The sequence below is a fragment of the Lepidothrix coronata genome, unplaced genomic scaffold (genome assembly GCF_001604755.1).
Source record: "Lepidothrix coronata isolate B3197 unplaced genomic scaffold, Lepidothrix_coronata-1.0 Scaffold1, whole genome shotgun sequence".
Classification (NCBI taxonomy): domain Eukaryota; kingdom Metazoa; phylum Chordata; class Aves; order Passeriformes; family Pipridae; genus Lepidothrix; species Lepidothrix coronata.
In genome coordinates this window covers 10,034,748-10,089,467 of record NW_016690181.1, presented here as the reverse complement: position 1 = coordinate 10,089,467, position 54,720 = coordinate 10,034,748, and the positions used below count along the sequence as shown (strand labels likewise).

Below are 54,720 nucleotides of genomic sequence, written 5' to 3'. Positions count from 1 at the left end.
CCGCCGGCAACCGCCGGCCCGAGCGGGGCGGCGAGGGCGGGGAGGGCAGGGGTCGGCGGGGCGGGGTGAGTGGGGGGCGGGCGGCGGCTCAACAGGTACAAATGGTTCCTCCCCGCAGCAGCAGCGACGTGCAGAAGCGAACGCGCCGCGCCTGCCGCTGTCACCGCCGGGGGGCCGGGGGGGCCGCGCCGCGCGCCCGGACACGCCCCGCCGCGGCCGTCGGCGGGCGGTGGCGGCGCCGCCATTGGCTGGGGCCGCGCGGGGGCGGGGCCGGCGGGCGGGCGCGCGGCGCCGCCATTGGCTGGAGCGGCGTGGTGGGCGGGGCGAGGGGCCGCGGCGCGCGGCGTGGGCCGGGCCGGGGCAGAGCGAGAAGTTGGCGGCGGCGGCGGCGGCGGCGGGAGCGGGGCGGCGGGAGCGCAGGTGAGCGGCGGCCGCGCAGGGGAGGGACGCCCGCTCCGGAGCCGCGGGGCGCCGCCGGCCCCGGGGCCGCACGGGCGAGCCCGTCCCGGGGGTGGGAGCGCGGAGCTGCAGCCCGGCGCGCCGCGGAGCCCGGCGCTGCTCCCCCCTCCTGCGCCCCCATCCTTCGCGCTGCCCGGTGTGTCCTGTGTTGCAGGCGGGCCCCGCCGCCCCCCGTCACCCTCCAGGAGCAGGTGAGCCACTGACTAACGCACATTGTGCTCTCGGCGACTCCACTGTGCGTGTGACAGCGGCTAACCTGCTCCTCGGACATCGCTGTGCGGCCGCCTCGCCTCCACGGACCCGCGCCTCGACGCCTCGACGCCCGCCTCCCCTCCCGCCCCCCCCGGTGAGGGGCTCTGGCGTGCCAAGGAGTCGGCGTCCCCCACCCAGCGCCACTGTCCCGTCTCCAGCAGCTCCCCATGCTCAGCACCGTGGACCCCCGATGCGCCGTGGGTAGCGCCTCGCGATCGGCCGCACTGCACAGGGGAGCCTGGAAAGATGGAACACTTCTCGCAGCAGGGCTCAGTGTGTCCGGCAGGAACAGAGATGAAGGGAATGGGCCGTGTCGGCATGTGGGTGCAAATAGTTGATGGTAAAGTTGCTCAGGAGGGATGGCATGCGCCTCTCTTTCCTCCCCCGCTCTTCTCCAAAGCAAATAAGTGCTAGTGGACTCCGTACCAAGTTAAAGAGACGCATCATCCCGGCCGGTGACGTCTTGATACCCGGTCAGCGACTAACTGAACTGCTTTTGCCAAGGGTGTGTTAATAGAAGAAACTCTTCCTAGTATTGCCCTAGATGAGTCACATTTAAAGAGAGACTCTCTAATCTGTTAAACGAAAAGCAGAGACGAGCCTCACTTTCCTTTTTTGTTGCTGTTCCTATCCCACCCTTCACCTTTACTTGCTGCTTTCTGCTTCTTGTGCCAGGGTTGTATTGGCGCCCCAGCCCTGGCTGGGCATTTTCAGAGCTGTCTTGCATGATTGTGCTGTGATGTCACGCAGGGAACTCTGACTTCATGGCCCTGAGGAACAGGAAGGCGAGCCAGGCAGGGACTCTTCCAGCCACCCAGGGTGGCTGTCATTAAAAATGGAGGAAGTGACGAAGCAGATGGCTTCTCCTACAAAGTTCTCTCTTGTGATTTCTGGGCTGGTGAAGAAGCTGAGTAGTTGCAAAGTGTCTTTTGTGAAGAGCAGCACAGCTTTATTGTCAGCTCAAGTTCCTAATAATAAGCTAGGATTCACCGCAGCCTGCCAAGGTTCCCTGAAAGGACTCGGGTATTCTCCCTCTTCCTTGAGCTGCTCCCATGTAGCCCTGCACCGCTGTAAAAGCTTGATCTAAAGGAATTGGCAGTGCTCTGGTCAGTAAGTAGTTAATTGCACAGAAGGCAGAGCAATGTCCGCTGCATGGGTAAAGTCTCTCACTGAGAAATTTTGCCTGTCCCCATCTCTCCTGCCTGTTCTTATTTGTCATTTCTCCCTCTGAATCCCAGAGGAGTGCCTGCTCTTCCGCAAGAAAAATCAGCTCCCTCTGTTCCCTGTGCAGACTGAGTGAGTCTGGGGTGCTCAAAGACGCTGGAGAGTCAGGAAAATCAACTGAATTTACTAAAGCTGCTTTCATGCTTGTTCAGAAGGCAAGTGGGCCTTTTTTTTTGATGGGGGCAGAGGAGGGGGTGGGGAGGGCAGGCAAGTTCGCAGCTGTCTCAGGCCTGGAATGCTTTTTTCCTCCCCAGCTGCACCTACAGCATCTTCCCACTGCCAGTCCCCAGCAGGCAGGAGCACAGTGTAGCCACGCGGAGACTAGGGAGAGAGGGAAACCTGGTGCAAAGTCCACACGTGTACAATTGTGTCTGAGAGCTGAAACAGAAGCCCACAGTCCCCTACCACCCCATTTTATAGGTTACTGCGCATGTAACAAACCTGCATCTGAAAATGAAGGTGCTCTGTTTCTCTCTGAAGAAATAACCCTGTGTTTGGGACTGTGCTGTCTGATGACTAACCCCTGGAGATGCCACTAGCAGAAGCAGCTCTGCGGGTCACCTGGCAAGACTTGTCCCAGTTCCCGTGAACAGCACTGTGGTATGAATGCTTCCAACTTCCTGCTACCTATGGAACCATCCTGTTCAGCTCCAGTAAGCAAAGGGAAGGGGTTGAAAAGAAGTTTGCTTGTTTGTTTTTGCTGGTTTTTTGTGTGTCTCCAGTAAGCGGGGGGAGCATACAGCTCAATTCCTGTTTTTAACATTCTTAGGGCGTGATTCAAAACTAACCTGCTGTGCTGTCACCTGAAGTCTTCAATAAATAGTACAAAACCAGTGTTTGGGTGCTGATTACTGTAATCCAGGGTGCCAGACCAGCTGAAGAGGAAAGCTGTGCCTTCTCAGTGATGTGTCTGATGTGCGCTGCATGCCCTGTACCTCCAATCTCTTATTTTGCCTCTGTAGCCGGGGAAGGTGGCTTCAAAAAGGAGAGCAGAAGGTTGTGACATGGTCGTCCCTCAAGCAGAAAGCCTGGCATCAGTACCTTCCCTCCTGCCCCAGCCCAAGAGCTGCTGAGTGCTCCTGAGTGATGAGAAAATACACTAGGACTGTGATGCCCCTTAATTTCATGTTTTTCAGTAGCTAATAAACAGGTGATACTTAGCTTGGTAACAAGAGTAGTTGCGTGCTCTCCCTCAAAACTGACGCTCTTAGCTTTTTGGTGAGGGGCAGAGCTGTGCCTTACAGGAGGGAAGATGCTGAATATCAGGCCCACTGAGCTGAAGGGACTCTCTGTTCTCCTCAAAGATTTTTGTTCTCATTTCAGCAGCTCATGGAGGGAAACAAGCAGGCCTAGCCCTCCAAGCATCACACCGAGAAGCGCCTGTCGTGTTCTGTCTGTAACGTGGCCCATTGGCAGGCCCTACGTGGTGAGCCTCACCGAAGGAGCAGGCTGGCCTCTGAGGAATAGAAGGAGTACATAAATTGTTTAAGAGGAAGTCAGTTAGTTAAATGCAAGCAGAGACTTATATAATACATCCTAAAAAAAAAAAAAAAAAAGATTTCTGCTGGCAGGAGGTTCCATTGGGAGAGAAACTTGCTCATCCATAAACAAGAAAATTTCCCAGCATCCTCTAGTGCTTTATGATTTTTATTTTTTTTTTTTTCCAGGGCAAGGTAGAATGCACTCAGTCTGTACTCTGAGACAGAAAGAAAAATCATCATAGGAGAGCAGACAATGCTCCCTGCATGGACACGCATGCCAGTTCAAGCAGCTCTTCTCCATCTGCAGTGAACTACCCTGGTAGAAGCTGTGCACCCAGGAGCAGCAGAGCATCTGGACACCACTTGGGGAGCAAAGCCAACAGGCATTTTCTCCTCCAGATATTCACACCTTTCCTTATGTAACTGGAGCTGAAGTGTGTGCTTTAAAAGCTGCTTGCCAAATTCAGGGGCTGGGAGGCAGCACAAGTGCTTCTACCACTCTAGATGAAATTTAGGGGAAAAAAATCCAAACCCAAACACTGAGGAACTCGTACAAATCTGTGACTGCAAACTGGGGGTGGTGTAAGTGTCTTGAGAAACTGTACTGGCCTGGGGCAGTGCTGGCACCCAGACCATCTGCACAGGATGCCTGGCCTAAGGAGCTGACAGTCCAGAGTAGATGGGAGAGGAGATGGGGGCAATTTTTCTATTGCCATATTTAAAAAAAATTAAAAATCATGTAGTGCAGTGAGGAAAAGAGCTCCAGGGAGGCTGGAGGTGGCTGAATTACTCTCCTGAATGATGTCTTGTGCTGACAGAGCCTGCAGATTTATTAAAAAAAAAAGAAAAAAAAAAAGGCATCAAAAAGCCAGAGCTGATGACCAGTGACAAACAGGTCACTGTGCTTTGTGATTTTTGGGTGGCACTGGAGCCAGTAGTGAGAAACATCTGAGGAGAGAGAAGCTCTGAAGCCCATTCCCGCCCACTACAGGGAAGGAAGAAGCTGCCCACAATGCCTGAGGGACATGGGGACACAAGTCCTTGCTCAGCCAGGCACAGCATCCTCGAGCCACCCCGTACGCTTAGATGCCTGCCTTGCCCGCAAGCCAGTTGTTCCCTCTCCAGTACGCATCGTACGCTGGGCTTTTGGTTTGTTTTTCAAGGGAAAAACAATAATTTATTTGCTTTGTTTTAATCTCATAACAATGGGTAATTCCTTCCTACTGCTCTGTAGTGGCCTAGAAAAGGACAGCATCATCTCCACTCTAGCAAGAAGGCTTGTCCCAGGGCATAAAATTTTAATTAGGAACAATCACGCAGCCTTGAAATGGGAATTGCGAGCAGCAAAAAAAGTCAAACCATCAATAAAATATTCAATGGCAGAAATGTATTATTGACACAGGCTTTAGAGCAGATAAAAGCGGGAGGGCGGGGGAGCCAGAGTGGGTATTGAGCCTCACTCAGTTAAATAACACGCGGGGACCCGCACGTTCGCCCTGCCATCGCAGGCCCCCCGTGCTGGGAGGAATATAGGTCACCCACGGCTGGGGAGCTCCTGAGGTAACGTGTGGGTTTGATTAACGCCTCTCCCCCCCACCGCCACGTGCACCACAGCAGGGACAGAGGTGTTAATCAAAGTAATTTATTGCCTTACAAAACACTGCTGCCTAGGCAGCAGCTGGGCGATGGTTTGTAGGACACAAAATGAAGAAAATCTGCAAAGTGCCACAGTCTTGAGCTGAAAAAACAAGAGTTAACCCCTGGCTACAGTACTCTTTCTAGGCCCCTGCCTGATTATCAGACCTCTGCGGGGGACACGGTCGAGTTACACTGTCTCCCATCCCATGCAACAGTTCCAAATCCTGCATCCCAGCCAAGGGGCATCAGCTGAAGGGTCAAAATCTGCTGTGAGATATATATTTTAAACTTTTATTTTCCACACCCTACCACACCTCCCTCCAGGAAAGACTGGTGCTGGTTTGACGTGTGAGATCATGACTGAACACAAGTAACCCGCAACAACAATATATAATCATAACAGAGGGCAAAATCCCCCGCAAAATCAGATTCAAATTAATTTTCTGCCCCCGTTTTTTCCAGTAGGAAGTGCCATAAGTGACGACCCTTTTCTCTTGATTACCATTTATTTTGCTGAAGGCAAAGCTACAAATGTAGCCCCAAAAATGAAAGATCCAGTTTTTAACCTGCAGAGGTCAGTTTTTCAGGGCATGCAGAGGACTTTCCAAAATCTAGCCATATCCAAGGCAAGTGAGTTTTCTGAACCCACTTCTTGGGTGTTTTTCCCAAGCAGCACTGAAATGCTCTTTACAACCTCCATCACCCTCCACTTCTCTTAGCGAGGTGAAATCTTTTTAAAAAGCAAGAGAGTCCAAAAAAATGAGTGCACAAAGTCCAAAAAACAGGCAAATGGGAGAAACTAGATGCAGCTGCATGGAGCAAATGCATTTTTAACTAATTTCCCTGAGATACATGGTTTAAGGAGGGGGGTGAGGAGGAACTTGAAAAAGAACCCCCACAAAAAAAACCCAAAAGCCCCAATTCAAAAAAGACAACTTCAAAATTGCATTTCCTCACTACAGCAGCTGTCCAGTGGTAACCTGAGACCAGTGATCTCCCAGCAAAACAAACTTTAATCCTTCAATATCACTTGACCAACCTGGTGGCTGTGGTAGCACCTTGAAAATTGGCTTTGAGAGGGGCATGTCCCTGGGGACAGAGCCCAGCAGTCTCAGGGGAGATGCTGATGGACAGCAAGAGCTGACGTTCTTGGCTGCTGTTATCCAGGTGCAGACAAAGGGGCTTGAAGGCAAATGGGAGGTTCCCCTTACCTGCTCCTATCTGCAGACAACCGCCATCCCCTTTGCCTCCTGTCCTAAAATGCTCCGAGCTGCTGCTGTGCATTATTAAAAGGTTGTCATGTTTCATCCCAGAGATGGCCACATCTCACCGGAGACAAGCTGCATCCGCCGGCTGTAAAGCACTTTGTGATTTAAAAAAAAAAGAAAAAAAAAAAGAAAAAAGAGCACTGTGTGCATAAGATTCAGTCGGTTATAAAATACTTACAGCTTTACTTCAGCAAATAGAAAGAGATGGCTTGGAAACGAAAGAGGCAGCTGCATGGTGCACAAACAGCTCAGATGTGTCCGTCAGGCACCAGACCAGGAGCTGTCAGAGATGGCTCACCCTGCCCACAACAGCACGCTCACTTGGCTCAAATCCTTTCCCAAAGATTTATTGAAAACTGGATCTGCAGCACACAGGATTACATTCGCACAGGGAAAGCAGGATTTTACGGTGAACGCTGTGCCCAAGTCATGTTTTTTGCATATGACGCGTTGAAAACAGGCTTGAGGATCTGGACAAACTCATTCCCTCCCCAAACCGCTTTGGTTTTGCAATTAAAATACAAGGCAACCCACTGGGACAGAGGACAGATGAACAAAACAGTAGCTACTGGCCATCAAGAGTTAAAAAAAACAAACAGAAAAAAGAATCAAAAAAACCCCCAGGGAAAATGTCACCAAGAACGTTTTGGTCCTGCTCCCCACTCACATCACCACTGAGGAAGGGCTCATTCTGCAATTTTTTATTTTAAAAACACGTTGAAAAACTAAGTGGATATGAGAAAAACAAGCTCCTGCTCTGTGCTCCATTGCTCCCTTCAAGCGTGGTCCATGGCACCATGGAAAATGGGCTTCTACTACAGGTTTCTTATAATATATATAAGAAAAGAGGGGCCAGAAATTTGTCTTAAAGCTGCTCTTGTGCCTCCCCTGCAGCCAGTGAAGAAGCTATTTGTCATGGCCCTGCTTGCTGCGACCAGATGCTGTAAAATCTGTTAACTTGCTCCATCCAGGTGAGTCTCCAGGCAGGTCTCCACTGCAGCTCTGCTCCCTTAGTCAAAGGAACAAGGACTTTTCCAAATGTACGATGGATCTTTTGAGGAGGCTATGCAGAATGGGAGCACCGCTGTTTTCTGTTGAATATAGAAACTGCTTTAAAAAAAGTAGAAGGGGGTCACTTTCATCCGCAGGGGAAGATGGTTGCTTTGTGTTGTCAGTCTCTGGTTTTATTTTATAGTCTGTAAAAATACTCTGTCTGGCCATCCACATCCATTCACGATATAAAGCAGTAAAAAAAAAATATAAAATATATATATATAATATGGTTTATTTATACAGTTACACTTGCAAGGCAATTGATCCTCCACTGCCTGGGCCCTTCTACCTCCAGATGCTCTGCCTGGTTGATACAACTGCAAGACAAGAGAAAAAAACTACTTGAGCAATCCCACCATGGTGGGCAAGTGCTCACAAAAAGGGGAGCAGAAAAGAGGATGTACGTGAGCACAGAACCTGGGAGATGGACATGCAGATGCTGCAGCATCTGGCAAGATGGGGGTGGATGTATTGGGCAGTGAGGAGGATGGCAGTAGGGTTTTGCTGAGGCAATGGTGGCGTGGGTGGGAAGGGGATGCCAGGATGGAGGCAGCCATGGCAGGCAAGGACACCAGAGCTCACTTTTGCTGCACTCAAAAACAGGTGCAAGGTGAAAAAAGAGTAACAGGAGGTAGAAAGGGGTCTGGGGTGAACTGGTTGCTAAGATGGAGCAACAGTAGCTCCTGTAAAAGTGGATCTCACAGAATCATATAATCCTGGAATGGAATGGGTTGGATTGGAAGGTACCTGAAAGATCATNCCCTAATCACAGCAAGGTCTTAGCCCAGAGTGGCAGGAGAGGGGGTGAGGACCATCCTCTGCAGCTCCCAGCAGGGCAGAGAGCTGGACTACCAGCATATGAGCCCCTGGCAGCAGAGCAGAGACTGCTGGAGTGTGAGCTTTGTGCTTCCTAATGGCATCTATAAATAGCTCCGGCCTCCCACTACCAGCACACGCTTGCTCTCTGCAGCCCATTTTGGGCAGCAAAAGCCTCTCCCCTCTTCCCACCCATCCTCTGCAGACTGGCTCATGCTCCCAGGGCCCCAACGGGACATACGCACCCTCGGGATTCAGGCTGGACACCAGGGGCTCCGGCAGGGTCCTGGGATGGCTGAGGAGCTGCTTGGTGCTGACTCGGGGAGGTGAGTCGGTACCAGCGGTGGGAGGAAAACCTACAGGACAGGGAAATACACCTGGCTTAGGCAGGGCTTGCACATCCTGTGCTTTGCTTTCTGGGCACAGCTGCCGCAGTGCTGCAGGGCAGTCACATCACCCACTCCAGGTGCTCTGGAGGAGAAACCACCAGGTCCCCTTCTGTGAGAGCCTCCCCCACCTCCTCTTGTCCCTGCAAGGATGCAGACATGGCCCTGGGCACCACACTCACCCTTCCCCTGCCAAACACAAAGAGGTCGCTGGTGACCAGAGCCTGTCCCCACCAGCCCACAGCCCCTGGGGACTGATGCTGGCCCTTGGCCACCTGCTTTTTGCTACAGCTGCTGCGGTGACATGCAGCAAGGCTGGGAAGGAAAGCTTCCTGCAGTCACCTCAGCCCCTAAAGCAGCACTGCAGGATCTGAATTCTGAGCAGGTCTACGAGCAGCCCCCAGGCTTCAATGGGGGCGAGGAAAGAACCCCAGGGGTGGCAAAGCTCAGAGACCCACTGGAGTGGTGAGCGACTGTCGTGTCAGCACCAAACCCCATCCCTGCTGCCTAACCTCAGTGCCCAGGGCAGAACCAGCCAGCTTTGGGACTGATGCCTTGGAGAAGGAGGCAGGGAGCAGGCAGGGGACCGCAGAGCAGCCCCTGTGGCCGAGCCAGCGGCAGCATGCTGACCTCCGTTTCTCCGGTAGGCTGGCAGCTCGCACGGGCTCGGCTCCGGCTGGGCATCCTCCTCAGACCTGGCCTGCAGGACAGTCACCGTGGCCCCCGTCTGCTGAATAAACTGCTGCAAATTACACTGCCTCAGCTCCTTATTTAACTCCTCCAGCTCTTGGGTCTGGGCCTGCAAAACACACACCGAGGGAGGGAACAGGATGAGCTGCATGTTCCCCTTATGTCCCCAGGCCACAACCTGGGGATACAACCCCTGGGGCTGCTCCCACAGCTGGGGCTCACTCTGCCAAAGTCAGTGGAGGGGACCTCAGGAGTACTGTGGCTCAGCTGCCCCTCTCCGAGGGTCTGCAGGAAGGAGGGTGCTCAGGCAGTGGCGATGAGAAGGCATTGTTTTGGGAACAGCCCTGGTTTGCTGCATCTCCACAAGAGGGTGCGAGTAGCTGGCAAATGGCAGCCGCTGCTGTGCTGGGAGATGCCGAGCACAAATGAGATGCTTAAGGCAAGATGCTGGAAGCATGGCCAGCTGGGGAAGGGCAGCTACCTGGCTGGGTGAAAGCTTTTTGCTTTTGCTCCACCGAAGGGGACCCAGTGGGCGGAAGGCAGGAGTCATCAGCCCCTTGACCCCCTGACGTTGGGGGGCTGCAACAGGAGAGCTGGGGGGGCATCACAGCTCAGCCTGAGCTGCCATCTCCACACTGTGCAGCCCCCTGCCATAAGCCTGAGCCCCTGCACAGCTTGCATGGTCAAAAGGCTTTGTGCACAGGCACTATGAGGACCTATGCTATGCCCTCTGTGATTCCTTCATCCAAGATAACATCCACCCTTGTGCCAATGCCACCAACCCCACATGTGGACCATTGGCTCTCCAGCACCGTTGGCTGTGCTGGAGCAGGGTGATGCTGTGCTCCCAGGGCACTAGTCAGCAGGAGCCCTAGCCCAGATGCAGCTTGTATGCAGAGCTATGGGCGTGGGACCCTGTGCCAGCTGGGTCAGAGTGGCACTCAGTGCCATGTTCACTGCCCAGGTAGGGTAACTAACCCCACTCAACCCACTGGTCCATGGGGCTGGAAAGCTGGCCCCATCCCCTCCCCAAAAGTCCCACTACCCCATGGGGTGGCTCAACCCAGTCCTATCTACCTGCAAGTTCTTTTCAGCTTCCTCCAGGGCCTTCTCCACACTGGCCAGGTTGCTCTCCAGCTGGGTGCCTTGCTTGACCTTGGCCTCCAGGTCCCTTTTCATTTTGGTGGCCATGTCCTCCAGCTCTATGGGGCTGGGCAGAGAGATCTCCTTCCCCCTCTTGGCCCTCTCAGCCATCTCCCACTGGATCTCCTCCTGCAGGGCTTCAGTCCGGGCACTCAGCTCAAAGATCCTCTGGGTGTACTCTTCCAGGCTGGCTCGCAGGCTTCTAACTCTCTCCTGCCGCTCTCGCTCACACTCCTTTTCCAGCCGGAGCTCGCTCTGCCAAAATTCCTCCTCGCCCAGCTCTGTCTCATTCCTTCGTACCAGTTGCTCCAGATAGAGGATCTCATTCTCCTGGCCGGCAAGCCGGCTGCGCTCCCAGAGCCGTAGGTCCATTTCCAGGGTGTCCCCATGGGCCTCCAAGGAATGCAGCTGCTCCTGCTGCTGCAGCACCCTCCTAAACAGCTCCTCTTTGGAGGGTTGGACAATCCCACCACCCTCCAAGTCGATCCCTTCCCGTGTTTGGTGCCTCCATCGGCTCACAGCGAACGGGTCGCTGGAGCCTGTAGGACCCAAGTTGAAGGTCATGGATTTTTTCGGCTCTCGAGAACGGGGTGCATCCATGCTGGTGAGCCTGGGCTTGATGGGCAAACTGGCCCGGATGAACGTCCTCTCGGGAGCTTGTGGAGCACCCTCTGAGGAGGGCCGCTCGGTCATGCTGGGGCCTGTCCGCCGCAGGATGAACTGCACGTCGTTGGCATACTGTCCACACTTGGCCAGGGACTCCAGGGGGCACTCCAGCGGCAGCAGCTGCCGCTCCTTCTCCCGCAGCTTCTGCACCAGCACATAGCGGCCTGTCTGACCTGCCAGGACGTGAGCATATCATTTAGGGAAAGCAGTGGCCAGCACTGGTGTGCTGAGGCTGCTGCCCCACCGGCAGCAGCTGGTGGCATCCCCACAGCTGCAGAGCAGGACCCCCACCCACCCAAGGTCTCCCCTTCCCAGGAAGCTCCTGCAAATGGGGCATCCCCCCAGCAGATGGAGATGGCTCACCGATGGCCCGTGCCAGGGCAATGACCACTTCTTGGCAGGTAGTTTGCTCTGAGACACCGCACACAACCCTCTGGATCCCGTCCACCCAGACCTTCAGCTCCATCCCCACGACTGCTGGGCCTCAGGTGCACTAGGTCATTGCAGGACAGGCTGCCTGTGGGGAGAAAAGAAACCAGGTTTCCATCCCAAGCCACTAACAAGGAATACAAGACACTTGAAAAGCAGTGTCATTAAATCATCATCCCATGGGTGAATCCTAGACCAAGGCTTGCTGCTGCCCTGCACAGATTGCATTTTTGTTGATGTTATTAAACACTGATATTCATCTGCAAAGAAAAATAATTTTTTTCCCTCATGTCTGTGATGGGAAGAGATGGGGTTTGTGCAACTGCATCGTGTCCAGAGGATGCCCAGGTAATTTCTGCTGTGAGCACAGACTTTTAATGGGTTTGCTAGACTTTCACTGCAATTTCTCTGACAATCTGATAGCATAGCACAGGAGGATTTTCCAAAAACCATTGGAAAAGGCAGAGAAACCACTGGCTGCCTGCTTTTACAATAGAATTTTGAGGGAAGGTGCAGATAATGCATATTTTAATCTATTTATGTCCATCTCAATTTATCAGAGAGGGATTAAGAAATTAAAATAATACCTCTTTCTGCATAAAAACATGACCAAAAGTCGGGTTTGGGAGAGGGATCCAGGCATAAACACCCATGATGAAGCCCAGGCTCTGACCAACACTGGGGTCTGACTCAACTCTAACCCATCAGCTACTTCTAGCTTAAAACAACACCTGTTAGCCTGGGCTCACCCAACTCCTGCCTCTTCCAGCAGCTCAACAACTGCAACAGTCATAAATTAAAAAAAATTAAGCACAAGCTGTAAAGAATTCAAATATTTGAGCTTATGCTGTTTTCAAACACTGTGCAAAGATATATCTATTTTCCTTGTTATAATACTGGTTTTAGTAGTGTCAGTCTTGTCTGAAGGCCCTGCATGGAGGAACATAGACAGGAAACTCCCAGGCCCTCTGTCCTGAGGGTCACAAACTGCTTTCACAACCTCACCCATGTGGTTGCAGCCCCTCCATCCTGTGCTCCAGCTGTCCCAAGTTTGCAGCCAGGCTGTGAGAAAGCTTGAACTCAGGTTAAACATTCCTTCATTATTTTTGTTGCCTACTTGAGTAATCAAAGGCAGGGGCTTGAAGGGTGGTCCTATCTCCAGTGACGAGGAATTTTAGTCATGGTGTGAGAAAGGTGAGGAGGAAATAGGGTAGACATGTCTTGGTGAGGCTGTTCCGTGCAGATGCCGGGTCCTGTTGGTGTCACCTCCCTGCCCACCTCCGAAACATGGGCACAGAGCAGTGCAAATACCTCAGCGCTGAGCTCATGTTTGCCTTGGCTGAGCGACCGGGGAAAACCGGTGGGGATGAAGGGCACATTGGGTTCGACTGACCTCCCTGAGAGGCCAGAACGACCAAAATTTACAAGATTTGACCCAATTTAATTTTAAAGCTGGGTTTTGGCACTGCTCCCCCTATTCTGTGTATTCACAGCCGTAACTGTCCCCTGGCATGGAGCAAAGTCCAGGTGCCACTGCGGCACCACCCAGTTCACCCTGAAACCACTGCTGTACACTAACAGACACACCCCAGCCTCCCCCTCAGCAGTACCCTAATGCCAAAATCGGAGTGGCAACACATCCCGGGGAGCATTATCCCCCTGCAAGGGACCCAGCTAGTATCAAATCCTGCCTCCTGTGCCATGACCCGGTAAGGAGGCCAGGAGTGTAAAAATAAATAAGAAAAATAACCCAGCTTCTTGAGTCACGCCACACAGTCTCACCTTGCCCGAGAAATCCAGTGGCTGCCGAACACTGCGGGCTGTGGAAGCAGGATGGCTGCCGGCACACGGGTCCCAGGCACCCGTCTGGGTTCAAACCCCGCACCAACCTCTGGCCCCGCCTTGGCTGGCGCTCCCGGGCAATCATTTACCAGCAGCCAGCACGTGGCACACCACTGCCAAAAAGCTGGGAGCGGGTGGCAGCCAGCTTTTCTCCTTATGTGAGAGAAACCCTCACAAAAAAGCAGCCAGGGCATTGTCCTCGCTGCATCTCTCCCTCTCACATTCCCCAGTACCCCAAAACCCAGTCGATTTTATTGTTTCCTTAGATCTTTGCAAGCACAGAGGGTCCCTGTTAACCAACTGATCACTCACTGTAACAACTGGGGTATTTGGGAGTCATTGTGCCCAGCTCGCTGCCAGATACAGGATGTTATCTGTCTCCCTGAAGAGGGTGCTAAATAGAGCTGGGGGCTGCTCCCTCCTGCCTTCCAAGGGAGGATCAACTCCCACCCAAAACCAGCCTGGCTGCCCTCTTCCTCCAAAGCTCTGGGCTCACAGGGAAGCCGACAAGACAAAGGTTCATCCTCATCTGAGGTAAACCTCCAGTGCTCCTTGCACCCTCCAGTTCCTGCTTGGAAGGGACATCACAACCTTAACACAGCATCTCATTCTCAATATCCTACTATGCCAGTATCACCCTAGTTCAGAAAAACCCACCAGGCAATAAACCTAAAAGCCTTCACCTCACCCCCAGCATCACCTCTGCTGTAGTCCACCCAACTCTTTACCATCAGTCAAAAAAACCCAACAGCTGGGGGACAGTCTCATTGCTCCACTTGCAAATACGACCCTCCTCGAGCTTTGCTGCCAACCACCTGCATTAACAGTTACACCACCAGGTAACAGAAAAAATGGGCTTTTCCTTGAGCAAGAACTGTTTTTCTTGGGGAAGAGAAGCTTCTGGACGGGAGGCAGATTTCCAGCTGCCTGTTTGTATTTGCCCTAGGAGGTCACTTTGATTACAAGCCAGAAGTGCAGGCAGCTGCCAGGCCCTGCTGCTGCCCCAAAACAGCACCAGGGAAGCAAGCAGGTGGCTGCAGGTGCCGGGCCACATGACGGCCACTCATTTTATTCTTTTCCCCACCATTCCACCACTGTGGATTTGTAAACAATTTTTATCAGAAGCAGATTAAAAAAATGACTAATTTTCTGCTCCCGTCCTCATGCGATACATCCTAAAATTGAGAGTAGGGATGATTCATACCACGACTTCAACAGATTTCCTGAGAGTCGGAATTTCAAATGCTGACACTAAAAAAAAAAAAAAAAAAAAAAAAAATTTAAAATTAAAAATCTTAGATCTTGCAGCTTTATTTTGTTTACTGACATTGCTGTCTCCAGCCTCTCTGAAACTGTCAGGCTAAAGGAAGAGGAGATGAAGCAGCATTTCTGCATGTGCAGGAGGATGAACATTCTACTCCTGCAAACTGCCACCCTGATTGGCTGCTGGGACTTGCCAGGGCTTGGTGATCTCCCCGGACCTGAAATAATACATGTGCACTCACCCTCCCAACACTGATTTGCAGGGACCCCTGCCGTGTCCCCCACAGGGTCCCTCAGAAGCTGAGACAGCACCTTCCAGCCAAGGACTGCAAGCACTTTGCAAGAGTCTTTCTACCACATTTTGCCACACACAGGAATAAAAAAAACCTGGTTCAGAAAAAACCCACCCATATTGCACTTAACAGCAAGGCTATCCTGCAACCCAAATCCCAAAGTGTCCCAAAGACCTCTACCAGAGCTCCTAACAAGGACCATCTGGGACCAGCATAAAGGTTTTGAGATGAGCATCCTGCCAGCACTAGGGTTTCACAAATTTCTGTGGGTTCACTCACCTCCCTAACTATGTCCACCTCCTGGAAGGAGAGCAGGGCCACAGGAAGAGCTTCCCAGAAAGTGTAATTAAAACTGAAAAGAATTGAGAAGACCAGCCTTTTGGGTCAGGGTTTGGGCTGGGGGTAGAGTCATAGAGACTCATAGTTAATAAAGATGTATTTGTACTTGTTGCAGGCTGTGATGAGCCTATCTGTGAAGCACCAAGGTGTCCATGGGGAATAGCAGCTCTGCATTTCTTTGGATACACTCCAGGAAAATGCTGGGGTACTGTCAGTCATTTTATTCCTACTTTGAACTTGACCTTCTTGTTCCTCTCCCACCCAATGCCAGGGGGATGCTCATCCCAGGCACAAAAATAAAAATAAACCAATATATAAGAAAACATCAAGCAGGGAGGGGAGGGGTGGCCCCGTGCCACCACCTTTCATGCTGGCAGGCTCACTGTGACTCACTGCCCTGGATCAAGTGCTGTGGTGACACATCCAGCAGCTATTTAATACTTCCTGAAGTCTCTCACTGCCCAAAGCACTGGGCCCAGCTCCTGGACACCAAAAGGAAGAGATAGTACTTGTCTGCCTGCTGAGACCGCTGGTGGGGGAGAAGCCTCCCTTCTACTCAGATGTGGAGAGGTGACCCAACACAGAAAAGATCCATAAAGAACCAAAGCCTCCTGACAACACTCATCCCGCAGCAGGTCGGAGGGGATGGGCTGTGGTCCAGGTTTCCCTCCAGACCATCAACAGTGTCCTCTTGCCTCGAGTCCCTCTTTTGGAATGACACCACCTGCCCTCAGCTGGGCTGTTGCAGGGATCAAGCAGCTCTGCTGGGCTTTCCATGCCATGTCCCTCCCAGGCCAGAAGGTGATGCCACAGTCAACGCTGACACTGCTGGCATGTCCAGCACTGGGCAGAGGTCAGCCATGGCAAGGGTTGACAGTGTGGCGCTCCCAGGGCTGGCAGTTCCCATGCTGGGTAGAGATGACCATCGACATCTCTGAACGAGGTGTCTGTGCAGCAGGCTCTGGGGACCACTGATGGTCACTTGCACTGCATCCAGGAGCAACAGACAAAGCCCCTGTCTACAGCGACTTGGGTACATGCCCTTTCCATCGTGCCAGCTTGTCCTGAGGATGGTGGCCCCAGAATCCCGAAGGAACACATCCCCTGGCCTGGTGCAAAGCTGTCAAGACCTACCAAAGAGGTCATCGTCTTGTCCTTCAGCATTGGGGCCATCAGACTGTGGGCAGGACATCTGCACAGGGCTCCAAACCAGAGCAGCAAATGGGTTACTTCAACCCAGCACAAAGCATTGACAGTGGTTAAATGTGCTCAAGAGATGACAAACGAGTCCTACCAGAGTGGTCACAGCCCAGAGAGGCAGCTTTTTATGCTTCCCTGTCACTGGGAAGGTGTGCAAGCATTACTCACCCCTCAGGCCTATGGAAGCCACCAGCTCTTACGCAAAGCAACCACAAGCACCCAGGAGCAAGGAAGCAGCAGGCATGGAGCTCTAATTTACACCCAAGCAGCTTATTTAGGGGTGGCCATAATAGCCCCCACATCCTCAGTTCACCCACCATTCCCCATCCAGCTCTGCACTCTGACATGATGTGCCTGACCGCAAGCCCTAAAAATCAGCAAATGACTGAAATCAGTAATTTAACCTGAAGGTGCAGTTTTACCAGAGATGTGCAGATGGACCCCAGCCTAAACACACCCCCAAAGCACGCTGCGCTTCGACAGCAAGCAGTGTCTTCTGTGGGCATCCTACAACACGTAATGCACATTTGGCATCTGCAGAAGTTTCGTCCATGTTTCAAGGGCTTTTTGCACCCAAAAGGTGTCAAAGAAAAACTACATCCTGTGGCACCTGCATGCTCAAGAGCTGAAGCATAACTTTAGTATGAAGTCACAGACCACCACCAAAGTCCCCTGGCAGCCCAAGGAGGATGAGCCCCATACATGAGGATCTTGCAGGAGCTGCCCAAAGAGACAGATTTCTGGAGAGCCATAAGCACTATGCCAGCAACCACCTATTAAGAGAAAAATAGAGGCTTGGGGATTTTCTGCTCCACTTCCTCCCCAAAATTACAGACCCACACTAACATACCTGTGGAGGCTAGCAATGTTGAGCAGGGCAGGAAGAGTCAGGGACAAATCCTGCCCAGGGCTGTGACACAGGATGGGGACAGTCCTCGGGGTGATGGCCTCCAGCAGATTTTGGGGAGGGAGGCTCATACTATGGCTGATGTCAGACACTCACTCCATCCCAGCTCTACCTGTGGGGATTTCTCTTACCATTTCTTTAACCCAAGCTTTTGGATCTGCTACAGCATCAGACTCACATGAAGGCTTCAGAAATAACACTGGGAAGAAGCCGGGAAACTTTTTTCCCCCCCTCTCTTAAACAAGCTAAGACTTATTGGCATGGCAGGCCGGCATTGAGAGCCAATTCAAGGATCACAGGCAGTAATGACATTTCAGGGATGACTACCAGTCAGTCCATCCCAGAGATGAACCACCAACCAAAAGCTCATTATATATTAAAAGCATCAAAAAAACCCCCCTCCATCTACTGCACACACTCACATTACAATGTTTCAGCCTTGGAAGCGGAAGGATCATCTTTCGCACCTTCACGCATCACATTTCTCCCTTGCAGCACTAATAGTTACTGTCCATGGGGGAAGAAGAGCTGGCAGGGCTGGCTAGTAAAGTCTACCGTAAACATGAAGGTTTTCAAGGGAACCATTAGCAGCACCTGCTATTCCTGTAACCATTACCATCCCCCTCAGACCCGCATGTGAAGAGTGACTTCATGAAAGCAGCTGAAAGTAAATCCATAGTTTCTTTTCAAGGGGGAGAAGCAAAATTAGCAACATGTAGATTAGAGGGGAAAGAGGAAGGGCTTTTGTATTGCCATGCTCATTTTTCCTTTCTATTGAGCTCACCCTAATGCCATGCCCAGGATGGGCTGGGGAAGTATTTAGGTTTCCAGCTCCCAGCAGAGGCAGGGCTAGGTATTGGTATTTCTGGGCCCTAGGCTGATCTAGAACTCATCTAGGCTGATCTAGATTAGGTTCATCATCATCTTTAGGGGATGACTCTCAATTCAGCTCTGAAGGGTATTTGCCAGACCATCTGCACAGAAACACAATCATGGCACACATATGCCAGCAGGTCCCGTGTCTCTGCTGCATTCATCTTCCACAGCAGTCATCAGTGAAGGCATGAAGTAATTTGTGAACATTTCCCTATTATTACACACAGCCCATTCCCCAGGTTGGACAAATATTGCAAATCTAGAGATGCAAGAGCCTGCTCAAGCCTTGGAAATACTCCAAAGTACCCTCTTTCTCCTCCTCAGCCAAAGAGGAGAGAGAAAGATAATTTCCATTCCCCCTGCTTGAGGGCAAGACCCATATAGGGAAAACCCAACCAATGAGCTATTTGTCCCAATGCCTCTAGAAGAGCCAGAAACAAGCCTCAAAGCACAGCTTTCTGGAGATGCTCACCCAGTCCAGCCCAGAGGACAACATGCACCTTGGCCAGCAACAAGGCAAGTGGAGACAGGCACTCTCCCTGTCGCCTCTCAAGTTAATCAAGAATTTAATTTCCACAGGATTACAGGAAAATTCAGGCTCTGCAGCTCTCCTCCAAGTAGGACCAGGGACACAAAAAAGCAAAATGACCTACAAATATTTTCCAGCCAACCTGCCTTCCAGCCTCCTTCAGGAGAGCTGGTGTCAGCCACCAGCAACTGTCTTTCCACTCTAGTTCTCATCCTACAGGAGAAGGTGATTAACAAATTAGCAAATGCACAACCAGGGATAAACCTCCCAGATTTTATTTGCCATTTCCAAAATAACTTGCAGTTTCCTAGCCTGCTTCATAAAGCAGCCACACGTCAAGGACACGCTGCTGGGTCTCCAGAGGAGAGGATGCACTGATGAATATGCAGGTGCATGCTGTCAGGGATATTTATTTATAACTTTATAGGATTGAAAAGGTCTTTAATGACCATTTGCAGAGAGCTGAAAAGGCTCCTTTCTCTCTCACACACAGACACAAAGACAAATAAACAAGAGAACCAGAATTAATCCAGGCTGAAACCTTTGATAAGACACTTGGGTATTTTAGAAGTCTCTGCTTTCACACTACTTGGTTAATTAGGTGGAGGTGCTATCAATCCCACCTAAACCTACCCAGAGAAAATAAACTCTTAAAGTACTAAAATCATGGCATATCTCTGGAGAGGCAACTCAGTCTGGGACATCAATCCAGGGGTAAAAATCACTGTCCTTCAACAAGTGATAGAAATCATGGCCACATGGCCTCTGCTGGGAGGCAAAGGACCTTTGGCTGAAGGGGTTTTGATGCCAGCAAAGGGCTTCACCTCCCTCTCCACATGTAGGTCTAAACACTGGCAGTCAAAGTATGCCAGCACTCAGTGATACTTGAAGGACTAGGGTAGGTCAGGAACTGGTGCCAGGGACTGCGCTGGCTCTCCTGCCTGTGCAGAAAGGGGGACTCAATAAAAATATATTGTTTTTTCCGAAGCATTTAGGAGCTTAATCCTCACACAACTAACGCTCACCTGGGGTCACTTTGTGGAAATATGTCCTTTTGAACTTCCTACTCCAACTTCTTCATACTCCTGGCAGGTCATTAAAAAGCCAAGTGAATTCAAAGAGGACAGGACCAAATCCAATGTCGCAGTCGAGGCGATCCTTGAACCGCATAAAAGTGCTCCAAAAAAATACTTGAGTAGTAGTTTTGAGGGACAACTAGTCCTCAGCACGCAGCATCTCAAAAATTCAAAGCAATCTTTCTAGTACATCCACTCCTGGGTCCCAAGGATGTTTCCCTTTCAGAGTGGGAAGAACAAATGTCCTTTTGCTACATATGATGCTGAATTTATAAGATTTTTAAAAGACTAGAAAGAGCAATAGAAAAGGTCTTAAAAAGAAAGAAAGAAAGAAAGAAACCCCAATGAAATCCCCCCAACAACTACAGGAATCCTTTCTGAGGTACAAAAGCCTATGCAGATACAGCTTTTTTTCCCCCTTGACGGTGGGCAGAAGGGAATACCTTGGACCAGGTATGACGTGTTACAACCTTGTGCCCAGGCTGGGTTAGCCCTGGGAAAGCGTCGCGGATCCACTCCTTTGGGATAGGACCCCGAGGACGTGACAAACAGGCCTGAGAAAGCCCCATTCCAGAGGAATCAGGGCAGGGAGAAGAGGAAGGAGAAATGACCTCAGAGAAAGTCTGGGATACACAGACTTTCTACAAGATCAAACCATTATGCAAGGACCTGGGCATACTGGTCAAGAGGCCAGGGGGATCGCAAGCTGCCTTCTGACAATTGAGCTGTCCCTCAGAGAAGCAGGGGTGTGTGTGTTCATGTTGCAGGAACCAGCCAGCACCAATCACAACATGCAAAGAGGTAAAAGCCTGGTCTACCCAGCATTCCTACCACAAGTATGTTTGGCTCCTTGCAGAAAGGAGCCCTGACATCTCCAAACATTGCCAGAACTCGGAAAAGAAAATATAAACTGGCAAGTGAAAACAGCAACCACAAAGCCTCCAAAAAAACCAAATCAACCCATCTTTATTCTTATCTTGAGATGCCTATGGTGTTCATCCAACCTGCTGCACACCACCAGCTGCCTCAGGCAAGCATCCAGAGGCAGAAACCAGCTCCCTGCCGTACACTTACACTTCCTGGGGAAAGCAATGTTCCCAGCAGGAATCATTAAACCAGCAAGAACCCTTCAAGTGTTCTCCCTGCAATCACACAGTCAGACAGCTTCACAACACCATCTGGGTGCCAATGGCTTCCCTGGGCTGGTAGGAAAAGCAGGGAGCAAAGGGGAAGCTGCCACTTGCTGGGCTTCTCTGACAACACAGTTACTCTCCTACAGGATGCTCTGTGTGCCTCCAAAGTCCCCGTTGTGCTCAGGAGTATAGTGCTTAGCATCATGGAGAACATCCATGGGGGACTCTGGATCCCAAAACTCTGTTGAGAGCACTGTGATATCCCATCATCAGTCCTTCCAGTTACACAGGAGACACCTGGGAAGGGTTGAGCACGCAGCTCCTAAGACAAATAGCTTCAGCAGATTCTGCACTACAGCAGGGTTAGGAAATAGCAGAGAAAGCCTTCCCAAATTCAGACAATCCTCAACTGCCCAGAATTTTCCAGCTTCGGGCTGATCCATCCATGTGTTTGGGTAAGAAGTGTTCCAGGTTATTTTTTCAGCCCCTTTTTTTTTTTTTTTTTTTTTGCTGCAACAAGTTTTTCTAGATGACTAGCCTGATGCATCTGGAAGCACCCCAGCCCTCAAGAAAGTGCTGACTCCAATCCACAAAAAGCCAGATAATCAGCTGCTTTTAGAAGCTCATAAACTTGGCATCTGAAAAATGGAAGGACATAAAAATGGTAGCAATCATTTGCAACAATAGGATTTTGTTAAAATCCTTCAGTGGAGACATGCTTATGCCTTAATTTGACTACACAGGTTTACAAGGGCACAGACAAGTTGGGACAGATGGAAGAACATCCTTTAAAAAGATTTCAAAAACAATGCATATACACAGAGCTAACACTTAGTGTCCCTTCACATTTATTTAATCTTGGGCACAGAGCAACCCACTGTCAAGTAGCACCTGGACTTCTTCCTAGCTCACCACAGCACATGACCTCACAAGACTCCGGAAAATACTCTACTCTGAAGTCTTGGCACACACATCATGGCCTCCCAGCCAGGGAGGATTAACCCCTTGTCTGGGTTTGGTCCCAAAAAATCACCCCTACAACACATGGAGAAGCAACAGAACATGGGCTTGGGTCCATTCCAAGCCACCACTGGAGGTTTTTCATATAGCAGAAGACACAAGGCAGGACAGAGAGACGCTGAAAAACATAGATGAGATGAACCAGTGCAGTTCAGATGGTAGCAGAGGCACTCAAGCAATATTTCCCTGCAGCACATGGTGATGGTGAAGGCAAGCACAATACAAATCTCCAATACGGAGGTGGACAACGCACACATTGTCAGAGCACACCAGCTCCCACCAACCCCATTTAACATCCAAAATTCTTCAGCACAGAAGCTCCTCTACTTGTTTGGGGCAGTAAATCCCTGTATCTTCAGCAATTACACCACCCTACCTTTTTTGGACAAGTCATATTTCCAAGAGCAGGGAAGCCAGGATGATTCAGGCTGGCTGCTGCTGCACCACTCTGGCCAGCCGCCACCCAAAGGTTTGGTCAAGCCTGGCAAGCTCCCCAGCACCCTCACTGGGGCCTGCGGGTATCCAAAGCTACAGAGTAGCTGAGCATAGCCATAACTCACTTTTTTAAGCATAAGGGGGGGAAAATATTTAGAATAAATTAAACTTAGTTTTTAAGTTGTTTTATTATCTCAGGGTGAGACAGTTGCTCAGGTCCCCCTCTTCAAGCCCTGGGTAGAACTAATTCCTATGTCTCTCTTGCACTCATTTGCAAAGTTTTGTATTTTAGAGCAACTGCCACCCCCTTGCTAGGAAATTTCAGAGTGCAGGACCCCCAGACCGGCACCCACAGCACTGCAAGCTGTGCTCCCTGGCCTCCCAGCTTTCTACGAAATGGTGGAAGAAAGGCTTTAGGAAGATGTAAGCACTTGTGTGAGCTTTTTGATTTCTATGCCATTTCCTTCAAGAGGGTGTGGGGAAGCCAGTGGAGCTATGTGGAGAGGGAAGCTAGGCACCATGCTCAGGCTCTCCTAGCAGATAACTGGGATACAGGAGGATTCCTGGCATTCCAGCGGCACCAGCAGAAGGTAAGAATGTCCATCCTTCCCCATAACCCCTTCCTGAGCAGACATCACCAGCACTGACTGATAAGGCAGGCAAGCAGCGTTTGGAAGCGCTCCTGCACATACAGCATGTGCACACGCATTTGTTCTCTTCTCCCTAAGAAGAGCTGCAATTCCTGCCGCATGAGGAGTGTAACCCCACACAGCTGCCTCTCGAGGTGAGCTGACAGGTGTGTGTAGCATCACTGTCCCATCCCGGCAGGATCCAGCGCCCTGCCATTTGACGGCAGAGCTCTGGCATTCCTGCTCCCACACGTTCCCGGGGCCTGCCTGGCAAGTCTTGGCAGAGCACCAGGCCAGGGCCCGCCAGTGTGCCGTTAACACCAGCATCCCTGAGAGGTGGCCCTCGCTCACTGTGAGGAGCAGACAAAGCTTCTGTCCTGCTTCCCGGAGCACTTCTCACTCATTTCCACCTGTTTCTCCCTAATTTCTCCTGAAATCAGCCACCCTGAGGAGAGTGCCAGGGGTTGTGCTGGAGGCAGCCCCTCTGAGTGAGGGGTGCACGGCTCTTGACTCTCCTTCTGCGCAAATACCACACTCTTAACACACGTTTGGGTTTCTAACCTGCAGTTACAAAGTGCTGTTGCAGGGCAGGGAAAAAACAGGGAGAGAAGTTTGGTATCCCGTCCCCCCTCCCTCCTCCTCCCCCCAGCAGGCCACAAGTGGAGTTACGAAACAACCTGCCAACCTGCCGGCAGAGTTCACAGAAGGCATCAGAAGTATGCAGCTGAAGTCTGGCTCTTATCGAGGAATTTAACCCTTCTCCTCGGGGAGACGGAGACGTCTCTGGACGGAGGAAGGACGGACAGCTTTGTCCCAGGGATGCAGATGGCGAGGGGAGGAGGCTCATGGCATGGACTGCTGAGACCCCACGCCGCCTCGGCTGCTCCTCCGTTGGGGGCTCTGGCCAGCGTTTTCCGCGCTAAGTGGGGCCGCGATGCTGCTCCTCCGAGCGGGCCTGGGTGGCCCATGCCGGTGGCCAGAGCTGCTGGGGATGCCCGTGCCAGCGCCCGGCTCCCCGAGCAGGTGGGAGGCAAAACCACCCGGCGCTTGTGACCGAGACACGACCGGCGCGGCACCAGGCAGGTGGCGCTGGGGCTCGGGGGCTCTCCAGCGCCGAAAGCCGCTCCCAGTCAGCCCAGCCCCGGCTCTCGTTACGGGATCCGGGGTTCCTGCGGCGCCCTGCCCCAAGCCAGCCCCTCGCCGCCCCCGCTCCAGTTTGCAGCCCCGGGGGGTTGTCCCCCTCTCCCGTGGGCCCTGCCAGGCGGCAAGGTGCCGGCTGCCCCGGAGACAGCTCTCCCCGCGGAGATCCGTGTCCAGCGGCCCCACCGCAGCCGCAGCCCCCTCCCCGGGGCCGCTCCCGGAGGTGCCGGCCCGGCTGCGGCAGGGCAGGGCCGCGCCCCGGTGCTGCAAAGCAGCGGCGGCCACTGGTCGGGAGGCCCGGCCCGGCCCCACCGCGCCGGTGCGCACTCACCTGCCGCCGGCCCGGCCACGGCTCAGCAGCTGTAGCTCCGGCTCCTCTCCTGGGCGGCGGCGGCGGCCGCCCCGCTCCGGTCCCGCCGCTCCGCTCCGCAGCGCGGAGCCGCGGAAACCTGCGGCCCGCCCCTGCCGCGCCCCGCCTCGACAGCCCCGCCCCGCCAGGTGAGCCCCGCCCCCGCCAGGTGAGCCCCGCCCCGCCCCCTGCGTCCCAAACTCACACCGCGGCCTCGGCTGTTTTAAAAAAAAACAAATCTGAAATTCTCCTTAAAAAAAAAAAAAGTCTTAAATTCTTCTTAAAAGAGCACTGAATCAACAACTTTAAATTCTTCTTTCTTAAAAAAGTCATAAATCCTCTCTAAAACCAAACCAAACCAAACTAAAATTCTCCTTTTAAAATAAAGTCTTAAATTCTCCTGCTTGTTTTTTTTTTAAGAGCTCATAAATTCTGCTTTTTTCCCCCTAAAGTCTTAAATCCTCTATTAAAAAAGCCCTCTTAAACAAAGCTTTTAAAAATATTAAATTCTCCTTTTATTTAAAAAAGTTATTAAATTATCTTTTCTTAAAAAGTCTGAAAACATTATCATGGTTTTTAAAAGAAGTCTTAAAATCTTCTTTCTTAAAAACAAACCAAGGAAAATCTCACTGTACTTCTCTATCCCTGACTCCTGGCCCCCCTCCCATGGGGCCATATGGGCGGGCTCATTCCTGGCTGGAAGCGCTCAGCCTGTTTGACAGCAAGGCCCAGAGCTCCACCTGTCCTGGCAGGTCCCCAAGCAGAACAGAGGAAACAACCCCTTTTCAGAGAGGAAGAGCTTGGCCCAGGAGGTGGGTGCAGCCCTTGTGCCCTATGCCCTTCAGCTGGCCAGGGGCTTAGAACACCCTAAAACCACAGCAAGACGATAGGAGGGAGACAGGTTCAGCCGGTTTTGGAAGAAGAAAGGTGCCTGCTGCTGTGCTGGAGACTTTGGAAACTTCTCACCTCCTCCCTCTATCTGCTTTTCTAGCTCCCAAAAAACCCACCTGAAAGCTTCCCCTGCCTGGCACACCAATGCTCTTCCTCCACAGCCCACTAAGCAATGGGGATGGCTGTGATGGCATCAGCCTCAGCATCCCATCCTGGTGGTCTCTATTGGCGAAGGTGCTCCAGCAATGTCCGTGCTGCTGCAACCCCAGTGCCAAGCATCACCCACAGTGAAGCACACACACAGTTATGTTTATATTTCTTTATCCAGAATCTCTTGTGAAACATCCTACCACTCATGAGGAAGGATGACCCAGCCATCAGACCACGGATCCTGAGATGACCACTTCAAAACAGATCTCAGGGTTGCTGCTCCATCACAAAATGTGTGTTAATTTTAACTGATAGTCAGAAAATCCCCATCTCATGTGGACCTTATGATATCCGTATCTAAGGTTTTGGATATCCTTAACTACTCTCTTCTCCACATCCAAGCTGCTGGGATTAGGAGGTGATGCAACACACAGGTATGTAGCTGTCACTCGGCAGCTTTAATTGGGTTTTTAAATGAAGTTTTCTGTTGTTCTGACATATTCCTCATAATTATGATCTCCTAAAATCAGATAATACATCTGGCACTCCATAACACAGGCCATGCCCTGGAGACCGTACAGCGCAGGAGGAACAAAGATCCATAAAAGAAAACAACAAAAGCTGTTCTCAGGAGATACATATCTTATTTATTAGCTTGGATACTCTTCTGAGATCCTAATTAGACACATACTGAGGAGAGGTTCATTTGCCACTAGTGAGGATGATTGTCTTTCCTTTAATAAAAAGATTTTGTGTTTTAAATCTTTCTGTCTTTTGCAGGTTGTAAAAATATTGGAAATTCCTTTTCACTTGTAAAGGTAAAGCTAATACTGTGAAAAATAATCTTCTACCTCTGCACCCACACCTTCATGATCCCTTGATCCCCCACCCTACTGAGAGTTTTCCACATCTTCCATTAACCGAGATGGATGAAAGTGTCCAGCGTATAGTTTCACAATGGTGAGCTCCTCCAGCCTGGCTCACGGACCAGCTTCTCCATCCATTGCACTGTCTCAGTGCATCCACTGTCTGGATTTATTCCTAAAGGTCCTGTGACGCTGGGGCCATCTTCAGGGACTGACCAAGGAATAGTGACTGAACTGATTTCTAGGTTTGGTCTCACTGGTTTCTTGCTGGGTCTTCCAAAGGTTTGTCTTAGAGTTTTGGAAAGTCACATGGTTCTCGTACACTGTGTAGCCAGGCTGCTTCTGGGAGGAGAGCAATGCTGCCTCAGCATCTTGAGCAGCTGAATCATAACCAAGCAGGTCCTTTGGTCTCTCCAGCAGCAGATGAGATAGCAACCCTATCTGAGTTTCCCCAAAGAAAATGATACTGTCTTGCTGCTCTCCTTAGAAGCACAAAAAGTGTCCTTGCTCTGATGCTTCCTAAGATACAGAATACGTTTGCACAAAAACCCCTCATGAGTACAAATGCAGTGTGTGCGAGGAGAAGCTCACCTTTCAGTGACCAACTATAGCCTCTCTTAGCAGAGCTTATCTCCCTTGAGACAGCCATCCAAGCCAGCTCAAACACAGCAGTGTTAACCTGTGCTACAGTGCATAGTCAGCACGGGCAATAAGGGGAAAACGGGTATTTGAGGTACCGGGATCTGCAGAGCTGTTGGGTTTCGGCTTTAGGCACAAAAACAAAACCCTCTGAGCTGTTGTTGGGAGGGGAGAGTAGAGGAAAGCTTCTTTTTTAGGCCCATCTCTAAAAGGAAAGAGTGAGAAGCCAGATTTTCAGAGGCGTCTCCACAGGAGCTGGATGCAGTCAGCATAATGGCTGTCAAACCTTCCTGCCAGCCTGAGGGTCGTCTGTTATTTTGCCATCTCCCAGCAGGCACCAGAGGCAAGAGCTGCAGTCCCCCTCCTTCTGAGGCACAAGGGCTACATGGCCCCCATGGTGCTTTCCTCTCCTTCTCCCCTTCCCATGGACTCCTTAAGGCCTTGGGAATGTGGCTCCAGATCCTGTGAGCCTCAGGAGATTTTTCAGTCACTATCCTTTCCTGACACAGCCACAACATTTCATGTGCCTCAGGGAAATTACTCAGTGCATCCCTTGCCTGCCTGAGCATACAGAAGGGCATGTTTATCCCAGATGACTTTCCCTCTCAAATAAAGACAACCGCCCCCAAAATGCCAGCCTTTCCAGCAAAGTCCTGGCACCAGGAGAGAATAGTGGCCGGTACCATATGGCATATTGACTTTCAGCAGACACCCTCTACCTCAAGAGCCGTAATTCAAAGCTAGAAGAGAGGACCTATATATATGTACATATAAATAGTATGTATAAATAATACATATAATTACATCTATATGAAAATAGATAAAAATATTTATATATATACAGGAGTACTGCCTCCCATTGCTCAACATATATTTTTAGCAGTGTTAGGAAGTGCCCATTGACTCTTTCAGTACTCTTAGGACTTTGGGAAATTTGGAGGGTATGAAGTTTTCCCAGGTTTCTTTGGAAGGTCAACCTGCAGTTGATTTTCTGGCAAGGGTTTTATTATGCAACCATACACTGTTTCGGTAAGAAACAGAAGATGCTGCCTCAAATTTAACAAAAACACTTCTCTGGAAGAATTTTTTTCTCTGTTTCTAGGACAACAAGAGACATGAGAAAGAAAAGATGCTGCAGCATCACAGGAATGCCGAATCGGGGCTCAGCATCGCAGAGCCACTGCAGCTGACTGCCATGTACTACAGACCATACCCCATCATTTCCACCTGCAGCCCTGCTTGGGTTAGGGCTTGGAGGAAAGAGAGACTTTGGTCTGGTTGGTAGACTAGCTGTTCTCCTTCAAGGGCAGGCCTCTTGGCCTCTGAAACTTGATATATTTCTTGTCCTGCTTTATTCAAAGGAGCATTCATTCTGCTTCTGCAACAGGCCTGGAAAATTTGCTGAGCACTTGTCTCCTGTGACTGCAATACAAATGGGGATGCTCAACAGCAGCCTGTAGGATTGCGGTCTGAGACAGTAAACTTTTTGGCTACATTGGTCTTATGTATTTGAATTGCCCTGTGTAGGCAAACATCCCCTTTCCAAAAGCACTGACAGCCACTGCAAGGGCTGCATGTGTCTCTCTGCTTTCCACACCTGGGGTGGTGGGAGCTGTGAAGGGAGATGACCTGCGAACGGTCTCATGAAAAGTGGTGTCCAGCACATTCACAGTACAAGACGAATATGAGCCAAGCGGAAAGGCGTTGTAAAAACCCACAACAGACTCAGAGCCAGAAATCTCAGGTCCCTACATCCTCCAGAAACCTGCACTGCCTTGGCTTTGCTAGAATGGCTCTTGCAAAAGGTCCAAACCAGCAAAATCCAGCTCCAAAGTGGAAGTGAATAACTCAAAATGTGGGGAAGAGCTCTCGCCCCTTTTGCAATAAAAAGTAGAAAAAAAGGGATTTAATTAGGTTGGAGCTCCTGCATTCCCATCCAGCATCCTTAGGGGAGAGTATGGTGGGGTCATTACAACCTCATTGCCATTCCCCACTTCAACAGTGAGTTGAGCTGTGTGACACCAGGAACAGGGGAGGAAGAAGCAGCTGAAACAAAGGTGGATAGGAGTGAGAGAGAGAAAATGGACAGGAGAAACAGAAAGGGGAAAGGGCAACACTGTCAGGAGGAGAAAGGATGCCCAGGGCACATCCCACAAGATTTTATTTCCCATCCAGCTGCTGGACAGAATTCTGAAGACCTGCCTTTAGCCTAGGAAATAGCCTCATTAATTATGGCTGTTGAGTATGGGAATGCAACAGCTCTTCACCATTCTGCTGCTCAGGGAGCCTGTGACCCAAGCCGTTCAGGTTTCCCAAGCATTTAGCAGTGTGGTCATGCTAATTTAGTTCGGTTTTTCAACTGAACTTGCAGGGAAAAGTCCTCTTCTTCCCAGAGGCATTGAAAGTTTTGACCTCCTGACCCTCCCTTTTACTAGGAGGTTCAAAAGCAGCATTGCAGCTGTTAAAGTTTTTCTTCATGCCTCAGTGATTCTCTGATGGGGAACCAAGCCGGTGTTTATCTAGGCTTGACCTCTCTTCTTTGAGCCTGGAGATGTCTCTTTCATTCAGTGCTACAGGCAGGGCAGCGCTGGAAACCTCCCTGCCTTGCCATTCACTCCCTCCCTGTGTGCAAATGCACCAGTACCCGTTACTAATCCATCCCCCACCAGGAGCTGGGATTCCCGGCACTGATCCTATTTGTCCATCATGCTGCAGATTCATTTACATTTAATCCACCATGACTTGTCTATGAAACACAACCCTCCTGCTCTGATGCTGGCATCCATTTGGCTTCCAAAAGTCAACAGTTGGTGTCTGAAAAAAAAAATAACTCCTGCCTAGCAGGCCACTACTGGCCTCACATGGATCTCCAGTGTCTTGTCCTCCCCTCCACTGCCAAGGCTCGTTATTTGGAGAGGACATCCTCCACTTAATTTACCTCTTTGTCACACACCGTATCTGTGACAGGCTCCCTCTTTCTTAAGGACCAAGATCCACCAAAGCACATGAGAACAGATTTAAGGTCAAGCATCTTGTTTCAGGATGTCGCTCACACGTCACATCCCCTATCTGAGACCTTGGAGAGGGATGGCCTGATTTGTTACTGTTGTATCCTGGATATTTACTCACAGCAGCCTGATTTTCAAGCTAACAGGGCAGTGCCTTCTGCTTTGGACAGGTGCCACCAGCTCATCTCAGTGCTGAAGCATTAGGTTAGGATGCAAAGTGAGGTGTGAGAAGGCGGGAGAGGAAACCTCTCTGAACTGCTAGTCTGTAGAGCTGTGGGATTAACCACATGCACACCAACAGATTAGGGTCATTACGTAGTCATTAAAAAAGGGAGAGTCCTACTGTGAATAATGACAGGTGCTTCACACTGGCAGGTGCCTGGTCCCTGTGGTGGAGGCTTGAAGGTGATGAGATAGACACGAGCGTTGTAGACATCTCCAAGGCAGGAGCAGCCCTTACCCTTTTTACGGCTCTCCTGCCACCTGAAAATAGTGGTAAGCACAGAAACATGCATGGGTGAGGGGCTGAATTACCCTGGATTGTCCTCCCAATGTCCACACTGCAGAGCCATCTGCAGAAAGATGCCTGTGGTAGAAGCTGGGGTAAGGGTCTGCACCATAGGCCCCTGCATCCCTGCTCAGTTGTTATCTCTTTAGGTGAGCTCAGCTTCCCTAGCTGCAAAGCTGGGATAATGTTTAGTTTGCTTCTAGGGGTGTGGAGGAACAATTAATTAATGTTTATGAAATGCTTTCAGATCCCTAAACAAGAGGGGTGAGATAAGCAGTGAGGATTCATGAGGTAGGTGCAAAGCGTTATGATGAATTATTGGAATTCAAAGGTAAATTACTGTTATTGCTGCCTAATAAGCAGACATAGCCATTAGCCTCCGACAATCTGATTTCTAACGCTGTTAGCTCCTTTCCCCCTCCTTCTTCTCAGCAAGATTGAGGTTTCATCTTTGCTACTTACACCCAGTTGACTGTAAGAACCCAGTAAGTCGTGGGCTGACCCACCTGGCCCATCTTCTGGTGGGAAGGAGAAGCATGGTGCAGCCAGCCCTGGTGCCAGCGTGGATGAGACCTGCAGCAGGGCAGCTTGCACCACTGTCAGGAGCTTCTCACCAGGGAAGGCATCTGGGGGAGGTAGATCACTCTTCTCTGGCAATGGGGAGCATCTCCAGAAGCAGTTTCCCATCCAGCTTCAACCAGCAAGCTTGCTTCTTCAAACCCTGTGGTTTCAGGAGGTGTGAGTGCCCAGATGCTATCCCACCCCTCAGGTGGGCTGGGGAACATGCCTTTTTGCATGCCCCTAGCCCAGCCTTTGCTTAGAAAGGCTTAAATCCCAGGAAAGATCTTGCACTGGTGAAAGGTAGGAGTGCACAAGGGCAGTGACACAGGGAACAGGCACAGGGGAGCTCAGAACTGCTCTGAGCTGAAAACAGTCTTTAGGCAGTTTGGCCATCTTTGCCTGGAAACCAAAGTGAACCTGACCTGCTTTAAACCAGTGTGAGTAATGTGAATCTCAGCCTGGCATAAGCAGGTTTTTCTGGTTCTTGCTGCAGCTTTTCCCCCTCCTTCCCTGCCTGGGCTCCCAGTTTCATGCTGGAAGGGCACCCAAGCCTGGCACAGTTTCCATCCTTTGGGACACCTTTTCCTGCTCCCTACCCATGCCATTCCCATTGATCCCTAATTGCTTTTCCAACACCATGCCTCAGAAGCCACCTGCCAGTCTGTGCTCTCAGAATCCCCCCCATTACACACAGCCAGTCCCTCATCTCCAGCCTCACAGCCCTCTCACACCAAAACTGGAGGTTCTCTCCCATGCCTTACTCTGCTGTGGCTCCTGGTGCCAGGTGTCAGAGCACAGCACAGTCTTGCACCAGCTCTGCGTCTTGGTAGTACCAAGTGGGGACCTCGCGCAGAAACAAGGAGGGTCCCAAGCCTGGATTGCTTTGGATACTGACTTGGACATCCAAGTCCACCTCTCGACACAAGCTTGCAAAGGACAGGCAAGTTCTATAGTTTCTAATTGTCCTATATAATTTTTATACTCAAAATCTTTTTTTTTATTATTTTTTTTTATTTTTTTTTTATTTTTCCCTGGCTAACACTAGGGTTATGTATTAAGACCCCAGTTCAGCAAGATAGTTAAATCTGGGCTGGAACCCAATACTAAAGACATAAACCCCTGCAGGATTTAATCCTAGGTTTCAGTCCTATGGAGCCAAAGCTCTTTGGTGAACAGGGATGAAGGCCTAAAATCACTCCAGTTCCTCTGTGTCTCCCTGGAAATTCCAGTCTGGTGGGAAAGCAGCCAAGCAGCTGTCTCTTTTGAAAGTACAATGATGATAACAATTGTTATCCTTAGTTGATTAAGTCCTAAGTGGTTCCTATATGCACCTGAAACACACAAATAACAATATCTAAACAAAGAGGAGCAGAGATTTTTTTCCTCTTTGACAAAATTTCACAGTCTGTCTTTTAATTTTAAAGATAAATTGTTAATATCTTCAAGGGACTGGCTTCTTGTTAGCTATTGATTTTACATGAAGATATATGGTCTCCATGTCCAGAGTACAGAAGTAGATTAGGCCACGTCAACTGGAATTCACTTGGGGAGCCAAATAGAAAACAGATTTTATTACCTACTCTACTAAGAATAAATAGTACCTGATGCCTACATAGTATCACTGTATCCTTAACCCAAGTTTTTCTAGTAACTACACGAATCATGCAAACAAAGTTGCTTTTCCATTTGTATGTTAGCAGAGTTGCTTTTCCATTTGTATGTTAGCAGCATGACTGAAACAGAAATATCATCCAACAGATGCACATTCAGCATGTATCTTCCTTTCTATTGGGAAGTCAGTAAATTGGCTTTTGCTTCCATAATGCTGAGCTCTTGGCAATTTCTGAGCACACCCGTACTCAGCACACAGCAGGCAGCTCTAATAACAGGCGACCTAAGCAAAAAGGAGGATTTAGACTGCCCTCCTTGCTCACCAACATTTTCCACCTCTTAATAGTCAATATTTGCCTTCAGGCTGTGGGTTAGTTAAAGAAGTCAGGGCAGCCCAGCACCAGTAAGGCTCTGCAAGTGGTGTTCATCTCCTGCACCTTGAGTGAACCAGCATAGTCCCAAAACATGCACAACAACCCTGGGAAGGACATGGCACAGCACATGTACTCCCCTCCCAATGGCTCTCTGGCAGGTCCTATTTTTTTATACCAAGCATTCCCCCTCTTCTCACCAGGCATGGGAAATATGCCTGGCTACCATTCAGGGAGAGTGGAATACAACTGAAAAGCCAGAAACTTTAGACAGGATGAAGCCTGGACTGTACTGCCCTCAACAAGTGGGAGTTTTAGAAAATACCACCTTTGTGAAACCAGAGAGAGAAGACAATACAGAGTGTGGCATGGGCAATGAAATATGTATGTACCTAGGACCTCATCCAGCCCTCTCCCGACACTGTACCTCTTGCCTTTGCATTCAAGGGGCACTGGATCTCGTCCAAAAAAGATGCAGGGGAACAAATGTAGCCGTGGCAACCCCACCAAAGACAGGGAGGAACAAAGAGGACCCCCGGGGTGAACTTGTTTCCATTTTTAATCCTTATCTATACCCATCACCCCCATGCATGGAAAGAGGCTTCTCAGCTGTATAGATTTGCATTGCTATGGGAGTTTGAAGTGATAAAACATTTGGCCTGCCCATTCAAAAACAATTAGTGATTCAAAACAGTCTGAGACGTTTTAAAGGGGCCTGGTTTTCAAAGAGACAGGTGCTCTGAGCTGACTTTAGGGGAAAATTGATTTTTTTAGAAAAAAGAAGTCACGGGCTGCTTGAAAACACACTGCCTTCAAGCCTTAGTAGTGAAAAATAAATATTGTACAAAAAAATCCAGTTTAGGTTGGTAAAATCTATGAAGAGGTGGGAAGAAAAAGCTTGATTTACAGTGCTGGTAGAAGGACTGTTTATCTATCTATTGAACACATATAATTTATATTTTCATGTTACAGGTTTCCCCTCCACCACCACGAGTAATGCAGGCAGAGCCATCTCCCACTAAGGCTGCTACCCCAGCATCCCTGTCCCAACACAACATCAGCACCGAGCCAGACTTTCTCCCCCAGATCTCCATTCAGGAGAGGACGTATTTTTTGAGCATTGTTGCTCTTGGACTTTTAAATCTACCTAGGCAAAAGAGCAGCTTTCCAGCCTTTAATCTGACTGCAGGGACGAGCACATCCTTGCCGCCACTGTTGCAGGGCAAACCCAGGCAAGAAATGAGACCTGCACCACAGCTGTTACAGTCTCTGGCAGGATGAAAAGCCCTGGAAAGGCAGCCCGGGGATGACTACTCTCAGGGTCTCTGGGAAAAGGCAGGAAAATTCATGCCAAGAATGAGTTTGCCTGCGCAGAGACACCAGGGCAGGACAAGCTGGTATATAAATGTCCAGTGCAGAGAAGCGTCCACTCTCCCCCAAAGGAGTTGTTCTGTGGTGCCCTCCCCATGCAGCTCCTTTTCTCCTTCTATCAGCAGGAGACATAAAGAGGCTCCTGCAACAGGCAACTGAGGCTTTTGCTTGATGCTGTGGAGGCTCCAGCTTCTCTCTATCCCATGCTGTCTAGTCATGCTGACACAACTACTGAATTGTTGGGTTAGGAGGAAAAGGGAGAAGGAAGAGATTTCTGACTTCCATCTGGAGGCATTTTCTCCTTCCCACTATGCTGTGTACAGCACCAGGGCTCCCTGCAAAAGCATCCCAGTCAGCCAAAGTTGTTTCCACTGCACGTGCCACATTGCCCGGGGGCTGCTGCTGGGGCTTTGCCAGGCAGAAATCAGCAGAAGACTGAAGGAAAGGGCAGGGCTCAGATAAAAAAAAAAAAAAGAGAGGATTTCTTCCAGAGACCACTTAAAAGCTAATAGGGTAGAGGGCCACAGCTGGCAGGGGATGCATTTTAAACTGTTTCTTAATCTGAGAGCAGATATATCCATCACCATCTCTAACATCTGTCTGGCAAGCTGGATGGATGGGGGCAATAATCTCTGAGGCTGTTCCATGCAGACTAACTAAGAGGGAAACTAGGCAGCAGATATATTCACCACCCATCAGGGGTTTCCAAGGCAAAGCACTGGTTGTGAGCAGGTGCTGCTCGGCCCTGGAGAGCGATGGAGGAACACCCCCAGGTGGTGCAGATATCTTTCTTTCCCCACAGAGCTGCAGGAATCAAATGCTCACGGGGGGGAAAAACGCCCTCCACTACATGCAGCTTTGCAGGGCTTAAAGAGCGTCTTAGCTGCTCAGCTCCAGAGCTAGTGTTCTGTAATTCAATATAAGCCTCCAACTGAGATCAGGGCATGCAACGTGCACTTGCACACATATGGGGACATCTCCTACCCCAGCAGCTTTCACGCTGGAGAAGACTATTAAAAGGAGAGAGAAATAATATTTCTTCCTATTTACCAAACGTAAAATGAAATTATGAGATCCAGCTTAAAACCAAAATAAACAGTACGCAGATATTAGTCTGCACTTTTAGGCACTTACATGTCTTCTTTCAACAGATCCCGATTGATTTTTGCCCAAGCTATAAAGCATCAAAGGCAGAGGCGCAAATTGCAGCTGCTTTCTCTGGTCCCAGGCTGCTAAACCTGCACTTCTCTGCCATACTTGGCCAAAACAAGGGGCCAGACCTACAAACCTATTCCAGGTGCTCTTCAGAGTTGCTATACCTGCAAGAATAACCTAGATTTTAGGCAAGGTCATGAGCACGTGTGAAATGCAAAAAGTAGCAGTAAGACAAGAACCATGGGTGTTGTGGAAGGGGCCCAAGACACCTGTCTGGGGCTGTTCTCAAAAGGTCCATCAGCCTTCATGGTATCTGCTGTGTTTCTTGTCTCCCCAACAGCAGCTGTTTGTGTGGATATCTCACTTTTCTTAGCACATACACATGCAGCATCAGGTTTTAACTCCCACTGTTGCAAAGACACGTTAGAAATGTGACCCTGAAATGCTGCAAAGGTTCAGAAAGTAAAGCGTACTCACAATTCACTTATTCAGTCTTAAACTTTGGGGTTGTGCTGCTTTTTGGGTTGACAAATTGGTGTGGTTCAAATAGAGTACTAAAATGCCAGAGGTTATCCCCCAAATCAGGTGTCAGAAAGGATAAATGGAGTCTAATGGCAGCTACGGGAAGGACTTCCCTAGATCTTATGGGACCCTCAAAGTCATCTAGCAATCACCTGGAACAACTCACCAGACAAGAAGAAAGAAGAGGCATAGCTGAACCAGTAGGTCTGGAAGTGGTCCAGAAGACCATTTCCAACCCACTGCTGGCACCCACCACTCGCTCCCTCCCAAAGGAAATTTCCAACCACTCTGGTTCACTTGTGTGACAAGTTTTTCTTCCCCTGCCTCTGCTCAGGTGTGACTGTATCATCTGCTTTTCAGCCAAGAGGATGCTTCACACTGAAGGGATCCAGAGACAAGCCTTGTAATTAGGAGGTGGGTGCCACCCACCAGTTAATCCCTCCTCCTTCCTCATTGAGCCTGGGAAATATGTAGCCAGGTTTGTTTATATTGCCCATACAACTTATCATTTGTTCATGCTGCTTTCTGTCTTCAAAGCACTTCAGAAGGAGTTTTGCAAGCTTCTCCCCAGCCCTCATGTGACAAAGGATTTGGAAAGGGGATGGAAGGGGATCAGGGAAAAGGAAAGGTAAATAATTTGCCCCAGGACAAAGAGATTTGGCAGTAGAGCCAGGATCAACACCCAACAGCTCCAGCCGCTGAATCTCGTGCTCTGATCTCTGCCAGTACCTCACTATCTTCAGGTTCAAAATATTGTATTGGTAGGGCTTATGGTATTGTGTAGCTCAGTGATCATCTTGGTACCAGAGAGCAGGTTTCAAGGGATTTCCTTCAGCCCAGCACTCCTGTGATCAGAGCCACTGGACCTAGTGGTCCTGGACCAATGATTAAACTAAAGAATTTCAAACATCTGGCAGTGGTCAGTAAAACCACAATCAACATGTTTCCCTTATCAGCACCAGAGGAACCACAGAGGAAAGGATTCATCCATGACCTCGCATTCAAGCTGATATTTTGGACTGGTTAAAACAGGCAGTGGTGGGCCAACAGCTGCACTTCCCCCTCCACCATGCCTGCACTGCTTTTGGTGCAGAGAACTAGATCAAGGACTTGTCCAGCTGTAGAAAATCCCCAAGGGAGAAAATGTTGGGTTTTTTTTTCTTACGCCAGACCAGTGCCTCTGCATCAGGCAGTTGGGTAAATGCTCATGCCAACAAACAAGGTGGAGCAGTGAGTGCTTGGATCAGGCTGGGGAAGGAGAACAGTTGAAACCACTTTTCCCATCACTAACCATAACAGTAGAGCAGCTCCAGGCGTGTCAATGGAACTACAGCAACCTGGACCAGCACTATCATTTCTATCAGCCAGTACCTGGAAACACCTGGCCCACTTGCCCAAAATTATTAATATATTGATAACCCTGCCACAGCTTTACTGTTGGTACTGACTTGCTAAGCCCCTTAAATCATTGCTGGGGCAAGAGCAGACTCTCTCCTGGGTGGTCCTGGGCCCACATATTACTTATTTTCTCCCCATCACTGGAACAATCTTGTACTGGAATTTGTTTTGCTGGTTTTGCTGCAATTTTTCTCTCTTGCTACAGAGGGAAAGGAAAGCTCAAGAATTTGGAGAGAAAAGACATACTCCCCATCTTTGTCTCTTAATCATGAGACAAAATGAAAAGGTTTGAGCAGATAAAGAGCCACTCAACCAGAGCATTCCTGGTACCAGACCAACCTGGTGAGCTCGAACCTTGGGTAAGGTGAGAGCACCACTATCAGCCCCTTGGCCCTGCTGGGAGAGCCTGCCATTTGCTCTCCTCCTGGCAATGTGTGTCAAGGTTCTGCCCCTTACTTTGCTTTCACCCTCTCAGCTGTAAAATAGATGTAAGGCATCTTTCCCAAAGCCCTCCAGGACCTGATGATGAAGACTCCAGAAGCATTAGAGGACTCCAGCGTCACCACTGCTTTGGGGATTACTCCTTTCTGGGGTAGGAGAGGGTGGCAATTATAGGGATCATGTCTTCAGCCCTCTCCTGCATGAGAGGGGAGGGCAAAGCAATTTTGGCTTTTCCACTGATGGGTATGCAGGGCAAACAAACACAAAGTGCCAAGGTTAGAGACTGCAGGCACTGGGGGTGATGCAGCACCTGAGATAGCCTCCGACACTAGGACTAAGTGAGGACTACCAGCTCCCTGTACTTGCAGGCTGAGTAATATCCTGAGGAGCCCAAACACACATGGAGATGGCTGGGACTTGAGAAATCTTGCCCAAGGGCCATGGGGCTCTACCAAGTGACCACACAAACTTCTGTAGATCCCACATTCATTAAAAGTAAAATTAATGTCTCCCCTTAATAACCTCATTAATGATGTCTGCTCTCCTAGGAACCAGGATTGCTTGAACCTCATGTCTATGGATGAAATCTGAGCTTATGCTGAAACCTTCTGGTGAGTGAGCTTTGCTGGGGTCCCTCTGCTACAAGAACTCTCTGGCGTCTAACAGAGATTTGGTCTATGCCAGGCATTTCTAGGGACAGTGAGTATGTCTTTCTCTTTCCTCCCTTCAAGACCCATTTTCAGGACACTTTTAGGTGTCCTGAAGCAGAGCATCTCTACTTCCTAAGTGTTTAAAGGGTATGAAGAGAAGGAAGGAGCACAGATTGACAGGCACACGAGTCCTACCATGTGTGTCTTTTTTTTTTAAGAAACCAACAGCAAAGAAAACAGACCAAGCTTTATTTTTCTTGGTATGGAGAAGGGATAATTTCCTGTTCATGATTCAGTGCTGTCATACAGAGACCAGCTGTGTCTTTAAAACACCGCTCATGACAGCACACCTCTCCAGGTAAGGTGCAATTACCTGGGAGTTCACTAGCTCACCACTAGCAATTACCCAACTGCCCTGTGTCCCATCAACACACCCTAATCACCACATCATCACTACAGCCTTAAGACTGATGGCTCCTACAGTAAATACCATCATTAAGCATCTGGGAGTGAATTTACTACCAGCCATGGAGTGGTTACTTGCTGGGGTCACAGCAAACATGCAAACTGAACAGAAGGATTGTTATAAAATATGATCCCACTCAAATAAAAGCAGATGCTATTAGCAAGCAACAAGCACTGTTGATTCCATAAAACACCAGGAAAGACAAGTTATTTAATGACTATCTGGGAAAGTCCTGCTTCAGTGGGGCTAACACTCCCAGTCATACACTCCCTAGGCAGAACTCTTGGGGACATACAGAGTGAGCTGAATTTGTACCTTTTTATGGCCTGCAAGGTGTGGGTATGCTTTCCCCTCTCTTGGGTTTCAGAATGACATTACTGTTCATGGGTTTAATAAGGCTTGAAGAATGTACTTGCCTTAACCCTTCAGAGAAACAAGGCTTATTTGAACTAATTGGAGCAGGGAGAGCTGCTGGTCCAAGTAGGAGTATCACCCAGTCTCAAATTGCTAAATTTTAAAAACTGGCTTTAAAACATGATTGTTGAAAAAAAGAATGAAAATACCCAATTAGTTTAATTCACCTTTAGGCTTCTGAATTTTCAGGTTCATTTAGGTCAAACCTCCTCTTACTACATGGGACAGATGTTTTTTCTTAACTTTTATTTAGATATAAAAAGCATCACTGAATCTCACAGACCTGGTACCTGGGTTTTCCAGGCAAAGCCTATACTACTGAATTATAAACCCAGAATTATAAACCTTGGCAACACTGCATTATGCAGGATTTTTTTTTAACTGACAATTTGTGTTGCATATTCCCACTTAAACAGTGAAAAATGATCTATGTAACAGGCATGACCCTTTCCCTTTCTCTAATCCCCCCACGGTCCTGGGATAGGCTGACTGTGCTAATCTTACACCTCCAGGTCATCAGTGAGAATCCAGGTCAGCAACAAAACACTGCCAGCAAACCCCTCTCTGCACATTTTGTGATGTCCCTCTGCCTTTCCCTAACACCAGGATCTTGAGGAACTGCTCTTCTGCTACAAGCATGACACCAAGTCTTCTCGTGCCTTTGGTGCTGTGGGTAAGAATTGTTCAGGCAGCCCTCAGCCCTGTGCCCTGATAAATAACACAAGCTGTGATCTCAAAGGTCTTGGCATTGTTGCCCCACTCGTGGCACCAAGACCTTTCTGAGTTGGGGTGCTGCTTTTCAGTGTGTGCCACTGAATCCACACAGGACACCAGCCCTTCCACAAGCTCACCACCCACCACGGAGCCAGGAAGCTCCTCTGGGATGGATGTTACCCTGTGGAGGTGCTCCCTCGTCTAGGACAGCTTGGACCTGCTCTGTCATTAATGGCTGGCACATCTTTCACATCTGTTTACATGTTTGTCTCTGTTAGTTTTGACAGGTGCAAAACGGGCTGTGGTGAGTGCTGCCTCCCCGTGCCGGCAAGCGCCCTCCCCCAGCAAGCTTCTTACATCTCTGCTCCCATCTCCCAAGTAGAGGAAAAAGCCTTTTCTTTACAGCACACCCCCACAATGCTCCTCGCTTCCCTGCACACAATTGAGCCCTGGGGGACCCTTCCCTCCTCACCCTCCCCCCGGCTCCAGAGGAATGGACGTGCAGGCGGGTTGTGCTGAGACACAATCAGAGCAGCTATCAGCAGGAAAAGCTTTAATTTCAATTTAAAGCCACCTTCTTTTAGCACAGCTCGTAGCCTTGGCTGCCCTGCAGGGCTTTCGAGAGTTTGGTTAATCAGGCGAGCCCAAACTTACCCAAAATCACCCGCTCCGTCCTCTTGGGGCAAGAGAGCTGACCACAAACTGTCTGAAGGCCGCTTGACTCCTTCCTCCCTGCACAGCTTCTGCGCAAGCATCCCTCCCACAAAATCACTTTCAAGACCCCCAAAATCCCAGTGATTTCCCTTGCCCTACTCCCACTTAAAACAAGCTCCTGCACTGCCGTGTCTGTAGACAGGAGCACAGGTGCCGGCTGAGCGACGTGTAGAGTCAGTGCCGCCGTCGGCCACCTGACACCCACACTGAGTGAAACTCATCCCACCTCCAAAGCTGGGGCCGGGGCATGGCCCGGGACCGCGCAGAGGGTACCTGGAGGAGGGCCAGGGGCCCTCCGCGCTGCTCCTCGCCGTCGATGCCTGCCTTTCTCCAGCACCCGCCGCGCTCCCGGAGCCGAGTGGGGACGGGAAAGTCTGGCTCCTCCGCTTCTCGTTGCCAGGACACCTTGGCGTTCAAACCTGAGCTGGGACCAATCAGCCCCGGGGCCGGGGAGCACCAGCCTCACGTCATCCTCCCCTGGCGTTGATTTGAGCGAAAAAGCGTGACAGCGGTCACACAGCCCGTGGGGAGCTGCCTTTGTGCGGGTGGGCTCTGCCCCCACCCCTGCCGCTTGCTGGAAGCCTCTTCTGTCGGGCTGCGGAAAACAAAAGAACCGCGAAGAAGGGAAAGGAAAAGAGAATTTCTTTCCGACTGCCAAAATTGATTTCGAAAGCCTGGGCTCTTCCGGATGTCCTCGTTCTTCACCTCCCGGCTCCAGCCTAGACCCCGGTGGTCACCTCATCAGGGAGAGCCAGCGCCTGGATCGCTTCATTCAGGGAGCGGTAGAGCTTCCCCAGAACTGGCAGTGTGCTCCTTGTCCCCCAGTGTGGCTGCTTCCACCTGACTGGCTCTGCCCCAGACTGTGCAGCATGGGTGCAGACCCACAGACTCACAGTTCCAGGGATGCTTTCTGGCTTGGCTGCAGTTGCAGGGGCATTTTTTCTCCCAGCCAGCCCCTGCAAGATGTTTTTTACAGAGGCCAAAACTGCAGCCCTAAGCACCCCGTGAGCACAGGGCACATCAATACACAATGCAAACAGTCCATCTTTTGTTAGGGAAACTTTCCTGTCTGACCATTGGGAGGCACTTTGGCTGTCACAGTCCCAAATTTGAGTGCCTCCTGAATGATCAGACAGGAAAGTTTCCTTAACACCTTGGTGCTGGCTTCTCGGCTCAAACAGGTGCAGCTGCTGCCAAGGTGCACACCTGAGTGAAAGATGCAGCCTTGTTTCCTGTGGTGCCAGTGATGAGAACCAGTGCATTTTGCCTGCCCACAGCTGGAGAGGGTTAGACCCACCAGGCTCCTTCCCAAGGTGGGTAGGTCCAGGTTCCCAGGTACAAACTGAAGACAGACTTCCACATCATCTTGGTGGTGGTGATAGTGGGATGGACAACAGGGATCCAGAGATCTTGGCAGAGCTTCTTCCTTTGATCCCTTTAGACTCTCCAATCCAGGCATCTACGTGGATCTCCTTCCTGCTCACAGTTCAAAGTCATAGCATAACATCCTTCATGCCCAGAGCAGATGCTGAGCCTCTGGGATAAGTGTACTGGGTTTCTCTAACCCTGTTGCCTGTAATTTATTCTCCCCACCAGAAGACAACTGAGGTTTTGCCTGCTCCCAAGAGAAGATGACCTGAAGTGTGGTCTGAGCATGCTGGAGGGTGGAACCATAGGATCAACTCCATGTGGTGCTGTGCCTGACTCACTCTCCATTATACCACCTCCCAACCACTCATTTCACTTCATTAATTAGCTGCGCTGCCGAGGTGCAATTCACTCCCGTGGCCTGCACTTGGGCTGCTTTCCTTGTCACCCTGTGCCAGCAACAATTAATGAATCCAGGCTGGCTCCTTATCCCACTCTGCTCTGCAGGTGGATGCGAATGAGCTGTAGCAGCCTTTTCCCTGTGGATCCGCGTCTTTTCTGTACAGCATCAGGCACCTAGACTGCTGTCCTCACCTTTGGGCTCAATTCAGCACCTCTTGAATGAGGTATGATTTAATTAAGGACACTGTTTCTGCAGAAGATGGCCCCTGTGAGACTGTAAAGGACTTTAACTCATTAATTTTCTGGACATTCCTACAGTTAATTTGTGGTGACTTTATGCAGCAGACACGCACACAGGGAGGTGTCCATGTGGCTCTGAGGTTGCTCTGCTCATCCTTAGCACCAAGTCTCCAGTAGTGCTGATTAGACCACGGTTACAGATGTCCCTTGTTTGGCTCAGATATCAGATTTCTCCATTGACTCAATGAAGGAGAAGGCAAATGACAATCACAGAAAGTGATGGGATGGATTTCACCCCCTCATTAGTTCCATCACCCCAATTACAGAGCTTGGGGAGGATGTCAGCTGTCAAGCAGGGATACAGCCCCACCACCACACACAAAGCAGGAGGGTGAAAACATTGACATTTCTGGCAGCTTTCCTGAAGAGAACAGACAACATCTCAAGAGATCAGGTGCATATCAGCATGGAGCTGGGGGATATGAAAGGATATCCCTACCAGTGCTGTTAGTGCTTTTAACAGCAAGTTAGGAGGGCTGAACAAGGCAGCAAGACCTGGCTGTCTGGGCACTGCTGTGGTGCAGCAACACACAGCAGTGAGCTGCAGTGCTGCCCCCAGGAGAAAGGCAAACAGCAGCCCTGGCCAGCAGTGGGGCTTGGGGATGAGGCTGTCAGAAATACTGAGCTGAGGTGGTACCAGCTTTTCTGTGTTGGAGAAAGAGCCATTTTCTGCACTTCTTGCATATGATTTAGAAGCATTCCCCTTTACCCTTAACCCATTCTGTCCTTACCAGAGCCAGGAGTGAACTTCTAGCCCCTCCCGACTCACCATCTTTTATCTCAGGCTTTAATGCAGGCAGCTAATCTTGGGTCCCAGTCACCTGGGGAGATTTTCAATCAGGGAAAAAAACACACTTGAGAGTGATTTCTCTCTTAAGAGACTGACTCAGCCCCTGGAAGTGCCATCTCCCTCCTCCACACAGGCAGGAGCCAGGTATAACCAGGCATAGTCTCGTGTTAGATGGGAGAGGAATCCTGCCTCCAGACAAAATCAAAGGATATGAGATACCAAAATAATCCAGAGGGCATGGGCCTCACTCCTTAGCTAGGAGTCATCCCCCAACCAGCCCCATGCATTTTGTCCAGGCATGGGCAGCACTGGTGTATTGGATAAGCGAGCTCAGCTCCCTCCTCCAGGACTCACCAGCTCCTTCAAGAACTGGAGATACTGCCACTGCCAGCATGAGGAGGGAGCACAAGATCCCCTTTTGCACAGCTCTCTTGCAGCCGAGCTGTCAGAAAAGCTGTTGTGTTGCTGGACAATGGACATCCATCCAGACAGCTTGGATGTCTGACCATGGAACCTTTGAAAGTATTATAGTGGAAGAGGGTCTCAGCAGAAACCTCCTCTACCATGTCACTATGAGTGTCATGCAATGAGGCTACAAGATAGCAACAAAACATGCCAAACTAACTCAGTGGTGGGGCAGAGTGGAGTCAACCAGTCAACCATTGGAGACAGAAAGGGGGTAGTCTTTTCCAAGGACCACTGGCTCGGTTTTGCCCTTTAATGCTTCTCCAAGCAAGATCTGCTCTGCCTGTCATTGGTGCAGGTGTCCCATCCAGAGCCACCCAACATCACAGGCACTGATGCAGTGGCACGTGGGATAAGACCCTAGTGGGATGCAGCAGAATAGTGTGATTTCCCTTCAAGCAGTTATTTGTTTGTGGGCTCCCCAATATCCCCAGCTAGCCAACACCAGAGCTGGTGGGCTGGCGGAAGGAGAGAAATAAACCCGTTGTTTCTGGAGGGGCTGGAAGAGGGCCCAGCAAGTATTGATTCAGTTCTTCATTCAGTGCATGTTTGAGTGAAGCAATTCAGAACTGTTCCATCAATTCAAACTTGCGTAATAACATTAGCCACAAAATTCAGGAACTTGGTCCATCTTTCCTAGCAGATCCATTATTCTGAATCACTCCCTGAGTAACGACAATAAAATGATCTTGGCCTGATACATCAAAGCCAAAACCCCTAAAAGTCTAAGAGACAAAGTTTTTGTTATCACCTTTTCCTGGACAAGAATACCCTATGGGAATGTTCCCCATCTCCCCCTTACCTTGAATAAATAATATTGTAAAAGAAGTATAAGAATAAAGTAAAATTTAGAAAATATATTCTTGATAAGCACATCTTAAAAAAAAAACAAAAGAAAACAAAAAGAGAAAATGTGCAAACCCTTTTTAGCACTCAGAGCAACCAGAGCCAAGGAAAACAGTAGGGCTTAAGAGGAAGATTGTATGGGCACTGCCAGGGTGGGAACAGACTACAGGGAGGGAACTGTGACCCCCACTTTTCCACATGTACACTTCACCCTTACAGTAGACTTAACTTGAAGTTACATATTTTCTCAATTCAATAATACCTCTAAAAAACCTATGTCCATCTCTGCTCTCCCCACATCACCCGCTCTCGGGTGATCATCTCTTCTAACCCATACTTTTGGTTTAGTCTATATATTCCTTGGACAAGCTCCTCCAAGGTGGCAATCTCCTCTCCCCATTCTCCCTGAAGGGTTTTCCTTTCCCATCAGATTTATTTTGTCACATGCCCAGCAGGAACTGAAATGAGGGCAAACAAGTGTATTCATTCACGTCTCCGTCTCCATATTATATCTGTCTCACAGGTAAGATGCAAACCCTGCTGGGAATAACAGCTTTAACCATGGCAACACACTCCAGCAACACAAACATAAAGGCACTGAGGTTGTAAAAAGGCTGGAAAAAAGAATGAAAGGAGGAGAGGGACCAGGTCCATCAAGGCCTGTCAAGAGCCGGGCACCTGTACCTGGGTTGAGCAGCCAGGTATTAGGGTTGGTACCTCTTCTGCCCCTTTTTTCTCCCTTTGTACTCACATCTCAGCATCTTGCTAAGCGGAGGTCTTATTCCATCACCTTTGCCACCACTGGGCTTGACTGACCTGGCATAGAGCTTATTTCCTTCTGCCCCAAGTTGTAATAAAGGCACATTACAATTGAAGATCCTGGCTGCTGGAAAATTACAGACATCCATCACTGTATGGCCTGATGGAAAAACCAGACCAGTGGTGAGATGCCATCATCTCAGCTCCATCCTCCTCCTGTGTGATGAGCTAGCCACATGGCTCAGGCTATGAAACCCCCTTCTTTCAATATGGGGTACCCAAGCCCCTTTCATGTTACACACTGGCATCATCTTGCTGTGCTCATAGGACAGCTTCAAGGGTACTTGCTGGCTGGAGAAATCAAAGCACTGATTTACTCGTGGAGAGGACAGAGATCATTGTTGGTATGGAAGAAAGAGAGATTTTAGCTGTTCAGAAAGCACCTGCAATGCAATCAGGTCACTCCTAGCATGCTTGAAGCCTCCAGTGAAGACCCTGGCAGCATTACATGAGGCGCTGCATGGGCAAGGCCCTGTCCCACTGAGCTTGCAGGGCAAAGGAGCAAGATTGATGGGAGGTGGAAGAAAGCATGTTTTATGAATTCCATTCTCCAAAGAGGATGAAGAGCAAGGGTTATGTGGCCCTCCCACAGTCAGCCCAGATGCCCACAGCAGAAGTGTCAGAAGTGGACACAGCCCCACTGCTGTTTCACCTCCCTTGTGGCTGCTAATATTCTTAAGACACAGCTAGAAATACAGGACTGCCACCTGGTCTGGGTGGACTGGTCTCTCTCCTCTGAGTAGGGAAGTGAATCTGGACAAAGCAGCAGCCTTTTGCTATCCACAGATGAAATGTCATAATTTTTGGATGATTTTGACTCTACAGTGACCTCAGACCTCCTTTTAAAGGGTGATGTGGGTTGTTTTCCTTATTCTTGGTTAAAATCCAACAAGCCTTTGCAGCCTGCAAAGAGCGAAGGAGATGGTGATGAGACACACTGTCCACAGACAGTGAGACTGGAGGTGACACCCGTGGCTTAGGAAAGCTGTACCCATGCAAATCAGAGAGAGGAGGAAAATTGGAGTGGCATGGGGAGAGAAGCACCCACAAGGGTAACTGGTTAGTGAGGGAGAGAGGTGCTGAAGGGTTAAAGGGTTTTAGTGAAAGCACAGAAGAGACTAAATGGATCGGAGAGTGAAAATCCAATTAGGAGATCTAACAGGAAGAAGCCAAGCCCTGAAACAATAAAGATAATAGTTTTAGCTGCCAAAGAAAAGATTAGAGTGAAAGCAGATTTGTGGTGGGGCCAAGAGGAAGGAGAAATTGTAGCAAAAAACCCATAAAAAAATATAAAGAGTTATTATTCGTCAAGACAGATTCTCACTCTCAAGACTACAGTCTCACCTACAGCAAAGTTCATTTTGGGACCCACACTGTGCAGCTGGTTCTCACTTTTATAATCGGCTGAATGCCTTCAAAGAAGTTTGAAGTTCCAGTTTGAGCCCCTCACTTTCTTGTTGGCACGAAAGAAGCCAGAAGAGAATTGACCACACTGAGGTTTGTTTGCTTTCTTTGCTCTTACATGTTGTTTTGTAAATACATTTTACCTGGGATAAAAGCAAAGAGGAGGAGCTGGTACAGCTTCAAATGTGTCCCCTTCAGGTCTCAGGGGGGCTCTCACCTACAGTCCCTTACACAGCATGGGGTCTCTGCAGGAAAAACAAGGAGATTAAACACTGGGAGCATGGCTTTGCAGTCAGGAGACAGGAAACAGTCCAATGCTCAATGAAACACTCAGATGAGACTTCTACCCTTCCAGAAGAGAAAGAGTCCTGGATCAAAAAAAAAACAAAACAAAACCAAAATCCCAAGCTGGTTATGCATGGTATGCTGTGCCAATTACTTAAGCAAGCAGGATCACAGGAGCTGGCACAGCCTGTGGCCAAGAAACATCAGCATCTGGAGGGAGCAAGAGCTGTGGGGCAGGCATGCTTGCCAAGCCACTGCACTGACCTGTGCCCCAAAAGGCACCTCTTTGAAGCCTCAAACCCAAAATGTAATAGGGCAATATGGAGAATGGGATGAAGGAGGATCAAAGGTCTGGGGGAGCCTCCCTGCAAGCAAGGACTCGTGCATGCCAGGCCTTCTCAGCCTGGAAAAGACATGGCTGAAGAGGTTATGGTAGTGGGCCATGAAGTCATGCATGGCCCAGAGAAGGCTGATAAAGATTAGTCTTGCCGCCTTCTCCCAGTGCAAAAACTGGCGCTGATTTCAAAGCATGAAGGTTCTCATGTGATGGGGGTCAGACCTGGGGATCTCTTTGCCCAAGGATGCTGTTGGCTGTGAGCATTTGCACAGGTTCAACACAAGACTGGACAAGTTGGTGGGGGAAAAATTCCATTTGGATTAATAACACAGATACATGCTGTTTAGGAAGCCTAGGGGATTGTGCTCTTGACCTGTGTTAGTAGCAAATGGTGAGGGGACATATGGGCCACACTCTACCCATTTAGACCTCACTCCTGGAGGCGATGGCAAGGGGTTAGAGTTGAGGGAATGCTAATCAACATGCCCTTGAGAGCACCTACTGCTCCCTGAAGCCACCCTAGGATGTTCAGCAACTCAGACCCTTGATCTTAGTATAGGATTTTCTACTTCCTCATGGCTAAACAGCCACATGGATCCCAGTCTTGTCCCAGGATCACAGCTTATCAACAGGAAAGCATTATAGGGAGTGATTCCTTCCTGTAGTATATGTCCTCAACTGCTAGCCTACATCAAAGAAATCCAGCCACAACCTCATCCAACTTATTTCTAAAGTGTGACTTGTTATACTTAAAAACAGAGGTCCTCCCACTGAAGAATCCCACCATGCCAACAGAGGATCATCCACCTCTCACAGGGTTGAAGCTCCATCTCCAAGCTCATGCAACCCCACTCAGCTCATGGCCATGCTGTCTTTCTCCACCACCAAAAGCACACCACTCACATTAGACGGCATAAAGCCTCTGATCACTTGTCAGATGGGAATACACTCTTGCCAGCGCCAGCTCCCAGATGGCAAGAGGAAACCTTTGCCAGCCCCACGCCAACCCCAGGGCAGCAGGTGCCCCTGCCAACTTCCTGTGTGCTGAACCATATTTGCTATCTCAGGGAACCACGGAGCTTTCATGTTTAATAAAGTGAAGGCTGCACAGGTGTGGGGGTAGCAGATGGCTGGCTGAAGCTCAAGATGCTCATGTGCTCCTTGTCCCTCCCATATTATGTCTTCCTCAACTCTCCCTCTGACCTTCCTTTCATCTGGATGCACATGGTGTGGATGTGGGATGTGACGTCAAGTCAGAAACTGTGGCCTGGCTTTTATGGCCTTGTGGGATCACCAATCCCCACAAGAGGTGCCAGGCACTAGCCAAACCTGTGCTGGGTCTCTGTCTTGTGCCTATTAGGAACTGCCTCATCTTGGCCAAAAGAAGAACCTTGCAATCTAACAGAGAGGTCTTTTCAAGCTCTCAAGAAGACAAAACATGTCTGTGCCTCTGCCTGGCTTACATTTCGTCAGCCCATGATTAGCTCAGAGACCCCAACCCCAAAGCACAGCACTGCAGAAGCTGTGGTAAACCCCTGCGCTGCCAGGACATCCTGGGAAGGCTGCAGCAGAGGAGAGCTGTTTGAACTGGAGCTGCTGCACTCGGAGTGCAGGATGGAAATCTTGCCTAAGCCAAATGTTAATGAGATGGCAGAGGCTCTGGGCAGGCTTTGTACTTTTTTTCCTCCTGGATTAAGCAGCGGCATGTGAAGATCATGGAGCTGAATGGCTGACAGCTGAAGGTTAACATCAGGTCAACAAGCCCTTTTCCATGCCTTTCAGTCCCAAGACCCTGAGGTGAGAGGGTTACCTAAAGCAAACATTTTTAAAAAGGCAGTTCTCCTTTCTTCCCTGTCTCTTTCCCTTGCTTGCAGAGGAGATGCCCTGGTTTTGAAAGCCAGCTTGAACACTGCTTATCTGTGAACATCAGGATGTGGGAGCAAGAGCAAGCCATGGCTCTTCTCCCATCTGAAGTCCACTGGATTCTTTTTCCCAGGATGAGCTCACTCCTACACACCTGCAAGTGTCTGCAAGCACCTGAGCTGTGCAAAGGAAAGCAGGCTTCAGCTCCTGACTCTGCAGCTGATTTCTTGGGTGATGCCAGGCAGGTTTTTCACAGACTGACTCAGCCACCCTTGGGTTTCCTTGTATTGCAGAAGAATAATCAAGGTCCGGGCTCTGACGTCTCTTCCCCAAAGCAAAGGTCATCACCTCTCTCCTCATCACCCTCGTGGTGTGTGCTGAGACGGTAATGCCCCCGATGGAGCAGTGGTTTCTGTTTGATCATCTGGGTGGTACCACAACTCAAACACAACAAGTGGCTTGTTCCCCCCCATGCTGCTGTGCAGAGGGCTGTGGGCTGCCCTGGCCTGCACCCAAAACCACGCAGTCTCATCAACAGTGTTAAGGACAGTAGAGCAAAACATGGTACTTTAAGGATCTTTTTTCCAATGCAGAGTTTGGTGACTCAATTACTCCACACCTTTAGAAGTAGTGATCCAACACACTGGATGGGGAGCTCCAGGGCAGCTTCCCCTGCACAGAAAAGTGGCTCGTGGGAGCTGTTTCCTAAAGGGATTCAGCTGGGCAGTGGGGGAACTTCAGAGGGGACCATGGCTGTCCAAGCTAAATAAAAAACCCAGCCAAGTGTGCCACAGGGATGAGAAGAGGTTCCCCAACTCTTCCCACTGCCTCTGCTATGGGTGCATCAATCCTGAGCAGTCAGAGTACTCAGAAACTTGGAGATGAGGAACAGAGGAGGGAACAGGTGGAAAACCAAATCATAAACCATCATAGATACTTCTGCCATCACCTTCTGGCCGCTGCTTCAAGCCTTGTTAGCATTCACAAGTTGCATCAATTTAAAGCTGTTAGAGTAATTAAATGGAACAAATTTCCCAGGAATTTTTTTTTTTCCATACACACACACACACACACACACATGAATGTGGATGTATATGTGTGTGTGTATATATATATATATATATATATATATATATATATATATATATATATATATATACATGCACCTGTAAAACTGAAGCACCATCCTTTACATTGCCATAGCTTACTTTTGCCTGGGAAGGAGGTATCAGTACAGATTTTTAGGAGATATGTTATCAAATGTTGCATGCCTTATAAGACAAAAATATCTCACTTTCAAAACACCTGCCACATTTCTGATTGGTCTTTATACCAATAAAAATGTCATGTGCCCTCTTGGAAAATGAATCCAAAATGATTAAGGCTGTAGATTTAGATTAGTGGAACCACATTAAGTCTTTCTGTATTCACTCTCATTTGAAATAAACACTCTTAATTTAGGTTAATTTGTAACTAATTGAAAAAATCCTTAATTCAATTGAAGGGACCATTAGTCTATTATGTTCCAAATGAGGCTGTCAATAGAGCTCTTAGCTGATTATATATTGCCTGTCATAATTACACCAGAACAGAAGAACCTGAGAGTTTCCCTGGGCAGCCAAGAAGCCCTCAGGGTCTGTGAGGGGAACTTGGGGATGGTGATAAGACATTCAAGCCTTTTCTTCAGGCATGGTGCTGTGAACAGAAGCATGACCACTTGAGCAGAAAAATGACCTTTTTGGGCTCTTGATCCTCCAGTCTCAGCATTCCCACCTCCCTGACGCCTATTGCCCTCTGATGTGGCTTAGGAAAGGAATAACTTACTTCCTAAGGGTGTGTGGGGAGGGAGCTCACCCTGCAGCCCCTCAGGGACCCAGACCTAAGGGAATCACTCGTTCAGAAAGGTGTAGGTGCACATTAAGGTTTTGCATGTGCCCAGTGCAGTAGTTCACCCTGCACACGGCAGATATGGCCCCCAAAATTGTACCTTGCCAAGAGCCAGCTGGTTGCCCATCATCACTCATTAGGCAATAAAGCTTATTCCAAAGTCAGGATCAGTTTGGGGTATTTGGGCAGTTCAGCCCAGCCAGAAACAGGAATGGGGCAATCAGCATCCATGCCCCACAGGACCAGAGAGGTGGAAGCACGGCTTCTCTATAACCCAGCCAAGATCAAACACCCCATTGCTCGTGTCTTCCACCACATTCTTGCTTTTGCTCCAGTGAGCGGAGCCATTATAAAACATTCCCTGCCATTTGTTGAGGGTCAGCTGCAATGAACCCATCCAACCACTGTCTGTGGTAGAGCCACTGGATTTGAGGAGAGGGAAAAAGCAGGAGACAACATATTTTTGATGTTAGTAAGGCTTTAGACATTGTTACAGATAAAACCATTCTCATGAGTAAGTCTGTGGAATGATTGTTGAGATTAAAAACACTGTACAGGGAGTGCACAGAGCGTATTTACTGGTTTTTCCGGTCAAAACAGAGAGGGCCCAAAACTGTTAACCCATTCAGGTATTCAGTTTGGAGGTAACAGCAAATGAGAGGAGTTGCCAGCACATCTGAGAAAGGGATTATGATTCAAAATGGTGTTGAGAAATCAGAGAAATACTCTGGAAAAAAAAATCCCAAAATATAATTCAACAGAAGTGTGGGTGAGGTGAGATGGGATAATCAGTTGGACAAATGGAGGATGAAGAGAGTTATTCTTGCTGGAATAGTCAGTTGGACAAGAATAATAATTTCTATAGAAAAGGTGCTTTTGATCATAATCTATGATATGGGTTAATCATGCTGTGTTGGATGGCTTAAAACAGGTCCCTTACTTGGTTATCTCTGCTCTGTGCTGGTAATGCTTCTCAAGAAAATAAGAAGCACTTGAAGAGAGCTATACAAGTTGGGGAGAAAAGTGATCAGATAAGGGTTGGTAAAGGAACGGTGATCATTTTGTCTAGGAAGGGGAAGGCTAAGGAGTTGTTTCAAATACACAGAAAGGGCTGTGATGGAGACCAGAGTTTGTGCAAGCAGAATGAAAGCAATGCTTTGCAGTGGGGCCAAGGGCAGTGTGGGCTAAACGGGGCAAAACATCTTTATCCCAGCTGTCAGGTTAGCCAGTGCTGCACCGGTGGGAAGTGGCAAAGAAAGTTTCAGGAGAGCTAGGACAGGGCTAGGCAGTATGATGTCACCTCTCCTTGCCCCTTCCCCTTGCTCCCTTCCTCCTAGCCCAACAAAAACTCATGTTTCATTTGACTCAGGCAATGAAACAGTGCTGGGAATTACCTGCCTGGTATCTGCTGCAACATGGCAGGTGAGAGCAAACACCAACAACATTGCAGGAGCTTATAATGAACTTTTTTCATGTTGGAGTTCATTGATGCCAGCTAGATTGCAGTCATTGATGACGGTGGTTTGTAGTGCGGAGATGCTGCAGCCTGCAAAAATGGGGGAATAAGGAACAGTGATGGTACCCAGCTACAAATATTGCCATTTATATGTGTCCCTTAGCCTTGCACAGTGTCTCTAGCTGATGAAGGGATGGAGGCTTTTCCTAAATCTACCAGCACAGAGATGAGACTACAAAATTATTCCATTCCTGTATGCCAAAGGCACAGACGATTACAATTTTTCTTCTGACTCCTACTCATCCCGCCTCATGAAGATCAGATTAATCGTGGCACATGATCAAAGAGATTGAAATGAAGAAATCAAGAACCAGATAGCTGCCGCTACTCTGCTGAAAAACTTAGGTGCAGATAAGGACTGTAATTTTGCTGTGAAATAGCCTGGGCTAAGAGAGGTGAGGGATACGGTGCTAACCCCTTGTGTTTTTATCCTAACAAGTACCCCAGCAGCCCTGATTCAATGAGAACTCTGTTATCACACTTCTAGCTTCAAGAAAAAAAATTAACTGCCTTTTGGGAGAGTAAAAGCAAAGTGTGAGACCTGTGAAGATCAGCAGAGCTGCAAAGACACTTTGCCATGCAGAAAATGCACATGGTGGCTTGGAGCACTTGTGGGCTGAAGCTCCTGCACATGAAGCCCAAAATGTTCCCAGGTCATGGTTACGGACCAGCTGCAGTCCCAGTAGCCCCTCCCCTGTAGCTGAGGACCAGCAACACACCATAAACTGGCCCCTAAACCCACCATCCCTCTCCTAGTACAGAGCAGTTGCTTTAATGAAGTGTTAGCATCCTCCAAGAGAAACTTGGCAGTGTGGGGCACCTGTATCCCACCCACTCCTCCTCCTCATTCTCCTCCTCCTAGCCTGCTTCTGGCACACCACCCACAGACCCCGCTGGCCACCCTTGGCAGCTCCTCAGAGAGTTCCACTGAAGCGGAGCCAGATGGAGCTGCCAGCTCTCCTGTACAAGATGGCACAGGCTTTTCAAGACGCCTCTTCCTGGAGCTGCCTACTCCCTGTGGGAGGTGTAAGCGAGGCACGTGTTGCTTCCCCTGATGAGTGATCCTCCAGTGTGTCCCATGCCACCATGCCACTGAAGCCTGTGCTTGGTTGTCCTGCAGAGCTACCAAGCATCAAACTGGCTCAGATAAGCACTGTGTTCTCTTCCAAAGGCCCTCTGGGTGGAGTGCAATTCAAGACAGAGCATTACGGCTGCTGACCCAAAAGCCAAGGGATTTTCATGGTCACCTGGCTGTGTGAGCAGTATCTGCATGCGCAAAAGTCCTGTCCATGGCCCGTGACCTTGTCCACCACCACGTTGAGATGGTGCCAGCAGCAGGATTCCCAGCCTGGGAAGTGAAATTCCTGGGAAGACCCTCCTCCTTGCACACTCCCAATTTTTATTCCCACTTACAACTTTGGGAGGACCATAGGAAAGAGTATCCACCACTGT

At 49.5% G+C, this 54,720-nt stretch overlaps 1 protein-coding gene and 1 long non-coding RNA gene across 6 annotated transcripts; one reads left to right on the top strand and one right to left on the bottom strand.

Moving 5' to 3' along the window:
* Nucleotides 1–383: 383 nt before the first annotated feature.
* Nucleotides 384–4,260, top strand: LOC108496401. 2 transcript variants are annotated; one of them, XR_001874446.1, is made up of 4 exons: nucleotides 384–420; nucleotides 614–1,821; nucleotides 1,950–2,588; nucleotides 3,603–4,260. It is a non-coding gene; the product is annotated as an uncharacterized LOC108496401 (long non-coding RNA). The 2 variants fall into 2 exon arrangements; XR_001874445.1 differs by having other exon boundaries at nucleotides 614–2,588.
* Nucleotides 4,261–4,474: 214 nt separating this feature from the next.
* RASSF7 (Ras association domain family member 7) lies at nucleotides 4,475–41,359 on the bottom strand. Of its 4 annotated transcripts, none has more exons than XM_017813044.1 (6): nucleotides 41,260–41,359; nucleotides 11,440–11,593; nucleotides 10,345–11,249; nucleotides 9,208–9,376; nucleotides 8,437–8,547; nucleotides 4,475–7,413 (listed from the first exon to the last, which is right to left on the bottom strand). In XM_017813044.1, the coding sequence occupies exons 2-6, from the start codon at nucleotides 11,540–11,542 to the stop codon at nucleotides 7,337–7,339; spliced, it is 1,365 nt and encodes a 454-aa protein (XP_017668533.1). In that variant the 5' UTR covers nucleotides 11,543–11,593; nucleotides 41,260–41,359; the 3' UTR covers nucleotides 4,475–7,336. The 4 variants fall into 4 exon arrangements, with proteins under 4 accessions (XP_017668533.1, XP_017668542.1, XP_017668552.1 ...); XM_017813053.1 differs by lacking the exon at nucleotides 41,260–41,359 and adding an exon at nucleotides 24,519–24,595; XM_017813063.1 differs by lacking the exon at nucleotides 41,260–41,359 and adding an exon at nucleotides 13,288–13,401 and having other exon boundaries at nucleotides 4,475–7,692.
* Between the last annotated feature and the right edge of the window lie 13,361 nt (nucleotides 41,360–54,720).

What these genes read in the sequence shown, in the direction of transcription:
- RASSF7 (XM_017813044.1), bottom strand. Translation starts at nt 11,542, where the DNA reads ATGGAGCTGAAGGTCTGGGTGGACGGGATCCAGAGGGTTGTGTGCGGT. An exon ending in TGCCCTGGCACGGGCCATCG is followed by an intron (nt 11,250 to 11,439) that starts GTGAGCCATCTC and finishes ACGTCCTGGCAG; the next exon opens with GTCAGACAGGCCGCTATGTG. An exon ending in AAGCTGAAAAGAACTTGCAG is followed by an intron (nt 9,377 to 10,344) that starts GTAGATAGGACT and finishes TGTGTTTTGCAG; the next exon opens with GCCCAGACCCAAGAGCTGGA.